General features: G+C 43.4%; 1 protein-coding gene across 1 annotated transcript; it reads right to left on the bottom strand.

Moving 5' to 3' along the window:
* Window positions 1–17,850: 17,850 nt before the first annotated feature.
* LOC120046838 (collagen alpha-1(I) chain-like) lies at window positions 17,851–55,312 on the bottom strand. The gene is made up of 49 exons (XM_038992385.1): window positions 55,108–55,312; window positions 53,275–53,478; window positions 52,517–52,548; window positions 51,589–51,624; window positions 50,315–50,410; window positions 48,175–48,246; window positions 47,507–47,551; window positions 47,022–47,075; window positions 46,659–46,712; window positions 44,872–44,925; window positions 40,171–40,224; window positions 39,853–39,906; window positions 39,722–39,766; window positions 38,621–38,674; window positions 38,286–38,330; window positions 38,112–38,165; window positions 37,021–37,119; window positions 36,712–36,756; window positions 36,096–36,194; window positions 35,557–35,610; window positions 35,135–35,242; window positions 34,718–34,771; window positions 33,477–33,575; window positions 32,956–33,009; window positions 32,629–32,727; window positions 32,356–32,409; window positions 32,101–32,154; window positions 31,889–31,942; window positions 31,713–31,766; window positions 31,392–31,436; window positions 30,720–30,818; window positions 30,105–30,320; window positions 29,116–29,169; window positions 28,324–28,377; window positions 28,089–28,196; window positions 27,665–27,718; window positions 27,397–27,450; window positions 27,072–27,233; window positions 25,415–25,522; window positions 24,587–24,748; window positions 24,048–24,155; window positions 23,423–23,476; window positions 23,206–23,313; window positions 22,588–22,641; window positions 21,966–22,073; window positions 21,547–21,838; window positions 20,929–21,119; window positions 20,482–20,724; window positions 17,851–19,095 (listed from the first exon to the last, which is right to left on the bottom strand). Exons 1-49 carry the CDS (start codon window positions 55,187–55,189, stop codon window positions 18,949–18,951), a joined length of 4,383 nt encoding a protein of 1,460 aa, XP_038848313.1. The 5' UTR covers window positions 55,190–55,312; the 3' UTR covers window positions 17,851–18,948.
* Window positions 55,313–72,089: the final 16,777 nt, after the last annotated feature.

The following is a 72,089-nucleotide window of genomic DNA, read 5'->3' as shown; positions in this document are numbered from 1 at the left end:
ATTCATGCCGTTTAGTTGAATAGGAAATACATCATGAGTACCTGAGTTTGGGTCCTAAAATATGACTACACCTCCGCTTGTTTACAACTGTTTTTACAAGAAAGGTGAGATTTGAACCTTTCTTGGAGTATGCTTTGGTTGTGTTTCAGATTATTGTGTTCCCAATAGATAATGAAATGGTAAATAATGTATTGTGACATTTTGAAGTGAATTTTATTGTAAATAAGAATATATGTTTCTAAACACTAATACATTCATGTGGATGCTACCATGATTATGGATAGTCCTGAATGAATCGTGAATAATGATGAGTGAGAAAGTTACTCACAAATATCATACCCCTGCAAAAATGCTAACCTCCACTGTTATTGTAATGTTTAGATGTAATCACAGCTCCAAACAAGATGGCAGACTGGACAGGCTGATTTATTTTAACAGTCAAATTTAGTCAATGACAACAAGCTGATTTTTATTTACATTGATCACTTATCCTATATATAGCAAATTATCATTTGTGTTTTACAATAGATATTTTAGAGAACTTACCAGTGATTAAATAGTTTTATAGTAAGAGGAGGAATATTGTGCTGCCAGTATATATGCTGATGTCCGATAACAGTATGTGAAATGACTGTAAATATAATTTCAGCAGCTATGTCAAGTGTATTGTTGTATGCCATGAGGCTGAGTAGTGGTGTGGACACGGTGTTCAAGTGCAAATCAGTTCACTGCCCGAGTTCCATGTTATTTGCAACCTCATGTAAATGTAACCTATCAAATAGTGATATCCTTTGGTGCTTGTGTTCCTATCTACTTGTACACAGTGTGTGTGGCCAGTGTGCTGGTGGTCAAGGCAGATATCAAGGATTATGCCCCTGTGGGAGCTATTTGTGTTCCAGCTGTAGAGAGAGATTGTCCAGAATGAATTTGAACCCTTCCTAAAACACTATGGTAAGGCGGAGATTGAGTCACCTCTTTAAAAACAGCAGAACCTGAAGTTTGTGATTAGACCTTTAATGATTGACCAATAGCAACAACGTAATGCATTCCCAAAGAACAGATAAATGTTTATTGTAATTTCTTCACAATTTTTCATTTAAAGCATCATTACATGTACAGGTGTGTCACAACTGACATTCATGCAGCAGTCTGCAGTGATCATCATTTACATAACATTTACATTTGAATCATTTAGCAGACACTTGTATCTAGAACGACTTACAGCAAATTGGTAGGTGTCTAAACTCTCACTCTCCCATTCTGAAAAGCAGGGTGGGTCTACAATGATCCCATGCTATTTATGTGCAACATGCAGTCCTTCCCAGCTGGCTTCGTTTTACCCAGAGGCACTCCATGATAACTGTTTCCTCTACAGCACCCCGCTGGCCCAGGGAGAGAGTATGATAGAAGTACAAGTACAGACTCATTAACTAGGGGCCCCATATAGCACCCTATTCCCTACATAGTGCACTACTTTTGACCGTAGCCAGGCTGAGGAATAGGGTGCCATTTGGCACACAAACACTGTGTCCTGAGGATCAAGTTTAAAACTTAACTCAGTTGAAATATGATTCTGCACTGAAACATTTGAAACATATTTGAAGCATGAATTGCATAAAGAATATTTCTGGGCACCGTCTGGAGCCTGTAACAGTATAAGGATAAAACATCTCTCCATTTCAGATCACAGTGACTAACAAACAGAATACTTTTCCAGCAGCTACTCTTTCTGGGGTCCAGCAAAATGAAGGCAGTTATACAATTTTAAAAATGTTACAATATATTCATAACAGATTTCACAACACACTAAGTGTGCGCCCTCAGGCACCTACTCCAGTACCACATAGCTACATCACAAAATCCATGTGTACGTGTGTGTATAGTACGTATGATATCGTGTGTGTACGCGCCTATGTTTGTGTTGCTTCACAGTCCCCGCTGTTCCATAAGGTGTAGTTGTATCTGTTTTTTAAAATCTGATTCTACTGCTTGCGTTAGTTACTTGATGTGGAATAGAGTTCCATGTAGTCATGGCTCTATGTAGTACTGTGCGCCTCCTATATTCTGTTCTGGACTTGGGGTGTGTGAAGAGACTTCTGGTGGTATGTCTTGTGGGGTATGCATGGGTGTCTGAGCTGTGTGCTAGTCGTTTAAACAGACATGTTTTCAACATGTCAATACCTCTCACAAATACAAGTAGTGATGAAGTCAATCTCTCCTCCACTTTGAGCCAGGAGAGATTGACATGCATATTGTTAATGTTTGCTCTCGGTGTACATCCAAGGGCCAGCCGTGCTGCCCTGTTCTGAGCCAGTTACAATTTCCCTAAGTCCCTCTTTGTGGCACCTGACCATACAACTGAACATTAGTCCAGGTGCGACAAAACTAGAGCCTTTAGGACCTGCCTTGTTGATGGCGCTGTTAAGGCAGAGCAGCGCTTTATTATGGACAGACTTCTCCCCATTTAGCTACTGTTGTATCAATATGTTTTGACCATGACAGTTTTACAATCCAGGGTTACTCTAAGCAGTTTAGTCACCTCAACCTTCTCAATTTCCACATTATTTATTACAATATGTAGTTGAGGTTTATGGTTTTGTGAATGATTTGTCCCAAATACAATGCTTTTAGTTTGAAATATTTAGGACTAACTTATTCCTTGCCACCCATTCTGAAACTAACTTCAGCTCTTTGTTGAGTGTTGCAGCAATTTCAATCGCTGTAGTTGCTGATGTGTATAGTGGAGTCATCCGCATACATTGACACTCTGGCTTAACTCAAAGCTAGTGGCATGTTGTTAGTAAAGATTGAAAAAAGTAAGGGGCCTAATCAGTTGCCTAGGGGAATGCCTGATTCTACCTGGATTATGTTGGAGAGGCTTCCATTAAATAACAACCTCTGTGTTCTGTTAGACAGGTAACTCTTTATCCACAACATAGCAGCCATAACGCAATTTTCCAGCAGCAGACTATGACCGATAATGTCAAAAGCCGCACTGAAGTCTAACAAAACAGACCCAACATCTTTTTATCATCAATTTCTCTCAGCCAATCATTTGTGTAAGTGCTGTGCTTCTTGAATGTCTTTCCCTATAAGCGTGCTGACACATTTTTTTCCAAAACTACTAAGGGTTGGTAACAGGCTGATTTGTCAGCTATTTGAACCAATTAAGGGAGCTTTACCATTCTTAGGTAGCGGTATGAATTTATGTATTCTGTAATGGGAGAGTATTGAGTCTAAACCATGTAAACACAGTGGCTGCATCGAAACTGGCACTATCTTTGACCAAGGCTCAAAATGGCACCCTATTCCCTATATAGTGCACTGCTTTTGATCAGAGCCCTATGGGCTCTAGTCAAAAGTAGGGCATTATAGTAGTGCCATTTCAGATACACAGTGACAGTAGTGAATATTTGTTTATTTATTCCTCCCTATTTATTCCTCACTGGCCTTGATTTCAGAAAAAAGAATGCCCTACCAGGCTGAGACTCAATACAGTAGATCAACCTGGTGACCCAGCAGGGAGTAGTAGTCTACTGTTACTAGTAGAGACTCAATACAGTAGATCAACCTGGTGGCCCAGCAGGGAGTAGTCTACTGTTACTACTACTAGTAGAGACTCAATACAGTAGATCAACCTGGTGACCCAGCAGGGAGTAGTCTACTGTTACTACTACTAGTAGAGACTCAATACAGTAGATCAACCTGGTGACCCAGCAGGGAGTAGTCTACTGTTACTACTACTAGTAGAGACTCAATACAGTAGATCAACCTGGTGACCCAGCAGGGAGTAGTCTACTGTTACTACTACTAGTAGAGACTCAATACAGTAGATCAACCTGGTGGCCCAGCAGGGAGTAGTCTACTGTTAGTACTACTAGTAGAGACTCAATACAGTAGATCAACCTGGTGACCCAGCAGGGAGTAGTCTACTGTTACTACTACTAGTAGAGACTCAATACAGTAGATCAACCTGGTGACCCAGCAGGGAGTAGTCTACTGTTACTATTAGTAGTAGAGACTCAATACAGTAGATCAACCTGGTGACCCAGCAGGGAGTAGTCTACTGTTACTACTACTAGTAGAGACTCAATACAGTAGATCAACCTGGTGACCCAGCAGGGAGTAGTCTACTGTTAGTACTACTAGTAGAGACTCAATACAGTAGATCAACCTGGTGATCCAGCAGGGAGTAGTCTACTGTTACTACTACTAGTAGAGACTCAATACAGTAGATCAACCTGGTGGCCCAGCAGGGAGTAGTCTACTGTTACTACTACTAGTAGAGACTCAATACAGTAGATCAACCTGGTGACCCAGCAGGGAGTAGTCTACTGTTACTACTACTAGTAGAGACTCAATACAGTAGATCAACCTGGTGACCCAGCAGGGAGTAGTCTACTGTTACTACTACTAGTAGAGACTCAATACAGTAGATCAACCTGGTGACCCAGCAGGGAGTAGTCTACTGTTACTACTACTAGTAGAGACTCAATACAGTAGATCAACCTGGTGACCCAGCAGGGAGTAGTCTACTGTTACTACTACTAATAGAGACTCAATACAGTAGATCAACCTGGTGATCCAGCAGGGAGTAGTCTACTGTTACTACTACTAGTAGAGACTCAATACAGTAGATCAACCTGGTGACCCAGCAGGGAGTAGTCTACTGTTACTACTACTAGTAGAGACTCAATACAGTAGATCAACCTGGTGACCCAGCAGGGAGTAGTCTACTGTTACTACTAGAGACTCAATACAGTAGATCAACCTGGTGACCCAGCAGGGAGTAGTCTACTGTTACTACTACTAGTAGAGACTCAATACAGTAGATCAACCTGGTGGCCCAGCAGGGAGTAGTCTACTGTTACTACTACTAGTAGAGACTCAATACAGTAGATCAACCTGGTGACCCAGCAGGGAGTAGTCTACTGTTACTAGTAGAGACTCAATACAGTAGATCAACCTGGTGGCCCAGCAGGGAGTAGTCTACTGTTACTACTACTAGTAGAGACTCAATACAGTAGATCAACCTGGTGACCCAGCAGGGAGTAGTCTACTGTTACTACTACTAGTAGAGACTCAATACAGTAGATCAACCTGGTGACCCAGCAGGGAGTAGTCTACTGTTACTACTACTAGTAGAGACTCAATACAGTAGATCAACCTGGTGGCCCAGCAGGGAGTAGTCTACTGTTAGTACTACTAGTAGAGACTCAATACAGTAGATCAACCTGGTGATCCAGCAGGGAGTAGTCTACTGTTACTACTACTAATAGAGACTCAATACAGTAGATCAACCTGGTGACCCAGCAGGGAGTAGTCTACTGTTACTATTACTAGTAGAGACTCAATACAGTAGATCAACCTGGTGACCCAGCAGGGAGTAGTCTACTGTTACTACTAGAGACTCAATACAGTAGATCAACCTGGTGACCCAGCAGGGAGTAGTCTACTGTTACTACTACTAGTAGAGACTCAATACAGTAGATCAACCTGGTGGCCCAGCAGGGAGTAGTCTACTGTTACTACTACTAGTAGAGACTCAATACAGTAGATCAACCTGGTGACCCAGCAGGGAGTAGTCTACTGTTACTAGTACTAGTAGAGACTCAATACAGTAGATCAACCTGGTGGCCCAGCAGGGAGTAGTCTACTGTTACTAGTACTAGTAGAGACTCAATACAGTAGATCAACCTGGTGGCCCAGCAGGGAGTAGTCTACTGTTACTACTACTAGTAGAGACTCAATACAGTAGATCAACCTGGTGACCCAGCAGGGAGTAGTCTACTGTTACTACTACTAGTAGAGACTCAATACAGTAGATCAACCTGGTGACCCAGCAGGGAGTAGTCTACTGTTACTACTACTAGTAGACTCAATACAGTAGATCAACCTGGTGGCCCAGCAGGGAGTAGTCTACTGTTAGTACTACTAGTAGAGACTCAATACAGTAGATCAACCTGGTGATCCAGCAGGGAGTAGTCTACTGTTACTACTACTAGTAGAGACTCAATACAGTAGATCAACCTGGTGACCCAGCAGGGAGTAGTCTACTGTTACTACTACTAGTAGAGACTCAATACAGTAGATCAACCTGGTGACCCAGCAGGGAGTAGTCTACTGTTACTACTACTAGTAGAGACTCAATACAGTAGATCAACCTGGTGACCCAGCAGGGAGTAGTCTACTGTTACTACTACTAGTAGAGACTCAATACAGTAGATCAACCTGGTGACCCAGCAGGGAGTAGTCCACTGTTACTACTACTAGTAGAGACTCAATACAGTAGATCAACCTGGTGATCCAGCAGGGAGTAGTCTACTGTTACTACTAGAGACTCAATACAGTAGATCAACCTGGTGACCCAGCAGGGAGTAGTCTACTGTTACTACTACTAATAGAGACTCAATACAGTAGATCAACCTGGTGACCCAGCAGGGAGTAGTCTACTGTTACTATTACTAGTAGAGACTCAATACAGTAGATCAACCTGGTGACCCAGCAGGGAGTAGTCTACTGTTACTACTAGAGACTCAATACAGTAGATCAACCTGGTGGCCCAGCAGGGAGTAGTCTACTGTTACTAGTACTAGTAGAGACTCAATACAGTAGATCAACCTGGTGACCCAGCAGGGAGTAGTCTACTGTTACTACTACTAGTAGAGACTCAATACAGTAGATCAACCTGGTGGCCCAGCAGGGAGTAGTCTACTGTTACTAGTACTAGTAGAGACTCAATACAGTAGATCAACCTGGTGACCCAGCAGGGAGTAGTCTACTGTTACTACTACTAGTAGAGACTCAATACAGTAGATCAACCTGGTGACCCAGCAGGGAGTAGTCTACTGTTACTACTACTAGTAGACTCAATACAGTAGATCAACCTGGTGACCCAGCAGGGAGTAGTCTACTGTTACTACTAGAGACTCAATACAGTAGATCAACCTGGTGGCCCAGCAGGGAGTAGTCTACTGTTACTACTACTAGTAGAGACTCAATACAGTAGATCAACCTGGTGACCCAGCAGGGAGTAGTCTACTGTTACTACTACTAGTAGAGACTCAATACAGTAGATCAACCTGGTGACCCAGCAGGGAGTAGTCTACTGTTACTACTACTAGTAGAGACTCAATACAGTAGATCAACTTGGTGACCCAGCAGGGAGTAGTCTACTGTTACTACTACTAGTAGAGACTCAATACAGTAGATCAACCTGGTGACCCAGCAGGGAGTAGTCTACTGTTACTACTACTAGTAGAGACTCAATACAGTAGATCAACCTGGTGACCCAGCAGGGAGTAGTCTACTGTTACTACTACTAGTAGAGACTCAATACAGTAGATCAACCTGGTGACCCAGCAGGGAGTAGTCTACTGTTAGTACTACTAGTAGAGACTCAATACAGTAGATCAACCTGGTGATCCAGCAGGGAGTAGTCTACTGTTACTACTACTAGTAGAGACTCAATACAGTAGATCAACCTGGTGACCCAGCAGGGAGTAGTCTACTGTTAGTACTACTAGTAGAGACTCAATACAGTAGATCAACCTGGTGACCCAGCAGGGAGTAGTCTACTGTTACTACTACTAGTAGAGACTCAATACAGTAGATCAACCTGGTGACCCAGCAGGGAGTAGTCTACTGTTACTACTACTAGTAGAGACTCAATACAGTAGATCAACCTGGTGACCCAGCAGGGAGTAGTCTACTGTTACTACTACTAGTAGAGACTCAATACAGTAGATCAACCTGGTGACCCAGCAGGGAGTAGTCTACTGTTACTACTACTAGTAGAGACTCAATACAGTAGATCAACCTGGTGACCCAGCAGGGAGTAGTCTACTGTTACTACTACTAGTAGAGACTCAATACAGTAGATCAACCTGGTGACCCAGCAGGGAGTAGTCTACTGTTACTACTAGTAGAGACTCAATACAGTAGATCAACCTGGTGACCCAGCAGGGAGTAGTCTACTGTTACTACTACTAGTAGAGACTCAATACAGTAGATCAACCTGGTGGCCCAGCAGGGAGTAGTCTACTGTTACTACTACTAGTAGAGACTCAATACAGTAGATCAACCTGGTGACCCAGCAGGGAGTAGTCTACTGTTACTACTACTAGTAGAGACTCAATACAGTAGATCAACCTGGTGATCCAGCAGGGAGTAGTCTACTGTTACTACTACTAGTAGAGACTCAATACAGTAGATCAACCTGGTGGCCCAGCAGGGAGTAGTCTACTGTTACTACTACTAGTAGAGACTCAATACAGTAGATCAACCTGGTGACCCAGCAGGGAGTAGTCTACTGTTACTACTACTAATAGAGACTCAATACAGTAGATCAACCTGGTGATCCAGCAGGGAGTAGTCTACTGTTACTACTACTAGTAGAGACTCAATACAGTAGATCAACCTGGTGACCCAGCAGGGAGTAGTCTACTGTTACTACTACTAGTAGAGACTCAATACAGTAGATCAACCTGGTGATCCAGCAGGGAGTAGTCCACTGTTACTACTACTAGTAGAGACTCAATACAGTAGATCAACCTGGTGACCCAGCAGGGAGTAGTCTACTGTTAGTACTACTAGTAGAGACTCAATACAGTAGATCAACCTGGTGACCCAGCAGGGAGTAGTTACTGTTACTACTACTAGTAGAGACTCAATACAGTAGATAGACCTGGTGACCCAGCAGGGAGTAGTCTACTGTTACTACTACTAGTAGAGACTCAATACAGTAGATCAACCTGGTGATCCAGCAGGGAGTAGTCTACTGTTACTACTACTAGTAGAGACTCAATACAGTAGATCAACCTGGTGATCCAGCAGGGAGTAGTCCACTGTTACTACTACTAGTAGAGACTCAATACAGTAGATCAACCTGGTGACCCAGCAGGGAGTAGTCTACTGTTACTACTACTAGTAGAGACTCAATACAGTAGATCAACCTGGTGATCCAGCAGGGAGTAGTCTACTGTTACTACTACTAGTAGAGACTCAATACAGTAGATCAACCTGGTGACCCAGCAGGGAGTAGTCTACTGTTACTACTAGAGACTCAATACAGTAGATCAACCTGGTGACCCAGCAGGGAGTAGTCTACTGTTACTACTACTAGTAGAGACTCAATACAGTAGATCAACCTGGTGACCCAGCAGGGAGTATTCTACTGTTACTACTAGAGACTCAATACAGTAGATCAACTTGGTGACCCAGCAGGGAGTAGTCTACTGTTACTACTAGTAGTAGAGACTCAATACAGTAGATCAACCTGGTGACCCAGCAGGGAGTAGTCTACTGTTACTACTAGAGACTCAATACAGTAGATCAACCTGGTGACCCAGCAGGGAGTAGTCTACTGTTACTACTACTAGTAGAGACTCAATACAGTAGATCAACCTGGTGACCCAGCAGGGAGTAGTCTACTGTTACTACTACTAGTAGAGACTCAATACAGTAGATCAACCTGGTGACCCAGCAGGGAGTAGTCTACTGTTACTACTACTAGTAGAGACTCAATACAGTAGATCAACCTGGTGACCCAGCAGGGAGTAGTCTACTGTTACTACTACTAGTAGAGACTCAATACAGTAGATCAACCTGGTGACCCAGCAGGGAGTAGTCTACTGTTACTACTACTAGTAGAGACTCAATACAGTAGATCAACCTGGTGACCCAGCAGGGAGTAGTCTACTGTTACTACTACTAGTAGAGACTCAATACAGTAGATCAACCTGGTGACCCAGCAGGGAGTAGTCTACTGTTACTACTACTAGTAGACTCAATACAGTAGATCAACCTGGTGGCCCAGCAGGGAGTAGTCTACTGTTACTACTACTAGTAGACTCAATACAGTAGATCAACCTGGTGGCCCAGCAGGGAGTAGTCTACTGTTACTACTAGAGACTCAATACAGTAGATCAACCTGGTGGCCCAGCAGGGAGTAGTCTACTGTTACTACTACTAGTAGAGACTCAATACAGTAGATCAACCTGGTGGCCCAGCAGGGAGTAGTCTACTGTTACTACTACTAGTAGAGACTCAATACAGTAGATCAACCTGGTGACCCAGCAGGGAGTAGTCCACTGTTACTACTAGAGACTCAATACAGTAGATCAACCTGGTGGCCCAGCAGGGAGTAGTCTACTGTTACTACTACTAGTAGAGACTCAATACAGTAGATCAACCTGGTGACCCAGCAGGGAGTAGTCTACTGTTACTACTACTAGTAGAGACTCAATACAGTAGATCAACCTGGTGACCCAGCAGGGAGTAGTCTACTGTTACTACTACTAGTAGAGACTCAATACAGTAGATCAACCTGGTGACCCAGCAGGGAGTAGTCCACTGTTACTACTACTAGTAGAGACTCAATACAGTAGATCAACCTGGTGACCCAGCAGGGAGTAGTCTACTGTTACTACTACTAGTAGAGACTCAATACAGTAGATCAACCTGGTGACCCAGCAGGGAGTAGTCTACTGTTACTACTACTAGTAGAGACTCAATACAGTAGATCAACCTGGTGACCCAGCAGGGAGTAGTCTACTGTTACTACTACTAGTAGAGACTCAATACAGTAGATCAACCTGGTGACCCAGCAGGGAGTAGTCTACTGTTACTACTACTAGTAGAGACTCAATACAGTAGATCAACCTGGTGACCCAGCAGGGAGTAGTCTACTGTTACTACTACTAGTAGAGACTCAATACAGTAGATCAACCTGGTGACCCAGCAGGGAGTAGTCTACTGTTACTACTACTAGTAGAGACTCAATACAGTAGATCAACCTGGTGACCCAGCAGGGAGTAGTAGTCTACTGTTACTACTACTAGTAGAGACTCAATACAGTAGATCAACCTGGTGATCCAGCAGGGAGTAGTAGTCTACTGTTACTACTACTAGTAGAGACTCAATACAGTAGATCAACCTGGTGGCCCAGCAGGGAGTAGTCTACTGTTACTACTACTAGTAGAGACTCAATACAGTAGATCAACCTGGTGACCCAGCAGGGAGTAGTCTACTGTTACTAGTAGAGACTCAATACAGTAGATCAACCTGGTGATCCAGCAGGGAGTAGTCTACTGTTACTACTACTAGTAGAGACTCAATACAGTAGATCAACCTGGTGACCCAGCAGGGAGTAGTCTACTGTTACTACTACTAGTAGAGACTCAATACAGTAGATCAACCTGGTGACCCAGCAGGGAGTAGTCTACTATTACTACTACTAGTAGAGACTCAATACAGTAGATCAACCTGGTGACCCAGCAGGGAGTAGTCTACTGTTACTACTACTAGTAGAGACTCAATACAGTAGATCAACCTGGTGACCCAGCAGGGAGTAGTCTACTGTTACTATTACTAGTAGAGACTCAATACAGTAGATCAACCTGGTGGCCCAGCAGGGAGTAGTCTACTGTTACTACTACTAGTAGAGACTCAATACAGTAGATCAACCTGGTGACCCAGCAGGGAGTAGTCTACTGTTACTACTACTAGTAGAGACTCAATACAGTAGATCAACCTGGTGACCCAGCAGGGAGTAGTCTACTGTTACTACTACTAGTAGAGACTCAATACAGTAGATCAACCTGGTGATCCAGCAGGGAGTAGTCTACTGTTACTACTACTAGTAGTACTATACAGTAGCTCAACCTGGCCCTAGCCTGGTGGTCTGGTTTGATTGGGCTTTAGCCAACTCGTTTGTCAAAAAATGTTGCTACAGCACATATGGGACCCGGCTAGCGCAACTCCACACAGAACACATACTGCTTATGAGAGAGAGGGAGAGATCTGGCAAAAAAACATTCTGGCTAAAAATACTTGAATCAGATATAGAACCCATTGCCCTTCATGTTTGTGAGTGAGGTCTGGGGTCCGCTCACCAACCAAGAATTTATAAAATGGGACAAACACCAAATTGAGACTCTGTACAACGTAAAACACCAAATAATGCGTGCAGAGCAGAATTAGGCCATTACCCGCTAATTATCAAAATCCAGAAAAGAGTCGTTAAATTCTACAACCAAATACAGAGAAGCGATTCCCAAACCTTCCATAACAAACCATCACTTACAGAGAGCTGAACCTGGAGAAGAGTCCCCTAAGCAAGCTGGTCCTGGGGCTCTGTTCACAAACAGACCCTACAGAGTCCCAGGGCAGCAACACAATTAGACCCAACCAAATCATGAGAAAACAAAAATATATTTACTTGGAATGAATAAAAAAAAAAAAAAGAGCAATTCAGAATGCTATTCGGCCCTAACCAATGAGTACACAGTGGCAGAATACCTGACCACTGTGACTGACCCAAATTTAAGGAAAGCTTCGACTATGTACAGACTCAGGTGAGCATAGCCTTGCTATTGAGAAAGGCCGCCGTAGGCAGACCTGGCTCTCAAGAGAAGACAAGCTATGTGCACACTGCCACCAAAATGAGGTGGAAACTGAGCTGCACTTCCTAACCTCCAGCCAAATGTATGACCATAGAGACACATATTTCCCTCAGATTACACAGATCCACAAAGAATTAGAAAACAATCCCAATTTTGAAAAACTCCCATATCTACTGGGTGAAATACCACAGCGTGCCACCACAGCAGCAACATGTGTGACCTGTTGCCACAAGAAAAGGGGCAAACAGTGAAGAACAAACTACATTGTAAATACAATCCATATGTTTATTTATTTTCCCTATTTGCACATCGTTACAACACTGTATATAGACATAATGACATGTGTTTCCCATGCCAATAAAGCCATTAAATTGGAGAGAGAGAGCGAGAGAGAGAGAAAGACAAAGAGAGAAAGAGAGAAAAAGAGAAAGGATAGAGGACGACAGGAAGAGCACAATATTCCACTTAGATTATAGATTATGATATTTGGTCTATACCACCACCTAGTGGATTAACTTCAAAGTGTACCAGTAAATTCCAAGTCAGGTATACAGTGCATTCAGACCCCTTGACTTTTCACATTTTACCACGTTACTTATTATTTATTCTAAAATGTATTAAATATATTTTTTCCATCAATCTATACACAATACCCCATCATAACAAAGCAAAAACTTGCACATTTATTTTTAAATAAATACAACTGAAAATCGCATATACATAATTATTCAGACACTTTACTCAGTACTTTGTTGAAACACCTTTGGCAGTGATTACAGGCTCGAGTCTTGTTGGGTATGGCGCTACAAGCTTGGCTCACCTGTATTTCAGGAGTTTCTCCCATTCTCTGCAGATCCTCTCAAGCTCTGTCACGTTGGATGGGGAGGGTCACTACACAGCTATTTTCAGGTCTCTCCAGAGATGTTCGATTGGGTTCAAGTCCGGGCTCTGGCTGGGCCACTCAAGGACATTCAAAGACTTGTCCAGAAGCCACTCCTGCGTTGTCTTGGCTGTGTGCTTAAGGTTGTTGTCCTGTTGGAAGGTGAACCTTTCCCCCTGTCTATGGTCCTGAGCACTCTTGAGCAGGTTCTCATCTAGGATCTCTCTGTACTTTGCGCCGTTCATATTTCCCTCAATCCTGACTAGTCTCCCAGTTCCTGCCGCTGAAAAACACCAAAGCATGATGCTGCCACCACCATGCTTCACCGTTGGGATGGTGCCAGGTTTCCTCCAGACGTGACGCTTGCCATTCAGTGACGCTTGCCAAAGAGTTCAATCTTGGTTTCATCAGACCAGAGAATATTGTTTCTCATGATGTGCGAGTCTTTAGATGCCTTTTGGAAAACTCCAAACGTGCGGTCATGTGCCTTTTACTGAGGAGTGGCTTCCGTCAGGCCACTCTATCATAACGGCCTGATTGGTGGAGTGCTGTAGAGATGGTTGTCCTTCTGGAAGGTTCTCCCATCTCCACAGAGGAACTCTGGAGCTCTGTCAGAGTGACCATCGGGTTCTTTGTCATCTCCCTGACAAAAACCCTTCTTAGTTTGGCTGGGCGGCCAGCTCTAGGATGAGTCTCGGTGGTTCCAAATTTCTTCCATTTAAGAATGATGGAGGCCACTGTGGTCTTGGGGACCTTCAATGCTGCAGAAATATATTGGTACCCTTCCCCAACTTTGTGCCATGACACAATCCTGTCTTGGAGCTCTACGGACAATTCCTTCAACCTCATGGCTTGGTTTTTGTTCTGACATACATTGTCAACTGTGGGACCTTATATAGACAGGTGTGTGTCTTTCCAAATTATTTCCAATCAATTGAATTTACCACAGGTGGACTGTAATCAAGTTGTAGAAACATCTCAAGGATGATCAATGGAAACAGTATGTACCTGAGCTCAATTTCGAGTCTCATAGCAAATAGTTTGAATACTTATGTATTCACCTTTCTGTTTTTCATTTTATTATACATTTGCAAACATTTCTAAAAAACAGTTTTCGCTTTGCAATTATAGGGTATTTGTCACGACTCCCACCGAAGGTGGCTCCCCTTCCTGTTCGGGTGGCGCTCGGCGGTCGTCGTCACCGGCCTATTAGCTGCCACTGATCCTTTGTTTTCCCCCTTGTCTGTTTATTAGTTGCACCTGTTTAGTTAGGTTAATTGGTTGGGCTTTATTTACCAACCGGCCCGCCTGCTGGTTGTGCGGGATTATTTTCAGTATACGTTTGTACTCGACTGTAAATCACGGTTGTTCGTGTATGGTGTTTTTTGCTGAAATGTTTAGTTTGGGGCATTTGTTTGAGTTGGCGTCATTTTCACCGATGTGGTGTAATAAAGTATCGCTACCCTGAACTCGCTGCTTGCTGCGCCTGACTTCTTCCTCCACTACACCCCGGACGTTACAGTATTGTGGGTAGATTGATGAAGAAAACATTTAAATTAATCAATATTAGAATAAGTTAGGCTTCACTATTCTCCCTCACATGGTCACACACAGTATCTGCGCATGTGAATGCGTTCGCTTCAGCGTGGTAGCCAGGGCACCAAAACAGCTGAGAGTTTGATCCTTGAGCTCAACATTCTTATGGGGGAATTAATCCCCATTTTATGCACTTTTCTCTCTATGTGTATTCTGACGCAAGGAAACGATGAATAAGGTCATGCGAACCTCCTGGTTCCAAGAGGGAAAATCATCTACTTACTTTTTCCTATATAAATAACACCATTCTCCATGCACTGTAATTTACTACTTGTTTAGAGCTATTGATAAGAGCTAGGTAAATGAGTAATCCGTTTGGATAAGGGAATTGTAAATATAAATGACAATTGTTTTTTTAATCTATTTTACCTTATAATCGCTGGAGACAAATGTGAAACCAGTCATATGGCAACCAAACTGAGGCATATCAACATATCAACTTTCCCATAGTAAAGTTGATGAAATGCTGTGCCATTGTGTATCATTTAAATTATACAGCCCTTTAACTTGCAGTGTTGGGCACTCTCGAACGTCTTAATTATAAGCTACCCCCATTTTCTCCGTTTCCTGTTTCTATCATGTTAAATATTAGCCACTATCATTATCGACTGTCAGTAGACTTAATGACCACACATACTCAACTACCAATTCACGGTTAGTTCCCTTCAGATGGTGTAACCTACATTATCATTCCATTTAATTACATTGTATTGTTTACCTTCATTTGCATCCTCTGTAAACGTCGTCACGGCCATGTGGTTGTTGCTGAGGATCATTAGTAACACTTGATAATAAACAATTACATGTAGGCTAACTGAATGTTATAAAGCAGAGTGGAGACCAAGCCTTAACCGCTTGATCCCGACCCGACGAATGGCGTACTACTTGGCTGTGTCATCACACAGTCCCATGGATAGTGCAGGCAATAGACCCGGGTATAGCACACTATTGTACACTATTCTCCCTTTATAATTCTTGTACACGTATCTTCCAACAATAACATGGGTTAAAGAACTGAATGTGGCAATTTCCAGAATGAATCAAACCACCGTTGTTTTTCTTTTGGTGTGTAAAGGCTCTCAAGACCTGTTTTTTTAACTGATTCATAAATACTTTCCTAAACCTAATCATTGCTATTAAATTCAACCATAATGGTCAATTCTTAATTTGTTTTAGCAGGGAAAGCATTTTTTTGTACCTTATCATTGGTAGGCATATAGCCTACATGTAGTGGTAGAATGTTTCTTATATATATATATATATTCCATGTTTTTTCTAAATAAAACCCCTAACCGACTCCATTATTGTTTTAATGGTAATCTCGATCACCAAATAGCCTGTGTAATAATTATGTAATTACCATGTAATAACATTTGTCCAAAGATGTCTTATTAATCAGAGGAGCGCTGCCAATGACGTGCCTAGTACTTAACATACTACTATCAAAGAGAAGCAATTTAGGAACACAATTTTTAAAAAGCACAACAAATAGACTACTAATTACAGGGTAGCCACACAGAGGCATCATCGACTCTTATCCACTTCATCCACGTCGTCTTTAGGAAGACACATCCTCTTTAAAAAAGTAAATAACAGAATAAAAACTCCGCGTGTCATCTGCGCTTCATTTTCAAAAGAAAAATACGGAAGATCTATAAAAGGACATTGTAAATTTTGTAGAATCACATCCACATAATCCACACGTTTCAGCATGTCTTCTTTTTGTGACTGGATTTGTGGATGTGTAGCGCCAAGCCTGGTTTGGAGGCTATCCATCTGGAATGGAACTGTCCGGAAGTCTACGGCCGGAAACAAAAACACGTAGACCTGCAGTTGGTAGACCACAGACCCGTGTGAGGTAGATAGACAGTAGCCCTCACAGTAGCCTAGTCTAATTCAGAACTGTTCCACCGAAAACCTCCAGGGTTCAGTACAAGACTACATGACTAATTCTAGGATCCCAACAAAACAGTGACAAGGCTCAGAAGCTCCAATCAAAATGTGTGACTGCATGTGTGGCCGATGTGAAATGGCTAGCTAGTTAGTGGTGGTGCGCGCTAAAAGTGTTTCAATCGGTGACTTCACTCGCTCTGAGACCTAGAAGTAGTTGTTCCCCTTGCTCTGCAAGGGCCGCAGCTTTTGTGGAGCGATGGACAACGATGCTTTGTGGGTGACTGTTGTTGATGTGTGCAGATGGTCCCTGGTTCGCGCCCGGGGCGAGTTAAAATTGTTACACATGCAGATGGTCATGTATATTATGGTCAACTCATATTTATTCTTGCATAATTACTGTGTCATTGGAAATTAGGAGCACTGGACATTTAGAAAATGAATCGTTTTTTTCAACCAAACCAACTAGAATGTTTGTACTATGTTTTGCGCTGTTGTGTTGCTACCATGCTCTGTTTGTATGTGTTGCTGCCATGCTGTGTTGTCTTAGGTCTCTCTGTATGTAGTGTTGTGGTGTCTCTCTTGTCACGATGTGTGTTTTGTCCTATTTTTTTTTTTTTTATCCCAGCCCTCATCCCCGCAGGAGGCCTTTTGCCTTCTGGTAGGACGTCATTGTAAATAAGAATGTGTTCTTAACTGACTTGCCTAGTTAAATAAAGGTTAAATAAACGTCACTTGTTATCCCAAATGCTCCTTACCAATGTGATCTATGTCCTACAAGTCCCACTCATCAGGGTTTGAGTCAGTTGTAATAACTAGGGCTAAGTTGGTTAATGCCTTAATATTATGTTTCCCAAGAACGGGACCAACATTGGCCTCTTTGAAGTTATGTGTTTGACTATAAGCCTACAATATTAGATTTGAATGAAAGTTAAACTTTTACGTTATGTGGGAGATAATTTTATCAGTTGCCCAAAAGAAAATATAAAATATAAAAATGTTATAATCAGCCACGGTCGCTGAATTGTCTGTCGGTTTGATGTGAGCTGAATGGAGAAAACCAAGGGGACATGTCAAACATTGAGTAGACCACTTCACATGCTTTATTCAGCATCCAAATAATTAAAAACATCTTGATTTATTATACATGTACAACATCAGTACAGATTCTCTTTTTTCAAAACCATGAAAGTGTGTCTGCTTCTCAGATTTTGTAAAACTCTTTTCCTTTTTTAGAAACCTAAAAAGTTTTTCTTCAACAAACAAAACACAAACATCAGGAGGGTTTGAGTGGTGCTTTAGTGATGCAGTGATAGGGACAATCACAAGGGTAGCATAGAGGGTGGACAAAAACATCAGCTGGGGAAATGAAATACAACTAAAAACAAAACCACTTCCCTAAATCCACACCAGACACCATTGGCATGCATTATATCCACAGTAAAACATATTTCAGAACTGTTAATTAACCAACACTTGACAAAGAAAACAATTGTACTAGCAATGTGTTGATTTGTTAGCACCAAAGATCCGATGGTTGTTAGCTAATTATGACAGGAAAGGATTGCTCTAACAAACATATTATAGCATTATAGCACCTTTGACATTTGTTTTCTATCCAATAATATTCCTGTAGTGTAAAATCGGCCCTAGGGCTTGTGAAACATTTTGGGTAACATGGAGTTCTTCTCTGAGGTAGCCATTAATGTATTCAAAATTAATGTGAATGTTCAGGTGTTTTTCTGTCATGAATTTAGAACAAGAAGACACTTCACTGTCATTTTTAAGATTTATTTAATACCAGAAAATGGTACATAGCATTTGTTGATTTCATTGTCCTTCCGCAGTGGTAAAAAACGGCAAAAAAGTCACCTGTATCTCATTGTGTTTCTCCATGGGGATTTTACACTTTATTTTACACTTATTTTCTTGTTGCCAGTGGAAACAAAATATTATTTTTTAAGTGTCCTTAATTGTTGTAAGTTTCGGTTGAAGTAGCAGTCCCCCAAATGTCTTTTCTTCAGAATCAAAAACATGCAAACGACGTCTTCAGCAGAGTAGTTTTAAGCTCGTGGACCAGTGGCAGCCGAAATAGTTTGTAGGTAATGCATAGAAAATAGAATTAGAGATGACTGCTAGAAAAAACAAACAATTTCATGTCCATATTTCTTTTTGATTTTATACGAAGCAGACAGGGCCAACTTCCACGCCAAACTCCTGATCAGGTGCACCAACGTCCATAGGAGCGATGTCAATGATGGGCAGGCGAGATGTTTTTGATGTCTTGTAGTCGATGACTGTCTTGCCCCATGTGCCAGTATGTGACTATGGAGAGAGATAGAGAGAGAGAGCGAGAGAGAGAGTGAGAGCGAGAAAGAGAGAGAGAGAGAGAGAGCATAGGTCAGAATCAGAAACCAGTCCTAGTAAAGATGATTGATAACACACTAACCTCTATATAACCTCTGTTTTATTTAGTTACTTCATCTTTAGTTTCATAACATGGATTTCACACAATTTTAAATTCAAAATGAGGACAGTAGAAGAAGAGAATAGAGGAGAGTAGAAGAAGAGAATAGATGAGAGTAGAATAAGAGAATAGATGAGAGTAGAATAAGAGAATAGATGAGAGTAGAATAAGAGAATAGATGAGAGTAGAATAAGAGAATAGAGGAGAGTAGAAGAAGAGAATAGATGAGAGTAGAAGAAGAGAATAGAGGAGAGTAGAAGAGAATAGATGAGAGTGGAAGAAGAGAATAGAGTAGATGAAGAGAATAGAGGAGAGTAGAAGAAGAGAATAGATGAGAGTAGAATAAGAGAATAGAGGAGAGTAGAAGAAGAGAATAGATGAGAGTAGAAGAAGAGAATAGAGGAGAGTAGAAGAGAATAGATGAGAGTGGAAGAAGAGAATAGAGTAGATGAAGAGAATAGAGGAGAGTAGAAGAAGAGAATAGATGAGAGTGGAAGAAGAGAATAGAGTAGATGAAGAGAATAGAGGAGAGTAAAAGAAGAGAATAGAGGAGAGTAGAAGAAGAGAATAGATGAGAGTGGAAGAAGAGAATAGAGTAGATGAAGAGAATAGATGAGAGTGGAAGAAGAGAATAGAGTAGATGAAGAGAATAGATGAGAGTGGAAGAAGAGAATAGATGAGAGTAGAATAAGAGAATATAGGAGAGTAGAAGAGAATAGAGGAGAGTAGAAGAGAATAGAGGAGAGTAGATGAAGAGAATAGAGGAGAGTAGAATAAGAGAATAGAGGAGAGTAGATGAAGAGAATAGAGGAGAGGAGAATAAGAGAATAGAGGAGAGTAGAAGAGAATAGAGGAGAGTAGAAGAAGAGAATAGATGAGAGTGGAAGAAGAGAATAGAGGAGAGTAGAAGAAGAGAATAGATGAGAGCAGAATAAGAGAATAGAGGAGAGTAGAAGAAGAGAATAGATGAGAGCAGAAGAAGAGAATAGAGGAGAGTAGAAGAAGAGAATAGAGGAGATTAGAAGAAGAGAATAGATGAGAGTAGAAGAAGAGAATAGATGAGAGCAGAAGAAGAGAATAGAGGAGAGTAGAAGAAGAGATTAGAGGAAAGTAGAAGAGAGGTAGAAGACAGTAAAAGACGAGAGTAGAAGAGAGAATAGAATAACAGACATCAGAAGGGAGTTGAAAGATAAGCGAAAAGAGTAGAGGACAGTAAAAGTGGACAGTAGTAGTAGGTGTCTCACCGTGCAGCCGTCCTCGCTGACGGTGTATGTGAAGCGGCTGTTGCCCTCAGCTCTGATCTCGATCTCGTTGGATCCCTGGAGCAGTAGGGCCTTCTTCAGGTTGCCCGTGCCCTTGTCCATGTAGGCCACGCTGTTCTTGCAGTGGTACGTGACATTCTGGGACGCCTCGTTGGACATCAGGCGCATGAAGGTCAGCTGGATGTTGACGTCCTCTGGGTTGGAGCCCTCGCTACCGTACTGGAACTGGAGAGGAGAGGGAGAGGAGGAGGAGGGGGGGGGGGGGTTAGTATCATGAAGGCAGATTTGTAGTGAAGGCAGGTCACTAAAACTTGAGTCCAAGTCAAGACCCATGTCCCCAGTAATCCAAGTTTGAGTGTAAGTCTGAGTCGTTTCTACCCGAGCTCTGACTGTAGTCCTTGTCACATGGTTACGCTGAATGGTCCTTACCTGGAAGCCGTTGTCCATAGACTCTGAGAACCAGATGTGCTTCTTCTCCCTGATGTTCTTGCTGGTATACCAGTTCTTCATGGGGACGGTGTCCTGGGATGGGTAGACACAGGTCTCTCCAGTCTCCATGTTGCAGAAGACCTGGACAGCATCCAGAGGAGAGCCCTGGTTGGGGTCCACCCAGTACTGGCCTGTGGGTTTAAGAGAGAACAGAATATAAGCCATCAAGGTGCTTCAGGTGACCATAGAGGTCCAATAAAGTAGAAGTTATTATATTGATAGAGTTATTAATGTAGGTTGCTAGCTCTTTGATGTTTCCTTTTTAAATATTGAATACATTAAATCATTAAATCATTCATTCAACCAACCAATCAACCAACCAACCAACCAACCAACCAACCAACCAACCAACCAACCAACCAACCAACCAACCAACCAACCAACCAACCAACCAACCAACCAACCAACCAACCAACCAACCAACCAACCAACCAACCAACCAACCAACCAACCAACCAACCAACCAACCAAACAACCAAACAATCACTGATCACAGCATGCCTATTTATATAACCAGTGTTTGTCTGGGGCGTGCGCTGGACTGAGCCTGGAACTTACCGCTCTTCCATTCAGGGTGGCACATCCTGATGTCACGGCACATGCGGGCGGGGTTCTTCTGGGTTCCCTCAGGGCTGCGGATGTTCTCCACCTTCTGGCTGAGGCTCTTCAGGGTGGTGTCCACCTCCATGTCACGGTCGTTCATCATGTCAGGCTCGTCAGCACGGTAGTGGTATCCTCCTCCTCCTCGCATGGGGTCAGGTCCCTTCTCCTGGTTGTAGATCGGTGCGACATGGAAGCCGCCACCAGCGGGACCTGGGGGTCCGGGCAGACCAGGAGAACCAGGAGCACCCTGGGTAGGGAAGAAGAAGACAGAAAGGGGTCAAATCTGGCATCAAAGGCTTGTGCTATGTGTGTGAGGATCTGTGTGTCTGCTTGTGCGTATGCACGGTAAATGTGGAGGTCAGTGTGAGACTTACAGCAGGTCCCATCTCTCCGTTGCGACCACGGGGTCCGGGGGGTCCGATGGGTCCAGGCAGACCGTTCATGCCATCTTTACCAGTAGAGCCAGAAGAACCATGGGGTCCCTGTAGGACACAGAACAACAACTCCATTAGAAGTCATATACCTTGAATAGGAAAAGTCACAGCGCTCACTCACCATTATTTAACTATTAACAACTTGACCTCTCAGCCTTCATCAGAGGTCCTATTCCTTCCATTCCAGCGACAACATAACTAATAAATGACTAGATAGGATATCCCTGCGTAATCTGATGTGTGGAATCTTCTTGTTAAGGTTAAGAACACAACATCACATACAGGATCATTCTATGAACAATGTTATCCAACTGAAGAGTGTTGTGGAGTGCAGGGCCAATGTTATCCAACTGAAGAGTGTTGTGGAGTGCAGGGCCAATGTTATCCAACTGAAGAGTGTTGTGGAGTGCAGGGCCAATGTTATCCAACTGAAAAGTGTTGTGGAGTGCAGGGCCAATGTTATCCAACTGAAAAGTGTTGTGGAGTGCAGGGCCAATGTGTAACTTATATTACATTATCAACCATGTTCTATTGATGAACTGGGAGTCAGAGTCATACTCACTCGGGGTCCAGAAGGTCCGTTAAGTCCAGCAGGCCCAGACTCTCCAGGGGATCCCTGGAACCAGATACATCACATTAATCACACCTTATATCACATTAATCACACATTATATCACATTAATCACACATTATATCACATTAATCACACATTATATCTCATTAATCACACATTATATCTCATTAATCACACATTATATCTCATTAATCACACATTATATCACATTAATCACACATTATATCTCATTAATCACACATTATATCTCATTAATCACACATTATATCACATTAATCACACATTATATCTCATTAATCACACATTAAATCTCATTAATCACACATTATATCACATTAATCACACATTAAATCTCATTAATCACACATTATATCTCATTAATCACACATTATATCACATTAATCACACATTATATCACATTATTCACACATTATATATGTTAAAGCAAAGAGAACAACAGATCTTCAACCCAGACACAATGTGCATGCTTCCTTAATGCCACAAATCAATAAAAACAACTTTTAAAAGGGCAGTAAATTATCGTAAAGAGAAGCAGCTAACTGTAACAGCATGAGTTGTATAATATTGGAAGGCTGGTATACTCACAGCGGGTCCAGGAAGTCCGGGCATGCCGCTCAAACCTCTGTGTCCCTTGTGGCCTCTCTCTCCACCCTCTCCAGCCTCTCCCTTGTCTCCACGAGCACCAGCAGGGCCCTACAGACACAGGTCAAAGGTCAAACATGTACTCAGCAAAGACAGTGGACATCCTTACAATACATTAGGTTGAGGAGTATGGATGACAAAATGCTGACAGAAAACTTACAAGACCCCCACGACCACCAGCAGGACCGTTAGGGCCAGCGGGACCAGCAGGACCCTGAGAGAGAGAGAGAGAGAGAGAGAGAGAGAGAGAGAGAGAGAGAGAGAGAGAGAGAGAGAGAGAGAGAGAGAGAGAGAGAGAGAGAGAGAGAGAGAGAGAGAGAGAGAGAGAGAGAGAGAGAGAGAGAGAGAGAGAGAGAGAGAGAGAGAGAGAGAGAGAGAGAGAGAGAGAGAGAGAGAGAGAGAGAGAGAGAGAGAGAGAGAGAGAGAGAGAGAGAGAGAGAGAGAGAGAGAGAGAGAGAGAGAGAGAGAGAGAGAGAGAGAGAGAGAGAGAGAGAGAGAGAGAGAGAGAGAGAGAGAGAGAGAGAGAGAGAGAGAGCGAATCAAGGATAATTATGTTTGTATTCTACATTGATGGAACTCAGTGTATGTCAGGGTAACGTTGATGTATCTCAGGGTATGTCAGGGTAACGTTGATGTATCTCAGGGTATGTCAGGGTAACATTGATGAATCTCAGGGTATGTCAGGGTAACATTGTAAGCTAGTCCAACAAATGTCCAAAACGTTCGGCCTGAAAGTGACAGAGATACTATAGTCGACCCCTAAATTGATGAGAAGAGGTACTTACAGACTCTCCGCGGCTACCAGTTTTGCCAGAAGCACCAGAGGGACCGGGGGCACCGGGAGGTCCGGGAGCACCAGGGGAACCGGCATTACCATTCTCACCACGGTCACCCTGCAATGAACACACACACACAGGAACAAAGAGTCATGAGGGTAACAGCACCAGTAATGGGGACAAGTGTTGGAGTTTCCTTCCTTACATTGTAAAGTGCTGGAAAAGAGCACCTGAAAGAGCTCTACATACACCAACAGTAAGGGTTCTATTCAATAAGTCAAGCTGAAGTGTTACAGATTGCGCAATAGAAATGTATAGTAATTCCCATTTGAGCTGATATGTGCAGCGTTTACCGTGAATGCTAAAGCGGGAACATTGCCTTTAAATTTCCATCACGCTGTAGCATTGAACATCATCGATACGGAATGAATAGAGCCTTGAGTGTGTAATTTCAAGACAAGTAGGCTGTTTCTATTATCCAGCAGCAATGTTGTTTATAACAACAGTGTCATGGAAGAGTAAGACATGGTTTGATAGTAGAGGCTTACCTTGGGACCAGGGGGTCCATCGCGACCGGCAACACCATCGTGACCAGTGGAACCCTCACGACCAGCCTCACCGGGTGCACCAGACAGGCCAGGGGGTCCCATGGGGCCAGGGGATCCACGCTCACCGACGGGGCCGCCAGGTCCCTGCTTACCAGGCTCCCCCTGAGAGAGGACAATGGACAGCTCAAGGGTTAAGACTCTTAAGATTTGGAAGTAGAGACAAAGAAAGCCATGAGAAAACTTAAGCATGAAGCATCTGATGGACTTTTTGTGTGAAAAATAATGAAGCTGATTTGAGTTGTGAGGTAACACTTTTGATAGAAGTTAAGAGTTAAATACATTTTTAGTCATTTGGCAGATGCTCTTATCCAGAGCGTCTTACAGGAGCAATTAGGTTGAAGTGCCTTGCTTTTGGTCTCCTGAGTGGCGCAGCGGTCTAAGGCACAATGCGAGAGGCGTCACTACAGACCCTGGTTCGTTCCCAGGCTGAATCACAACTGGCCGTGATCGGGAGTCCCATTGGGAGGCACACAATTGGCCCAGCATCGTCCGGGTTAGGGGAGGGTTTGGCCGGGGGGGGGTAGGCCGTCATTGTAAATAAGAATTTGTTCTTAACTGACTTGCCTAGTTAAATAAAAATTTAATAAAAAAAGGACATATCAACATAATTTTCACCTAGTCAGCTCAGGGATTCAAACAAGCGACCTTTCGGTTACTGGCCCAACATTCTTAACCGCTAGGCTACCTGCCGCTCCTACATAGCTACTTGATGCCCTTAAATAGTAATATGTCGAGTGGGGTGGGGGTGCTGTTGATGGGAACACTCACAGCTTGTCCTGGAACTCCTGGGCTACCGCTGGTTCCCCTTCCTCCTGGGCCCCCCACAATACCACGCTGTCCACCAATACCTCCGGGTCCGGGGGTTCCTGGGGCTCCCTGCAGAAAAAGAACAGATCGAGGCAAAGATGACATATTCTTCAATGCAGCAGGGACAACCAGAACAATCATATATAAAGGGATTCATCAACATGGTTTAAACTTTACTATATGCATGAAGTTTATGTAGCATTACATATTTGGATGTATTAATTTATATATTTGTATTATTATTAAACATTCCATCTAGTTCTTTAAATTATTTGTCTTTTTTTCATATTGTTGTTTTGTTTCGTAATGCTGGGAAACATATAAACATATAATAATATAATTATAATATAACATCCCTTCATCCCTTCATCCTTCAGCACTTCATCCCTTCAGCCCTTCATCCCTTCAGCCCTTCATCACTTCAGCCCTTCATCCTTCAGCACTTCATCCCTTCAGCCCTTCATCCCTTCATCCCTTCATCCCTTCAGCCCTTCATCCCTTCATCCCTTCAGCCCTTCATCCCTTCAGCCCTTCATCCCTTCAGCCCTTCATCCCTTCAGCCCTTCATCCCTTCACCCCTTCAGCCCTTCATCCCTTCAGCCCTTCAGCCCTTCATCACTTCAGCTCTTCATCCCTTCACCCCTTCAGCCCTTCATCCCTTCAGCCCTTCAGCCCTTCAGCCCTTCATCACTTCAGCTCTTCATCCCTTCACCCCTTCAGCCCTTCATCCCTTCAGCCCTTCAGCCCTTCAGCCCTTCATCACTTCAGCTCTTCAGCCCTTCAGCCCTTCATCCCTTCAGCCCTTCAGCCCTTCATCCCTTCAGCCCTTCAGCCCTTCAGCCCTTCAGCCCTTCATCCCTTCAGCCCTTCAGCCCTTCATCCCTTCAGCCCTTCAGCCCTTCATCCCTTCAGCCCTTCATCCCTTCAGCTTTTCAGCCCTTCAGCCCTTCATCCCTTCAGCCCTTCATCCCTTCATCACTTCAGCTCTTCAGCCCTTCAGCCCTTCATCCCTTCAGCCCTTCAGCCCTTCATCCCTTCAGCCCTTCAGCCCTTCATCCCTTCAGCCCTTCAGCCCTTCATCCCTTCAGCCCTTCAGCCCTTCATCCCTTCATCCCTTCAGCCCTTCAGCCCTTCATCCCTTCAGCCCTTCAGCCCTTCATCCCTTCAGCCCTTCATCACTTCAGCCCTTCATCCTTCAGCACTTCATCCCTTCAGCCCTTCATCCCTTCAGCCCTTCAGCCCTTCAGCTCTTCAGCCCTTCAGCTCATCCCTTCAGCTCTTCATCCCTTCATCACTTCAGCTCTTCAGCCCTTCAGCCCTTCATCCCTTCAGCCCTTCAGCCCTTCATCCCTTCATCCCTTCAGCCCTTCAGCCCTTCAGCTCTTCAGCCCTTCAGCCCTTCAGCTCTTCATCCCTTCAGCCCTTCAGCCCTTCAGCTCATCCCTTCAGCTCTTCATCCCTTCATCCTTGATGTGTTGCTCTGTTTACTACTTTGTTTATTGCTGTTGTTGTTGTTTATTTATTTATTGTTGTTGTTTATTTGTTTATTATTGTTGTTGTTTATTTGTTTATTGTTGTTGTTGTTTATTTGTTTATATGTTTATTGCTCTGTACTTACCATTGGGCCATCATTACCCTTGGCTCCAGATTGTCCTGAGGGTCCTGGGGGTCCGGCGGCTCCAGCCTCACCGGGGCGACCAGCGTGACCAGTTTCACCACGTCCACCCCTCTGTCCCTCTTTACCAGAGGGGCCGGGGGGGCCTGGGGGTCCGGGGGCTCCCTGAAAACATTTAGGAGATGAGGGTAGTTTGTTTAGAGCAAATCTTTTAAGTATTTCAATATGTGAGTTAAAGATTTTTAACTTGAAAAGCCAAACTTGATATGTTTCAGTGTGGATGAATGATAGATTGGTGATAGATGAAGTGTTACAAAGGTGACCTTACACTTCCACCAGGAGGGCCAACTCTTCCACCAGGACCAGGCATACCAGAAGCACCCTACAGACATGATCACACACACACACACACACACACACACACACACACACACACACACACACACACACACACACACACACACACACACACACACACACAGAGGAATACAGAACAGCTTTCTTAAAAAAACATACTTTACATTTTTATTCAGTTAAAATAAATTAAAACTAGTGTTGTTATGAATGATGTGAGGATTTGAGTTTAGAGTTCTTACAGGGGGCCCAGGGGCACCACGAGTTCCTTTAGTACCAGCATTACCAGCAGGACCCTGAGGACACAAACATCAGGGAGTTAGGCCATAAAAAATCTATAAAGGACACATGACAATAAATACATGTCCTGAACACTGATGGTCACATCACCGAGTCAGTCCTCAACACCTTCTAATGGTGAGAGACAATTTCAACCGGTCACTGGATTACAGTACATTAAGGATATACAAGGGTGGCCTGTTAGCCAAAAGTAACTTGTGCTATATATCTGCAAACTATTCCTGAATTGGTTGATTCAGGAACAAACAGCAAACAGCTAAATGTATATTTCTTGCTTTCTTGGAGATTTGAGATTTGAGCTTGTAGTTCAATCAAATCTGTCGGTTCAGGAGTTAAAGCTGATAGGACAGCCTCAGACAGCCATACCTGAGGTCCAGGAGCACCAACCGGTCCACCGGGCCCAGGAGCACCAGCATCACCTTTGGGGCCGTTGTTACCAGTCTCTCCCTTGTTGCCAGGCTGACCATCAGCACCCTGATCAAGGAGGGAGAAGAAGAAAGGACGGGTCAGGGCTGGGTTATAGGATTCCACCTGGAAACAGAACTGTGACCAGCTTCAGAGTGTTCTGGACTGGACCAGACTGGGTGATGATGTTACTCACAGGGGGTCCAGCAAATCCAGCAGGTCCAGGGGCACCATGCTCACCACGCTCACCCTGGAGGATTATGGGTAGAAAACACATAGGGTCAGAGGTTGGGAATGAAAAAATGATACAGAAACAAGCAGAATGTGCTTTGTGCAGTGTGATGAAGAGAAATGGCGTGCCATCAATGTGCTTTGTGCAGTGTGATGAAGAGAAATGGCGTGCCATCAATGTGCTTTGTGCAGTGTGATGAAGAGAAATGGCGTGCCATCAATGTGCTTTGTGCAGTGTGATGAAGAGAAATGGCGTGCCATCAATGTGCTTTGTTCAGTGTGATGAAGAGAAATGGCGTGCCATCAATGTGCTTTGTGCAGTGTGATGAAGAGAAATGGCGTGCCATCAATGTGCTTTGTGCAGTGTGATGAAGAGAAATGGCGTGCCATCAATGTGCTTTGTGAAGTGTGATGAAGAGAAATGGCGTGCCATCAATGTGCTTTGTGCAGTGTGATGAAGAGAAATGGCGTGCCATCAATGTGCTTTGTGCAGTGTGATGAAGAGAAATGGCGTGCCATCAATGTGCTTTGTGCAGTGTGATGAAGAGAAATGGCGTGCCATCAATGTGCTTTGTGCAGTGTGATGAAGAGAAATGGCGTGCCATCAATGTGCTTTGTTCAGTGTGATGAAGAGAAATGGCGTGCCATCAATGTGCTTTGATCAGTGTGATGAAGAGAAGTGGCGTGCCATCAATGTGTGCATTACACCGCTGTCATAAGCAGGTGAACATGTAGTATGTCATTGGAAGTTACTCACAGGGGAACCGCGACCTCCAGCGGGACCAGGGGGGCCGCCAAGACCACCCTCACCCTAACACAGAGAGAAAAAGAGGAGGGAGAGGAGGGAGAGGAGGGGAGAGGAGAGAGAGGAGGGGAGAGGAGAGAGAGGAGAGAGAGGAGGGGAGAGGAGAGAGAGGAGAGAGAGGAGGGGAGAGGAGAGAGAGGAGGGGAGAGGAGAGAGAAGAGAGAGGAGAGAGAGGAGGGGAGAGGAGAGAGAGGAGAGAGAGGAGGTAGAGGAGGGAGAGGAGAGAGAGGAGAGAGAGGAGAAAGAGGAGGTAGAGGAGGGAGAGGAGGGGAGAGGAGAGAGAGGAGAGAGAGGAGGGGAGAGGAGAGAGGAGAGAGAGGAGGTAGAGGAGAGAGAGGAGAGAGAGGAGGGGAGAGGAGAGAGAGGAGAAAGAGGAGGTAGAGGAGGTAGAGGAGGGAGAGGAGAGAGAGGAGAGAGAGGAGGGGAGAGGAGGGGAGAACTATCTCATATTTCAATGAAGATTTACCAAAACAATCCTACACATCAAGGCTGTAGCTACACAGTAGTTGTTTCTACACATCAAGGCTGTAGCTACACAGTAGTTGTTTCTACACATCAAGGCTGTAGCTACACAGTAGTTGTTTCTACACATCAAGGCTGTAGCTACACAGTAGTTGTTTCTACACATCAAGGCTGTAGCTACACAGTAGTTGTTTCTACACATCAAGGCTGTAGCTACACAGTAGTTGTTTCTACACATCAAGGCTGTAGCTACACAGTAGTTGTTTCTACACATCAAGGCTGTAGCTACACAGTAGTTGTTTCTACACATCAAGGCTGTAGCTACACAGTAGTTGTTTCTACACATCAAGGCTGTAGCTACACAGTAGTTGTTTCTACACATCAAGGCTGTAGCTACACAGTAGTTGTTTCTACACATGATATTGTACCGTTTACTGGGCAATCAAACTGTTTCAATCCAAACAGCTTTTTGCACTTACCTTCTCTCCATGAGCACCAGTGGGTCCGGGGGGTCCGATGGGTCCAGTCATACCACGCATGCCGTCTTTTCCTGGGCCACCGTCGGCTCCCTTGGGGCCACCATCACCTCGTTCTCCCTTGGCACCGGAGTTGCCACCTGAACCACGCTCTCCGGGCATTCCTTGCAGACCTGGGGCTCCCATACCGCCAGGGGCACCAGCAACTCCAGTCTCACCCTGGACAGAGATGGTAGACAGAGAAACATTAAACCAATAGAGATGGTAGACAGACACACATGAAACCTCCTATCGCATTGTACCAAAATAATATATTTACAAAAAGGAACAGAGATGGTAGACAGAGAAACATTAAACCAATAGAGATGGTAGACAGAGAAACATTAAACCAATAGAGATGGTAGACAGAGAGACACACATTAAACCTCCTTTTGCTCTGTGCCAAAATAATATATGTACAAAAATATTTGTTGCGGTGCAAAAATAAATAAGAAAAGGACAAATGATATGGTTGTATAGGGCCTAATGTAATTCTCAGTCCTAGGATCAACATAAGGACCAACTGAATTATTTAATCAATGATGTCATCTGTATCTGTGTTCTCCAGTGTTCTCTTACCCTAGCACCATCATTACCAGGAGAACCATTAGGTCCACGGGGTCCAGAGGGGCCGACAGAGCCGATGCCACCACGCTCACCTGGGAAACCTCTGTCACCCTTAGGACATAGAAAAAAAGGGAGGAAAGGAGTAGGAGAGGAGAAGAGCGGAGGAGGGGAGGATGATAAGAGGGGAGGAGATGAGGAGAAGAGGGGATGAGATGAGGGGAGGAGAGGAGGAGGAGAAGAGGGGATGAGATGAGGTGAGGAAAGGAGGAGGAGAAGAGGGGATGAGATGAGGGGAGGAGAGGAGAGGAGGAGGAGAAGAGGGGAGGAGACAAGGAGGAGAAGGGGGAAGGAGAGGAGGAGAGGAGGAGAAGGGGGAAGGAGATGAGGGGAGGAGAGGAGGAGGAGAAGAGGGGAGGAGATGAGGGAAGGAGAGGAGGAGGAGAAGAGGGGAGGAGACAAGGAGGAGAAGGGGGAAGGAGGAGAGGAGGAGGAGAAGAGGGGGGAGAGGAGAAGGAGAGGAGTGGAGGAGATGAGGAGAAGAGGGGAGGAGACGAGGAGCAGAAGAGGGGAGGAGAGGAGGAGAAGATCTGTGAACATCATGTCTGTAATGCAACAGCTACTGAAGCAGGCAGCTTAGAGACAGATCCGGGGGTTCAGATCCATCTGCTGTGATGCTGTACTTACTCTGGATCCACTGGGGCCGGGACCTCCAACCTCACCAGGCACCCCCTGTGGAGCAACAGAGGAGAGGGGAGCAATCAACCAACCAATCAACCAATCAATCAAATATATTTATAGCCCTTTTTACAGCAACAGTTGCCTCATAATTAAATGTATTGCTAGATAATGTCTGATTACACTTCAACAACTGCATTTGGGTAAAAACTTGCTTTCCAGCTACTTAAAGGGGTCTAATTGTTCATCAATTCAATTCAACATGTCATGGAGGGCATAGCATTACATCTAGAACCTATAGGATCTCTGTGATGGGAGGGCACTACTTACCTGATCACCAGCCTTGCCAGGCTCACCAGTAGCTCCCTGAGTTCCAGGCAGACCCTATAGGGATGATCGGAGAGGTGTGGTTGAGATTTCAGGTCAACATGTAACATCATTGGCTGCAATGTGAATATCTAGACAAGTAATGATAGCAGAGGTAAGAATGGTGGCTGGTACCCTACCTGGAATCCGTTAGGACCAGCGGGGCCACCCTCTCCTTTCTCTCCTTGACCTCCCTGGAACAAAATGGTGTTTGGGTGGCTCATGAATAAATTCATACAGTATGTGTCTCAATGTTTCATTAAAAGGGACTGTACAGAATGCGTCAATGTACTGAAGATGTATGTGGCTAAATGTGCCATTCATTCTAAGAATGAGATGTGTCAAAACTTACAGCAGGGCCTTGGGGTCCGGGAGCACCAGAGTCACCATCTTTGCCAGGGGCACCCTAGAAACAAGAAGATGCCATCTATTACAAATCCAAGAACATGGACAATGATCTATTGACACAGACTTGAGATAAGTTGATTTAACATGGACAAGTCAAAACATGTTGACACAGCATACTGTATGTTACTGTATGTTACTGTATGTTACAGTTTGAATGATTGCTCCTATCTGTTTCAGGTTTTAGTATGGCTTCACTTACAACACCCCCAACAGCTCCGGCTTCTCCTCTCTCACCGGGCTTTCCACTGTCACCCTTTAGGGAAGAGACAGACGATGATTACTCTTACTGTACATTCATATTCTACTCAGTAAGAAACACACTGAATACACCACCCCTACCATTCATTTACATGTGTTCAGTATATGAACTAGACCGACTGTGGAGTGGTGAAAATAACACATTTGTAACCACCATTTAGGAATGAAATGAATGCTTTTGTTAATTTTTTTGTTTGTTTGTTTGTTTACTCACAGCAGGTCCTTTGGGTCCGGGGAATCCCATAACTCCAGGCTGACCTCTGGATCCAGAGGAGCCTGGGGGTCCGGAACGACCATCGTTTCCAGTGATACCCTACAGGAGAGGAGGATCACACAGGCTATCAAAGGGTATGGTGCTCTCCTGACTGAACCAACACAATTATTGTTTGACTTTCTACTTTAGACCAAGGAAGGTGGAGGTCAAAACATGTAAAATCCTCTCGATAATGTTCTCTTGCCAATATAGTTTATTATATACATAGTAATAATATAGTAATTAGGTATGCATTGAGTTTGTGGTGAATAGGTCAGTAGTACTTACAGCAGGGCCAACTTTCCCATCGGGGCCAGGGCTGCCAGGGCTACCAGTCATACCCTACAAGCAAGCAGGGAGAGAAGAGCACACATTAGATCAAACCAAACCAAAGTTTATTGTCACATACACATTTTAGCAAATGTTATAGCGGGTGTTATAGCGGGTGTTATAGCAGATGTTATAGCTGTTGTTAAAGTGGGTGTAATATCGGGTGTTATAGCAGGTGTTACAGCAGATGTTATAGCAGATGTTATAGTGAGTGTTATAGCGGGTGTTATAGCGGGTGTTATAGAGGGTGTTATAGTGGGTGTTATAGCGGGTGTTATAGCGGGTGTTATAGTGGGTGTTATAGCGGGTGTTATAGCCGATGTTATAGCCGATGTTATAGTGGGTGTTATAGCGGGTGTTATAGTGGGTGTTATAGTGGGTGTTATAGAGAGAGAGAGAGAGAGAGAGAGAGAGAGAGAGAGAGAGAGAGAGAGAGAGAGAGAGAGAGAGAGAGAGAGATGTGAACAGGTGACACTCACCTTGGATCCAGGCATGCCAGGCTCCCCGGGGCGACCAGCCTCACCAGTGGCACCTTGGGCTCCCATTGGTCCATTGGCTCCACGCTCACCAGGGCCACCCTATCACATGGGGAGGTTAATTGGTGATGTCTGTGTCAAGTTTTGATAGGCAAGCATTATGGTCAGCTTCAGGGCTTAGAGATGAAATAGTGCTCTGTGAGGGTAACCAAGCCACCAAGACACATTCAGTGAGCATATTTAAAGCTACAATCTGCAGTTGTTACATCCATTTTTGGATTTCTAAATGAATGATATATACCCATTGTGTCACGTTCCTGACCTTATTTTCCTTTGTTTAGCTTTGTTTAGTTGGTCAGGACGTGAGCTGGGTGGGCATTCTATGTTATGTGTTTCTATGTTTAGGTTCATTGGTAATTAGCCTTATATAGTTCTCAATCAGGGACAGGTGTTTGACGTTTCCTCTGATTGAGAACCATATAAAGGTAGGCTGTTCACACCGTTTGTTTGTGGGTGATTGTCTTCCGTGTCAGTGTATGTACCACACGGGACTGTTTCGTTTGTCTAGTCTGTTCCTGTTGGTGCGTTCTTCGTGTTCTGTAAGTTCTCATGTTCAGGTCGGTCTACGTCGTTTATTGTTTTGTAATTTCTCAAGTGTGCTTCGTGTTCGTCTTGTTTAAATAAATTCATTATGTATTCCACACAAGCTGCGTTTTGGTCCGATCCATGCTCCTCAGACGAGGAGGAGAACAACCGTTACACATTGATTCTTGAAGAATATAACTTGAATATAACTTGCCTCATGCGCTTAGTTCAACGGAACGCAAAAATATTCCAATGTTTGTAAACAATGTAAAGGTAAACAAACACTGTATAGCCTCAAAACATTGTTAAAACTATGATTTAATATCATGGAGAGTCAGCCCATGCATCCATGTCTATGAATTGGAAAGTGGTTATATTTCTCCAGGCCCATTCCTCAGCTTTTTACCAACACAGAGGCGGTCTGTCGGCATTGTTGTTGTTGTTTCAATTAAGGATTCTAGCTTCAAGGATAAGGATGTTTTTGCTCATCGGCTGAATTTAATTTGGTTCAATACAATGTTCTGCTTTGAAGCTTCCAATGCCTCTTGGCAATTTCATGTATGGCCTAACATGGTCTAAACACCAGGGGTCATGTTTCTTTACTGTTCAACTATTACTGTCATTATTATTATTATTATTATATTGGACAATTGACTCACCTTGCCACCGGCAGCTCCATCAGAGCCGGGGAAACCACGCATACCAGGCATACCCTGTTGGAAGAAACAGGACCGACACACTGTATTACACAGTGGACCATGGCACAGGCACACCATATCACAAAGTCAAGGCTTGACTGACAATCAGTGTCCCCTGGGAATGAAAGGTATTCTATGCACATGGTCTAGTATAGACCGGTGACTGAGGCTCTGATGGTTGGTTGTTGCTTTTTCATATTCGAAAATCTATATGGTCATTTACTGGACTCATATGGAGATAACAAAACACAACTTTAAAACGAATCTGTCTGTGTAGGGACATAGTTCTTATGAGTAGGGGCACATCAGAGAAGGGGTATCTGACATGGAAGAAGGGGGCTGAGGGGTCGCGGGGGGGGGGGGGGGGGGGTAACGTACACGCTCCCCAGGGGGTCCAACACCACCAGCTCCACCAGGCTCACCACGGGCACCTCTCTTTCCCTCCTCCCCAGATGGGCCGGGGGGGCCGCCAGGACCAGAAGAACCCTGGTTTGAAAAAGAGGAGGAAGGGATAGAGTCAGACCTGTAGTAAACTCACCTGTCTAACAATACCTCCAGAAGAAACAGGTGTCTATCCCTGGGTTAGAGACCTGTGGTCCGGTTTCCCAGACACAGATTAAGCATAATCCTGGACAAAAGACCTATGTCATTGGAGATTCTCCAGTGAACATGCTTTTTGGTCCACAACTGGGCTTGCTTAATCTATGTCCCGGAAATCAGCACTAAATGTTTTGAGACATGGTCAGCTGCTTGTTAAATAAATATTTCCATAAGTTATAAATAAGGGCGGTCCAACTTACAGGCTCTCCCTTTACACCGGGCTCTCCCTTGGAGCCTTGGGCTCCTTGCTCACCCTGTAGGGAAAACAAACAAATCACATCAGCACTGGAGGTTGGTGGCACCTTAATTGTGGAGGACGGGCTCATGGTAATGGCTGGAGCGGAATAGGTGGAATGGTATCAAATACATCAAACATGGTTTCCATGTGTTTGATGCCATTCCTTTTGCTCCATTCCAGCCATTATTATGAGCCGTCCTCCCCTCAGCCTCCTCCACTGCACATCAGCTAACACTCACCACTAATTCCTGGTCCATATACACATCACAAAATGGAGTGTAGTGCTACACACGTTTAATTGTTTTTATACATCCATAGATATGCATTAAATGACTGTGTTCTATTGAATTCTGTGTAGTATCAAATTACAAAGCAATACTCACCACCACTGCTTGATGAAAACAGCCCAAGCACATCACAAAATGGACTAGTGCTGCAAACTTATACATGAAATGCTATTTGATCAATTTACTAGATAGTGATCGTAACAGTGGTACTCACATGGTTACCCTTGGGGCCGGGGCCACCACCAGCTCCAGGAGGTCCAGCGGGGCCACGGGATCCTGGGAAACCAGGAGCACCAGAGATACCAACAGCACCCTATGGGATGGACAAGAGAACACACACGTTAATGCACCAACACCCGTATGCATGCACATACTACAGTCTTAATGGCTTTCCACATACTACAGTCTTAATGGCTTTCCACATACTACAGTCTTAATGGCTTTCCACATACTACAGTCTTAATGGCTTTCCACATACTACAGTCTTAATGGCTTTCCACATACTACAGTCTTAATGGATTTCCACATACTACAGTCTTAATGGCTTTCCACATACTACAGTCTTAATGGCTTTCCACATACTACAGTCTTAATGGCTTTCCACATACTACAGTCTTAATGGCTTTCTACATACTACAGTCTTAATGGCTTTCCACATACTACAGTCTTAATGGCTTTCCACATACTACAGTCTTAATGGCTTTGCATAGAAGCATCTACTAAATGGCATTTATTATCATTAGTATATTACGTATAGTATTACCAGTGTTCATTTGAACATAATCAATCATGGATCTTCAGATAGATGTATCCACAAGACTCATACTTACAGTGGCACCCTTGCCTCCTGACTGGCCATCACTTCCGGGGGCACCCTGTTTGGTTACAGGAAAAGAGCGGGAAAGAGAGGGGGGGACATTATATTACAGTAAACTTCAGGGGTCAGAGGTTAAACGGTGCACTATGAGGGTAAACATAAGCATATACACATATATAAGGATAAAGACCTATATAAGGATAATGACCTATATAAAGATAATGATATAGAAGCATATATAAGATAAGGACTTACAAGGACAAGCAACCAGGACAAATAATAATATAAGCATTTAAGGGCAACCATGCACAACAGTACTCACAGAGGGTCCAGCAGCACCAGCGGGTCCAGGGTTACCGGGCTCTCCACGAGATCCTTGGGGTCCGTCTGAGCCACGGCCTCCCTGAGGACCGGTCTCTCCCTAAAGGGGGCAGCAGAGAGGACATTAGGAGGGTGCTGGATGATCACATTCTTTGAAACTAATGTTATCATCTCTCTGTGTGTGTGTGAGGGGGGAGGTTTTGTGTGTGTGTGTGTGTGTGTGTGTGTGTGTGTGTGTGTGTGTGTGTGTGTGTGTGTGTGTGTGTGTGTGTGTGTGTGTGTGTGTGTGTGTGTGTGTGTGTGTGTGTGTGTGTGAGTGTAGGAATATAATTAATCATTGTTCGTTTTTATGTGCTATGTTTATATTATTCCTATTGAGTACAATTTCAGTTTTTCACTCCTCCACTGTTTCCTCTCTAATAGAGGTCTGTACATTACAGTAGTCTCCCACTGTTTCCTCTCTAATAGAGATCTGTACATTACAGTAGTCTCTCACTGTTTCCTCTCTAATAGAGGTCTGTACATTACAGTAGTCTCCCACTGTTTCCTCTCTAATAGAGATATGTACATTACAGTAGTCTCTCACTGTTTCCTCTCTAATAGAGGTCTGTACATTACAGTAGTCTCCCACTGTTTCCTCTCTAATAGAGGTCTGTACATTACAGTAGTCTCCCACTGTTTCCTCTCTAATAGAGATCTGTACATTACAGTAGTCTCTCACTGTTTCCTCTCTAATAGAGGTCTGTACATTACAGTAGTCTACAGTAAAGGGACAGGACGGAGGTGTTCCACGAGGTCATCATATGCCATCTGGTGGCCACTACCTGTATCAGATCAGGTTCTCAATCTGTGTCACAATTCTCTACCCTTCTGCCCTAAGTCTGCACTTGTTCACTTCCCTTCATGGATTTGAGAGGAAAGGACTGGCGTAAGAAATATAGGTGAAACTGGCTCTATCCAATGCTATCCAATTGAGAGAAAATTTGGAAGCAACATGTGGATTAGGTTGAGGTGTAGGGTTTTGGGGTGGGAGTTTGGGGTTTAGGGGTAGGTGTTCAGGGGTAGGGGTTTGGGGTGGGGGCTATAACATACCTTAGCTCCAGCGCCTCCGGGGAATCCAGGGGAACCAGATGGGCCAGTGGGTCCCTGAAGAGATTAAATAAACATTATTTAGCTAACATAGTCAGGACTAACACATGGCACTGAGTGGTGTACTCTGACTTGCTACGACAGGTAGGATTAGTCACCAGTAATAAAGATACTTACAGGGGATCCAGCAGGACCAGAGTTACCATCATTACCACGGCCACCCTAGAGGAAGAGGGTATTACACTGTTATGACAATTCTTTAATTAGTATTCCAAAAGCCAGACATGGGCATGAACATCTTTAGGGATACTGCAGCAATACTTTATACTATATGACAACAAGTCACTGACTTTTCTGTGTCATTCTAGATAATGTTTGTGATATTGCTGCTATTCAGTAAAAATACATGTTTTGTCATACCCGTGGTATATGGTCTGATATACCACGGCTGTCAGCCAATCAGCATTCAGGGCTCGAACCACCCAGTTTATAATTACATTCAATTAACTTACAGAAGGGCCAGCGGGTCCGGGGCGGCCTCTCTCACCAGGAAGACCACGAGCACCCTAGGAAGAGGAAGAGTGGAAGGAAGCAGATGGAGGAAGCAGAGGGAGGAAGAGAGGGAGGAAGCAAAGGGAGGAAGCAGAGAGAGGAAGAGAGGGAGGAAAGCAGAGGGACGAAGAGAGGGAGGAAGAGAAGAAGGAAGCAGAGGGAGGAAGGGAGGGAGGAAGAGAGGGAGGAAGCAGATGGAGAAAGAGAGAGAGAGGAAGAGAGGGAGGAAATAGAGGGAGGAAGCAGAGGGAGGAAGAGAGGGATGAAGCAAAGGGAGGGAGGAAGCAGAGGGAGGAAGCAGAGGGAGGAAGAGAGGAAGGAAGCAGAGGGAGGAAAAGAAGGAGGAAGAGAGGGAGGACGCAGAGGGAGGAAGAGAGGCAGGAAGATAGGGAGGAAGCAGAAGGATGAAGAGAGGGAGGAAGAGAGGAAGGAAGCAGGGGAAGGAAGAGGGGGAGGAAGCAGATAGAGAAAGAGAGAGAGAGGAAGAGAGGGAGGAAGAGAGGGAGGAAGCAGAGGGAGGTAGCAGAGGAAGGAAGAGAGGGATGAAGCGAAGGGAGGAAGAGAGGGGGGAAGCAGAGAGAGGAAGAGAGGGATGAAGCAGAGGGAGGAAGAGAGGGAGGAAGCAGAGGGAGGAAGAGAAGGAGGAAGAGAGGGAGGAAGCAGAGGGAGGAAGTTAGGCAGGAAGATAGGGAGGAAGCAAAGGGAGGAAGAGAAGGAGGAAGAAAGGAAGGAAGCAGAGGGAGGAAGAGAGGGATGGAAGCAGAGGGAGGAAGAGAGGCAGGAAGATAGGGAGGAAGCAAAGGGAGGACGAGAGGGAGGAAGAGTGGGAGTTCAGTAAAGCTAGAGAATACAGTAATGACTAAACATTGTCAGAGGCTTGCTACTTTTACCTGACCGTAATGTTTTGTTCAAGAAAACATTATTTAGTAATTACTACTACTGGAAGGCAGGTTGATGTCTTTAAAGTTCCTAAGAGTTAATGGCCTCCAATATGTTTATTGAGACGAGAGCATTACTCAAATCAAATCAAATTGTATTTGTCATATGCACAGGATACTCACCATAGCACCGGGGTTACCGCTGGATCCAGGGGAACCACCCTCTCCCTGTGGTCAGAGGGAACAGATGAGTTCTCCAGAACAGATAACGATAGACGTACATTGTGATAGATATCATTAGATTGACCTCTAACCTTAGGGCCAGCTGGGCCACCGTCTCCCTTGGCACCATCCATTCCATTGAAACCCTGGGAAGGAAATCAAAGAGCATTTTTTAGGTTAGGAGCCATTCTGTATGATTAAGAGTTTAATGTAGGAATGTAGTAGTGTCATGGCTGTCATATCATCAAGGGAGTAGGGTGAAGTTTTCCCTAGTCGCTGTTCTTGCATCAGTTATACATTTCCACTACTACTGGTTAGGGATAGGATTTCGGGAGCCAGCTGATCCTAGATCTGTACCTAGGGGAAACTTCACCCTGGAGCATCCTCATGTCACTCCTCCGATTACTCACTCTGTGTCCCTTGATGCCGGGGAGGCCAGGAGTTCCAGGGGTTCCACGAGCACCCTGTAGGGCAGGATAAGGAATGTTGTGGACTGGTCTTCATAACAGACATAAACCATACAGTTTCATTCTTCATGTAATGCATGTCTTTTAGTGCTGAAACTAACTTAATTTGGATTAGTAGTTATTTACTTTAATGTCCATATACTAGAATGGTTCTAATTCAACTTTAAATCCCACCCTGTAGATACTCTACTTTACATCTCACCATGTAGATACTCTACATTAAATCCCACCCTGTAGATACTCTACTTTAAATCCCACCCTGTAGGTCCTCTACTTTAAATCCCACCCTGTAGATACTCTACATTAAATCCCACCCTGTAGATACTCTACTTTAAATCCCACCATGTAGATACTCTACATTAAATCCCACCCTGTAGATACTCTACTTTAAATCCCACCCTGTAGGTCCTCTACTTTAAATCCCACCCTGTAGATACTCTACATTAAATCCCACCCTGTAGATACTCTACTTTAAATACCACCATGTAGATACTCTACATTAAATCCCACCCTGTAGATACTCTACATTAAATCCCACCCTGTAGATACTCTACTTTAAATCCCACCATGTAGATACTCTACATTAAATCCCACCCTGTAGATACTCTACTTTAAATCCCACCATGTAGATACTCTACATTAAATCCCACCCTGTAGATACTCTACTTTAAATCCCACCCTGTAGGTCCTCTACTTTAAATCCCACCCTGTAGATACTCTACATTAAATCCCACCCTGTAGATACTCTACTTTAAATCCCACCATGTAGATACTCTACATTTGTCACGTTCCTGACCTATTTCTGTTAGTTTGTTGTATGTGTTAGTTGGTCAGGACGTGAGTTTGGGTGGGCATTCTATGTTTTCTGTTTCTATGTTGGTTTAAGGGTTGCCTGGTATGGCTCTTAATTAGAGGCAGGTGTTTTGCGTTGTCCTCTAATTGAGAGTCATATTTAGGTAGGTTGTTTCACAGTGTTCGTTGTGGGTGGTTGTCTCCTGTGTCAGTGTTTGTCGCACCATACGGGACTGTTCGGTTTGTTTTTGTACATCGTCATTTTGTGTAGTCTATTTTCCCTGTTCGTGCGTTCTTCGTGTTTAATGTAAGTTCGTCGTCCAGGTCTGTCTACTCCGTTTGTTGTTTTGTTAGTTATAGTGAAGTTCGTGTTTTTTCGTCTTGTCTTTAAATAAATTATGTGTTCACAACCCGCTGCGCCTTGGTTCCCTCACTACTCCTCCTTTTCGGTTGAAGAGGAGGAGGACAACCGTTACAACATTAAATCCCACCCTGTAGATACTCTACATTAAATCCCACCCTGTAGATACTCTACTTTAAATCCCACCCTGTAGATACTCTACATTAAATCCCACCCTGTAGATACTCTACTTTAAATCCCAACCTGTATATATTCTGCTTTAAATCCCACCCTGTAGATACTCTACTTTAAATCCCACCCTGTAGATACTCTACTTTAAATCCCACCATGTAGATACTCTACATTAAATCCCACCCTGTAGATACTCTACTTTAAATCCCACCATGTAGATACTCTACATTAAATCCCACCATGTAGATACTCTACATTAAATCCCACCCTGTAGGTCCTCTACTTTAAATCCCACCCTGTAGATACTCTACATTAAATCCCACCCTGTAGATACTCTACTTTAAATCCCACCCTGTAGATACTCTACATTAAATCCCACCCTGTAGATACTCTACATTAAATCCCACCCTGTAGATACTCTACTTTAAATCCCACCCTGTAGATACTCTACTTTAAATCCCACCATGTAGATACTCTACTTTAAATCCCACCCTGTAGATACTCTACTTTAAATCCCACCCTGTAGATACTCTACATTAAATCCCACCCTGTAGATACTCTACATTAAATACCACCATGTAGATACTCTACATTAAATCCCACCCTGTAGGTCCTCTACTTTAAATCCCACCCTGTAGATACTCTACTTTAAATCCCACCCTGTAGATACTCTACTTTAAATCCCACCATGTAGATACTCTACATTAAATCCCACCCTGTAGATACTCTACTTTAAATCCCACCATGTAGATACTCTACATTAAATCCCACCCTGTAGATACTCTACTTTAAATCCCACCCTGTAGGTCCTCTACTTGAAATCCCACCCTGTAGATACTCTACTTTAAATCCCACCCTGTAGATACTCTACTTTAAATCCCACCATGTAGATACTCTACATTAAATCCCACCCTGTAGATACTCTACTTTAAATCCCACCCTGTAGATACTCTACTTTAAATCCCACCATGTAGATACTCTACTTTAAATCCCACCATGTAGATACTCTACATTAAATCCCACCCTGTAGGTCCTCTACTTTAAATCCCACCCTGTAGATACTCTACTTTAAATCCCACCATGTAGATACTCTACTTTAAATCCCACCCTGTAGACACTCTACTTTAAATCCCACCAGGTAGATACTCTACTTGAAATTCCACCCTGTAGATACTCTACTTTAAATCCCACCCTGTAGACACTCTACTTTAAATCCCACCCTGTAGATACTCTACTTTAAATCCCACCAGGTAGATACTCTACTTGAAATTCCACCCTGTAGACACTCTACTTTAAATCCCAACCTGTAGATATTCTGCTTTAAATCCCACCCTGTAGATACTCTACTTTAAATCCCACCATGTAGATACTACTTTAAATCCCACCATGTAGATACTCTACTTTAAATCCCACCATGTAGATACTCTACTTTAAATCCCACCCTGTAGACACTACTTTAAATCCCACCCTGTAGACACTACTTTAAATCCCACCCTGTAGACACTACTTTAAATCCCACCCTGTAGACACTACTTTAAATCCCACCCTGTAGACACTACTTTAAATCCCACCCTGTAGATACTCCTTTAAATCCCACCCTGTAGACACTACTTTAAATCCCACCATGTAGATACTCTACTTTAAATCCCACCCTGTAGATACTCTACTTTAAATCCCACCCTGTAGATACTCCTTTAAATCCCACCCTGTAGATACTCCTTTAAATCCCACCCTGTAGACACTACTTTAAATCCCACCATGTAGATACTCTACTTTAAATCCCACCCTGTAGATACTCTACTTTAAATCCCACCATGTAGATACTCTACTTTAAATCCCACCATGTAGATACTACTTTAAATCCCACCATGTAGATACTACTTTAAATCCCACCATGTAGATACTCTACTTTAAATCCCACCCTGTATATACTCTACTTTAAATCCCACCCTGTAGATACTCTACTTTACATCCCACCCTGTAGATATTCTGCTTTAAATCCCACCCTGTAGATACTCTACTTTAAATCCCACCCTGTAGATACTCTACTTTAAATCCCACCCTGTAGATACTACTTTAAATCCCACCATGTAGATACTCTACTTTAAATCCCAACCTGTAGATATTCTGCTTTAAATCCCAACCTGTAGATACTCTACTTTAAATCCCACCATGTAGATACTACTTTAAATCCCACCCTGTAGACACTACTTTAAATCCCACCCTGTAGACACTACTTTAAATCCCACCCTGTAGATACTCTACTTTAAATCCCACCCTGTAGATACTCTACTTTAAATCCCACCATGTAGATACTCTACTTTAAATCCCACCCTGTAGATACTCTACTTTAAATCCCACCCTGTAGATACTCTACTTTAAATCCCACCCTGTAGATACTCTACTTTAAATCCCACCCTGTAGACACTCTACTTTAAATCCCACCCTGTAGACACTCTACTTTAAATCCCACCCTGTAGACACTATACTTTAAATCCCACCCTGTAGACACTCTACTTTAAATCCCACCCTGTAGATACTACTTTAAATCCCACCCTGTAGACACTATACTTTAAATCCCACCATGTAGATACTACTTTAAATCCCACCATGTAGATACTACTTTAAATCCCACCATGTAGATACTACTTTAAATCCCACCCTGTAGACACTACTTTAAATCCCACCCTGTAGATACTCTACTTTAAATCCCACCCTGTAGATACTCTACTTTAAATCCCACCCTGTAGATACTACTTTAAATCCCACCATGTAGATACTACTTTAAATCCCACCCTGTAGACACTACTTTAAATCCCACCCTGTAGATACTCTACTTTAAATCCCACCCTGTAGACACTACTTTAAATCCCACCCTGTAGATACTCTACTTTAAATCCCACCCTGTAGATACTCTACTTTAAATCCCACCATGTAGATACTCTACTTTAAATCCCACCATGTAGATACTACTTTAAATCCCACCATGTAGATACTACTTTAAATCCCACCCTGTAGACACTACTTTAAATCCCACCCTGTAGATACTCTACTTTACATCCCACCCTGTAGATACTCTACTTTACATCCCACCCTGTAGATACTCTACTTTACATCCCACCCTGTAGATTCTCTACTGATATTTGGTCTGCATCTAAATAGCACCCCATTTACTATATAGTGCACTACTTTTGACCAGAGCCCTGTTGGCACTACATATGGAAAAGGGAGCCATTTGGAATGCATACTTGGTATCAGAGCCAGGTCTGTTTGGATAGGAGCATCTGACCCTTGATCTATGGGGTTAAAGGCCCACTCACCTGAGGGCCGGCGGAGCCACGCTCACCGGGGCGACCAGACCTGCCAGGCTCACCCTGCAGAGGAGAGAGGAGAGCGAGGTTGATGGAGAGACAGAGAGGTCCTCTCACTGTGAATAATGCTGTGGCAAACAGTGACAATAATGTAGACATACAAAAATGCATAAAAAAGTGATGTAAAGATTGCAAATATTATGATTAAATTACATATATATATACAGTACCAGTCAAAAGTTTGGACACAACTACTCATTCAAGAGATTTTCTTAATTTTTTATATTTTCTAGATGGTTGAATAATAGTGAATATATCACAACTATGAAATAACATATTTGGAATCATGTAGTAAGCAAAAAGTGTTAAACAAATCAAAATATATTTCATATTTTAGATTCTTCAAAGTAGCCACCCTCTGCCTTGATGACAGCTTTTCACACTTTTGGCAATCTCTCAACCAGCTTCATGAGGTAGTCACCTGGAATGCATTTCAATTAACAGGTGTGCCTTGTTAAAAGTGAATTTGTGGAATTTCTTTCCTTCTTAATGCGTTGGAGCCAATCAGTTATGTTGTGACAAGGTAGGGGTGGTATACAGAAGACAACCCTATTTGGTAAAAGACCAAGTGCATATTATGGCAAGAACAGCTCAAATAAGCAAAGAGAAATGGCAGTCCATCATTACTTTAAGTCATGAAGGTCTGTCAATGCAGAACATTTCAAGAACTTTTAAAGTTTCTTCAAGTGCAATCGCAAAAACCATGAAGTGCTGTGATGAAACTGGCTCTCATGAGGACCGCCACAGGAAAGAAAGACCCAGAGTTACCTCTGCTGCAGATGAAACGTTCATTAGAGTTAGCAGCCTCAGAAATTACAGCCCAAATAAATGCTTCACAGAGTTCAAGTAACAGACACATCTCAACATCAACTGTTCAAAGGAGACTACGTGAATCAGACCTTCATGGTCGAATTTCTGCAAAGAAACCACTACTAAAGGACACCAATAATAAGAAGAGACTTGCTTGGGCCAAGAAACATGAGCAATGGACATTAGACCGGTGGAAATCTGGAAATTCTGCAGCGATACACCATCCTATCTGGTTTGCGCTTAGTGGGATTATCATTTGTTTTTCAACAGGACAATGACCCAACACACCTCTAGACTGTGCAGGGACTATTTGACCAATAAGGAGAGTGATGGAGTGCTGCATCAGATGACCTGGCCTCCACATTCACCCGACTTCAACCCAATTTGATTTCTTTAACACTTTTTTGCTTACTCCATGACTCCATATGTGTTATTTCATAGTTTTGATGTCTTCACTATAATTTCTACAATGTAGAAAATAGTAAAAATAAAGAAAACCATTGAAAGAGTAGGTGTGTCCAAACTTTTGACTGGTACTGTATATATTATGAATACAGTATGTATGTATTTATGTAATCATACATGTCAATATGCAGTGGAGGGAAATATTATGGTGTAAGTTGCAAAGGAGGAAAACTAGAGGAAGTCTACGTTAAGTTCAGTTAACTGTCTTTACTAATGATCATTGTTTCTGAGCTACAGATCTGACTAATGGAATGAGATAGAAGGAAAGTGGAGATCATATCTGACAAACTGAATGAGATAGAAGGAAAGTGGAGATCATATCTGACAAACTGAATGAGATAGAAGGAAAGTGGAGATCATATCTGACAAACTGAATGAGATAGAAGGAAAGTGGAGATCATATCTGACAAACTGAATGAGATAGAAGGTAAGTTAACACAAGGTAAGAAAACACAACTTACATTATCTCCGTTCTTGCCTGGGGGGCCCATTGTACCACGTTGACCCATGGGACCCTACAAGGAACAAACACGTATGAAGGGAGGTGTGTGTGTGTGTGTTGCTTTGTGTCAAAGGTTACTGGGGTATAGTATACATTTATTATGACTGTTATAGATCACAACTGACAGCGCTCACTGAAATATAATATACACACAAGTGTGAATAGTCAGTGTGTGTGTGTGTGTGTGTGTGTGTGTGTGTGGTGTGTGTGTGTGTGTGGGAGGTGGCTACTACAACATGGTCATGGACAGGAAGTGATGCATTCAGAATGTGTGTCAGTTGATATTGATGGGCACAGGAAGTTGTAATGTTTGTATACTCACAGCACCGCCAGGCTCACCAGGCTCGCCAGGGGGGCCATGATGACCGGGGGGACCCTGGACATGAACACAGATCAGACCATATGACACAGGGTATATAAGCTATAAGACTTATTATTATAACAAATTATGGGACATTTTCCGGAAAGAAATGAATCCTAATGCTGTATGTACTAAAAGGCTTTTTCAAAGGAGATTCTCCATTGAGCATGCTTTTTAGTCCCACACTAGACTTAATCTCCGTCCGGGAAACCGGCCCTATAAGACGTACTGTTTTAAGACATAAATATACTACATTGTATACTGTAGAAATGTATGCGGAGTCTCTAAAACAAACTATAGACACATTATGGTCAGAGGGAACATGAGAATGTAGCTGCTATAATAAACACAGACGCAAATAAATGTTTATTTGTTAAAAAAAAAACGAGATGAATGAGGTTGGTGTTGTTGACAACACATCAAATGACTAATGAGAGGATACTTACAGTGTTTCCTGGTGGGCCAGAGAGACCACGGGGACCCATTGGGCCCTGTTGGAAACACAACAACCAATGAATCAATGAATCCATTTGCAGCAGTACTTTACATCCTTTGATTGAGATAAAGTGATTCTGTGAGATATTGTTATCTAAAGGATAAAATAGTTGATGATTGTGAGCGATCACTACCAGAGGACTACTGCAAACCTGAAAGCATCGTACTGTTTAAGCACTAGCTTAGTATAAACTCTACTGTGTCGACAGGATCCATGATCTTCTTCAAAAACACCAATACTAATCTGGTCTGCCTGGGGTCTGGCTATGGGATTGCGTAACTCTGACATTTGTTTAGCAGATGCTTGGTAATAGACAATGGTTGGCCAGTTTTGCATTGCAGCAGTCCACATGATCTGTGTTTCATATTGTTAACATCACTGTTTTGATACTGTCTCTTATCAGGGTTCCTGAAGGGGTCTGTCTCAGCGAGAACCATTTTGGAAAAAAGTGTTTTAATTACTACTTTTATGTGCTATCCTCTGGGAATACAATGCCCATGTATATCTTGCTGTATATGTTTTTACGCAAATAAATTCAATTCAATTACATTTATCCTGGAAATGTGGCTTCACTCTCCACACTAAACAGCACAGAGGAAGAAAAAAAGCAGTTTGTACCATTGGTCCCTGTTGGGCCTGGCCGCCGCTGGATTTCTCATCATAACCGTGGTGCATCTGAGGAGAGAAGTTCTGGAGGAAAGGAAAGAAATGATCAATTTGTTTCTAAAAATAGTTAGCTTTGGATGTTTCTAAATACATACAACATAGAGATGACAAAACAACAAAATATGTTTATAACTAGTTACAACTGTTAATAACACCGTCTGTAACTCATGTTAATAACTGGTTACAACTGTTAATAACACTGTCCGTAACTCATGTTTATAATGGGTTATAACTGTTAATAACACTGTCTGTACTGTAAGTCATGTTTATAATTGGTTTTAATTGTTAATAACAATGTCCATAACCACATTTATAATTGATTATAATTGTTAATAACACTGTCTGTAAGTCATGTTTATAATTGGTTATAATTGTTAATAACACTGTCCCTAAGTCACGTTTATAATTGGTTATAATTGTTATTAACACTGTCTGTAAGTCGTGTTTATAACTGCTATAACTGTTAATAACACTGTCTGTACTGTAAGTCATGTTTATAATAGATTAGAACTGTTAATAACACTGTCTGTAACTCAGGGTTCTGGTCAAAAGTAGTGCACTATATAGGGAACAGGGTGCCATTTGGGATGTAGCTTTAGTCATATAGGGTAAAATAACAGCTTGCTACATCAAACAATTCATTAGAAAATGGGGCAAGTATCTACTAGTATCACTATTAACGAGGAGGAACCTTTTCTATCTACTATCATAACAGATTTGTGTGCCTCTGTTTTCTCTTTCTAGTCCAGGGCTCTCCAACCCTGTTCGTGGAGAGCTACCATACAGTAGGTTTTCACTCCAACCCTGTTCCTGGATAGCTACCATCCTGTAGGTTTTCAATCTAACCCTGATTCTGGAGAGCGACCCTCCTGTAGGTTCTCACTCCAACCCTGTTCTTGGAGAGCTACCATCCTGTAGGTTTTCACTCCAACCCTGTTCCTAGAGAGTTACCATCCTGTAGGTTTTCACTCCAACCCTGTTCCTAGAGAGCTACCATCCTGTAGGTTTTCACTCCAACCCTGTTCCTAGAGAGCTACCATCCTGTAGGTTTTCACTCCAACCCTGTTCCTAGAGAGCTACCATCCTGTAGGTTTTCACTCCAACCCTGTTCCTAGAGAGTTACCATCCTGTAGGTTTTCACTCCAACCCTGTTCCTAGAGAGCTACCATCCTGTAGGTTTTCACTCCAACCCTGTTCCTAGAAAGCTACCATCCTGTAGGGTTTCACTCCAACTCTAATCTAGCACACCTGATTCTAATAATTAGCTGGTTGATAAGATGAATCAGGTTGGTTTCAACAGGGGTTGGAGCGAAAACCTACAGGAGGGTAGCTCTCCAGGAACAGGGTTGGAGTGAAAACCTACAGGAGGGTAGCTCACCAAAAACAAGCTTGGAGAGCCATCCTCTACTCTAACTCTTCTCCTCCATAACCCTGCCTTAGATCAGAGAACCAGGGAGCTGTCCACTCACCACTGGTGCTGAAGGGAGCAGGGCGCTACTATAAACTCACTACTGGTGCTGAAGGGAGCAGGGAGCTACTGTAAACTCACCACGGGTGCTGAAGGGAGCAGGGCGCTACTATAAACTCACCACTGGTGCTGAAGGGAGCAGGGAGCTACTGTAAACTCACCACTGGTGCTGAAGGGAGCAGGGAGCTACTGTAAACTCACCACGGGTGCTGAAGGGAGCAGGGAGCTACTGTAAACTCACCACTGGTGCTGAAGGGAGCAGGGAGCTACTGTAAACTCACCACTGGTGCTGAAGGGAGCAAGGAGCTACTGTAAACTCACCACTGGCGCTGAAGGGAGCAGGGAGCTACTGTAAACTCACCACTGGCGCTGAAGGGAGCAGGGAGCTACTGTAAACTCACCACTGGTGCTGAAGGGAGCAGGGAGCTACTGTAAACTCACCACTGGCGCTGAAGGGAGCAGGGAGCTATTGTAAACTCACTGCTCTCTAACTCAGATATCTGTTGATATTTCCTCTCAGGTAAAAACCATGGATGTAAATAACTCTGGTACAAGACTGGTAGTAACTGGACAATATCCACAGGAAATAGTCAGTGGATATTGTCTTGTCATGAGGTTACTTACTCCACCGCCAAGGCCAGGAGGTCCAGGGGGGCCTGGGGGGCCGGGAAGGCCAGGCTGGCCGTCCATGCCGTCGTTACCGGGAACACCCTCAGGACCCTGAAGAGATGGACAGACAGATACACAGACAGCTAGTCAGTAACAGAGACAGATATATTGACAGACAGCTACTCAGTAACAGCTCAGCCTTCAACAACCCATGGCTGAGTTACTTAGATAAATACAGTTCTGTGTGCGTGCACTGCATTAGACAAATTCAGGCCTATCTTCTAATGCACTTCGTAAGATAAATTATATTTTAATTGGTATAGACCTAAAAGTGGTGGTTGAAGTGGTGAAGTAGCTGTGAATAGAAATTCTGGCATTGTTGATTTTTTTCTTTAAAGTGTTTGAAATCATTCACACCAGTTGGTATGCAAGTGCTGATGGAGCCACTCAAAGAGTAGAGGCTGCAGTATGGGCTGCAAACCTACATTGAACAATGATCCATACATTTGACCTGTGTTGCAAAGGTCAACGTTCAAACAAAGGTCAATATGTTTAATATTTGAAAAATCTGTATCTGTCAATAGAAACTAATGTCAACCTTTACTTTTAAAGACTGGTGTAAGTTAAACAGTTACAATAACATTGTACTGTAAAAACTCGACTGCAAATTAGCTTTGCTGTGTTTAATAGGTGTGTTCAATAGGTGTGTTCCATAGGTATGTTCTATAGGTGTGTTCAATAGGTGTGTTCATTAGGTGTGTTCAATAGGTGTATTCCATAGGTATGTTCTATAGGTGTGTTCAATAGGTGTGTTCATTAGGTGTGTTCAATAGGTGTATTCCATAGGTATGTTCTATAGGTGTGTTCAATAGGTGTGTTCAATAGGTGTATTCCATAGGTATGTTCTATAGGTGTGTTCAATAGGTGTGTAAACTCAGAACCTAATTTCACTGTGTAGTTAATCCATTTGATTCTGTACTGAACAGAAACAGCAGATAAGCCACAGACTGTCTCCTGCTCCTCCCCTTCCAAAATGTCCACCTGTGTTTACAATCCTTTACAGTTCAAATCCCAACCTCCACTTCAAGCACCACTTCTACAAAGCCATGATTCGTCAGAAGAATCAATGACACTAATCCACCGTACCAGAATATGTTTTTCCTTAGGCCTCTCATGGAACATCTAAACCATAGGACATGTAGCAAGCTATACAATTTAATTACAGAAAATAAACAACTTCAAGTTGAACTTAAGTCAAACTTATGTCCTAAGTTGAACTTGAAACTTACATCATCACCCTTGGGGCCAACTCCTCCCTCTGGTCCCTATGAGAAAACAACAAGAGGAAGAGAATCAGCTGTACTACAGTGCTCCTTTCACTGCACTCCAATGAGAGAGGTGTAGTCCTACTGAGGCACCAATGAGAGAGGTGTAGTCCTACTGAGGCACCAATGAGAGAGGTGTAGTCCTACTGAGGCACCAATGAGAGAGGTGTAGTCCTACTGAGGCACCAATGAGAGAGGTGTAGTCCTACTGAGGCACCAATGAGAGATGTGTAGTCCTACTGAGGCACCAATGAGAGAGGTGTAGTCCTACTGAGGCACCAATGAAAGAGGTTTAGGCATACTGAGGCACCAATGAAAGAGGTTTAGGCATACTGAGGCATTTCAATGAAAGAGGTGTAGTTCTACTGAAGCACCAATGAGAGAAGTGTAGGCCTACTGCGGCACCAATGAGAGAGGTGTAGTCCTACTGAGGTAGCAGTATACTTAGCACAAATAAAGGCATTGAACGTTTGTTTGGTGGAAGGTCAAATGGTAAGCCTAGAGCACATTCGAAAGGTATCACAGTTTGAATGAACTGAAATGAATAGAATACACCACACATTTCAACAAATATTACCCATAATGAACATAATGGGCTCATTTATGATGCCTGTAAGCAGGCCAGAACTGTCATTATTCAATAATATGATAACAGTCATGCACCAATGGAGGCTGCAGAGGGAAGGATGGTTCATTATAATGGCTGGAATGGAACTAATGGAATGGTATCAAACCATGTGTTCTATATATTTGATACCATTCCACTGATTACCACCAGCCATTACCACTAAGCCCGTCCTCCCCAATTAAGGTGCAACCAACCTCCTGTGTCATGCACTAATACATTTTCACCGACATAAATCAATCTTGGGAGTAAAATGTGCATAAATACCTCTGTCTCAGGCACTACTGGCCCCTGGGGACCTATGAAATCAATTGAGAGGAAAATATAATATTATTATTACCCCTTATAAACTCATATCAAACATGAACTGTGTAGTAGTACTATCCTGTAAAACAATGTTTCTCAATGTACAATAATACTGTGTTGATAATGAATACATGATGGCTGGACCCCATACAGCAATGCGAAGGCATCACAGGCTTAATGCTGACAAGGCCTATACATGAGGAGATGTGAGTGTAAAATGAATCTGCACATCCACATCTCCAGCATTGAACAGGGTTAATCCATTCATTAAGGTGGAGGGAAAAGAAAAGCAATAGTAATATCCAACTGCATGATTTGCTTCTCATCAATAAGGTATCCACAGTCCATTCTAAGTAATGGCCAGCCCAGTCTGGGCAGTGGAGCCTAAGGGCTGCTCGGTTCCTTTCGGGTTTGTCCCCCTCTGTCTGTAACTGTAAACACTGCAGCCAACTGGTGCCACTAGGCGGCGCCAGAACACTACCACAAAGCACAGGTGGGCGGCAGGTAGCCTAGTTGTTAGAGCGTTGGGCCAGTAACCGAAAGGTTGCTAGATCGAATCCCCTAGCTGACAAGGTAAAAATCTGTCATTCTGCCCCTGAACAAGGCAGTTAACCCACTGTTCCTAGGCCGTCATTGTAAATAAGAATTTGTTCTTACCTGACTTGACTAGTTAAATAAAGGTTAAATAAATAAATATAAAGTCATCAAAGGTAGGCTACCCTCTGTCTCGGAGTCATCGGGGCAGATAGGACAGCATTCGCCGTCGGGGATGATAGGGTCGGCGCAGTCGGTTGTGTCCTCACAAATCACTTCGTCGCACATAACGGTTCCGCTGTCGCAGACGCAGATCTGGCAGGGTTCAGGTTTCCACACATCCTTATCGTTGTACTGTTGGCCATCCAACGAGCAGCTGCCGAATCCACCTGGGAAGATGGAGTTTAGGAGACGCAAGGTAAGTCACATGGCAAATAAATAAACCAGAAGTGACAAATCAGAAGTGACATAATTTAAGCAGAAGGCCTCCTACTTCTAACGTGTAGGCTAAACCCAAACCTCTTTGAATAAAAATGTGACAATGCAGAAAAAACTAGAAAAGAGCAAACCAGTCATGACTATGAAACTGAAGTCCTGCCATAGGTACTGTAGACCTAATGTAGGATCCTAGGAGGCCACTCTCAATGAATCGACATAGGTCTAAGATTGGCAAGGCCTAGACTTACCAAGATCCCAAAAGCTCAAGGCCCAACTTGAGAATCCTTTAGATATTTATTAGATGTAGGCCTATTTAGAGAATTTTTAAGAAAAAGTAGCCTACAGAGACCCTGCTACTCCCTACTACAGGCATAAATGAACTGAATGTTCTATTGTGTTGCACTGGTTGTTGCCTTTGCAGTAGACCAGCATTGGCCAAAGGCCATGGGGGTGTCTAATGGGAGTTGTAAGGTGGTCGGTGAAAATGGGGGAGCCGCCCCCTCGAAAACATAAAACGTTTCCAAATGCAATGAAATGCTTTGTGGCATGCATCATTACCAAGGCCTATGTTTGAACTTTGAACTACAAGCAATGTTTTAGCTAGTATCAGACAGGCCTAGGCCTATAGCCAACATCAGACAGGCCTGTAGGCTCTCTAATTGGGGTTCCGGTGGGTCCCTATACTTGTAATTGTTAATATCTACCACATAGTGGCGCTCCCAGCCTGCACAATGACAATATCTACAGAGCCACATGCCCCTCCCTATATCCAATCTGATCAATTGATGTCTAGACAATTCCATTGAAGACGTCATAGTTAAACTATTTTCACTTAATTTGACTCCCTGGATTAAAGTTATTCTTAAACAAGCAATAGAAACTTCTTATTGCAAATTCCATTTTGGTTTGTTAAATAGGTTACAAACTTCCATTTATACTAGTAGGCCAATGGGGAATAAGGCGTGGCTTTCCTATTGTCTAATCTTTCAGGAGCTTTTTCCAGTCCAGGCATAATTCGTTGTTGCGTTGTTCATAATATAATTCCTAGATTTTGGTGATAGGCCTCAGATGCAAAAAACTTTTGTTCTGAGCTTTTTTTCAGAAAAATATGTCCTCACTGCTTATTTTTATTTAATTTACATCAGCAATATATTTTTTTTTCAAGTGGTTTGTAAATGTTTAGTTTATTCCAATTCCATCTGAACATCTTGTCATCATTGCGCATCCAAGCTTTTGCAGCAGCTAGAATTTCCCTTGCCCGAGGACATGGAATAGCGCGTGAACAGCGATGGCAGGGGCGCGCTAAACATGTGTCTGCACGCCAAGGGAACGCTCAGCCATGGAAGCAGAACAATATAAAATCCTTGATCAATGCATCGAGCTTCGGAGCTCCAAAAGCAATGGTATAGCCCCTTTGATGATGTTTGCTGACAATTTAACGCCATGTTTCCCACAGGGTAGGTAAGCATCATTTGTAACATCCCAAACACAAAAGAAAGGTGCGCAGCATCCTTTTACGCGCTATCCAATTCTTCCTGCGAGCGTCCCTGTCCCATAATCTCATATAAAGTGATACTTACTATCGTCCTCTCCTTGACCTCTCGCCAATAGTACTGTTGCGCTCAGCAACAGCGCTAACCGAATATCCACAAAGCTGAACATGTCTAAATATTAGACATGTAGACTCTTTGAGGCAAGGGGAATCCTGGTTTTACTCCTCAGACTCCAACCATAAAACGTAGTGTCCGGTTCTTTGTTACTCCAATCCAGACCCTGACAGAACCTCCCTACTGCCTAAACAAATGAGTAAACTGGGCTTTTATATGCCAAACTTTTGGGGAGGTCCTGGGAGCAGAAGATAACTTGTACATGTTCAAGTGAAAGGAGTCCCTCCTTCACAGTTCGGGGGGAAGGGTGTCATTTAAAACATGTAAAACAAGTTCACATTTAGGTATAAACGTGGACATTCAAACACCGGGGCTGTCATCTTCCGACTCCATGGATATTTTTTGCTTATTCAAACGAACTATTTTCAATTCTACTTAAATCTTGATAGTAGCCTATTCAACTTGAGGCAACTTGTCAGGAACGTTTTTAAATCAACATTTTGGAACATGCAATCAAGTATTTCATTATTTCAATTGCGTTGTAAGCTAAGTATTTTATTTTATGTGGAATAGTAACAGCTGAGTTTAGGTTGTGCAATTTCAGATGATGTTGTTGCATGTGGATTTTTTCCAGCAGACACCTTTGTGTCATGGAATATCAGAATGCAAGGATCTGAATAATTATCTGATCGTGACAGATCATGAAAACTGCTTCAGAAATTAAGCTTTGATTGACGTTTACGCACAGTTTTACACACATATGTTAACTGTTTACACATAGAGATGCTACTTAAGGCTGGCCAAGGAAGCCTACAGTTGATACATGTCTTATGGGGTCTCATGTCGTTTTATTGATTGATAGCAATGATAGCCATAATGTTTACATTATTGGGTCCTACAGATGGATGCTATCACAGTAGTTCGGAAATGAATCACTCTTGACAATAATTGGAAACGTGGCATGGAGATGCCCACTTATGAATGAAGATCACATAACATTGTGCTAAGATAGTCTTGATGTAATGAGCTTCGAACAGATATGTGCCATGAGTTTCTAGTTGTTGAGATGATTTTAAAATGCATTTATTACTTGTATAGGCTACACTCTCATTCAAGTTTTTTACTTGACATCAACATCCAAACAAAACTTCAATTAAAATGGTATACCTACAATGTGCATCCAACATTCTGTTTTATTTATTTTCTTCATTCTGATTTTGTTTCACTCATCACAGTGTTTGGTTGACACACATTTCATAAAGACAATTGAAGGGTGCATACAATCCAGCACAATAATCACTTCTGGGATTGAATGCATTGTAATTACATGACATGCATAATGCAGCTTCTCAAAATCTGGGTTGCCACTCCCATGTGTACGATGATGCTTGAGAAGAAGAAGAGAGGAAATTGTGGCAGTATTACAAAAGACTCTCATTGCACTCTCGGTGAGAGGACACGTTGCAGCTTCTATTAACGTAGCCATATCTGACATCCTTCCTTCTCTAATTAGCTTTTTCTTCTACTGTATGCCACGGAGGCACTCAGCCTAGAAACATGTATTTGACTTTCTAATTACAATGAGTGAAATAATCAGAAGGAACAATTGCACGTTTTGCAGCATTACTATTTCAACTTTTAATATGTTAATTACAGTATCTTCAGCATCACTAAGAGAGGAAGTCACATTTATATTTCGAATGACCAACTGTTTAAAAACAGAAGAGGACTCAATGACTTAGGACACTGAAATATTTTTCCTTAAAAATGAATATACACACTCTCATACTGGACATCACAAATAAGAATCAACACTTCTAAACATCTTCTGAAATGTGTTGAGCTGTGCTATTGCTTAAATTATGTCACCTATCTTTCATTAACTAGGCTTATTTGATGTACAGTATCTGCTATATATATACATATATAGTGGGTGTTATATATACAGTACTAGTCAAAAGTTTGGACATACCTACTCATTGAAGGGTTTTTCTATATTGTACTATTTTCTACATTGGAGAATATTAGTGAAGACGTCAACACTATGAAATTACACACATGGAATCATGTAGTAACCAAAAAAGTTTAAACAAATCAAAATATATTTTATATTTGAGATTCTTCAAAGTAGCCACCCTCTGCCTTGATGACAGCTTTGCACACTCTTGGCCTTCTCTCAACCAGCTTCATGAGGTAGTCACCTGGAATGCATTTCAATTAAGTGTGTGCCTTTTTAAAAGTTAATTTGTGGAATTTGTTTCCTCCTAATGCATTTGAGCAAATCAGTTGTGTTGTGACAAGATAGAGGTGATATACAGAAGATAGCCCTATTTGGTAAAAGAGCAAGTCCATATTATGGCAAGAACAGCTCAGCTCAACTAAGTAAAGAGAAAAGACAGTTCATCATTATTTTAAGACATGAAGGTCAGTCAATCTGGAAAATGTCAAGAACTTTTAAACTTTCTTCAAGGGCAGTCGCAAAAATCATCATGCGAAATGATGAAACTGGCTCTCATGAGGACTGCCACAAAAAAAAGGAAGACCCAGAGTTACCTCTTCTGCAGAGGATAAGTTCATGGATCCAACCGCCGTGTCTTTGTGAGATGCAGAGTAGGTGAAAGGATGATCAACGCATGTGTGGTTCCCACCGTGAAGCATTGAGAAGGAGGTGTGATGGTGTGGGGGTGCTTTGCTGGTGACAATGTGGATGATTTACTTTGAATTCAAAGCACACTTAACCAGCATGGCTACCACAGCATTCTGCAGTGATACGTCATCCCATCTGGTTTGCAATTAGTGGGACAATCATTTGTTTTTCAACAGGACAATGACCCAAAACACACCTCCAGGCTGTGTAAGTGCTATGTGAATGAGAAGAAAAGTGATGGTGCTGCATCAGATGACCTGGCCTCCACAATCATCTGACCTCAACCGAATTGAGATAGTGTGGGATGAGTTGGACTGCAGAGTGAAGGAAAAGCATCCAACAAGTGCTCAGCATATGTGGGAACTCCTTCAAGACAGTAGGAAAAGCATTCCTCATGAAGCTGGTTGAGAGAATGCCAAGAGTGTGCAACGCTGTCATTAAGGCAAAGGGTGGCTACTTTGAAGAAGCAATTTCATAGTGTTGATGTCTTCACTATTATTCTACCATCTAGAAAATATAAAATATTAAGAAAATCCCTTGAATGAGTAGGTGTGTCCAAACTTTATATATACAGTTGAAGTCGGAAGTTTACATATGCCTTAGCCAAATACATTTAAACTCAGTTTTTCACAATTCCTGACATTTAATCCTAGTAAAAATTGCCTGTCGTAGGTCAGTTAGGATCACCACTTTATTTTAAGAATGTGAATTGTCAGAATACTAGTAGAGAGGATTATTTATTTCAGCTTTTATTTCTTTAATCACATTCCCAGTGGGTCAGAAGATTACATGCACTCACATAGTATTTGGTAGCATTAAATTGTTTAACTTGGGTCAAACGTTTTGGGTAGCCTTCCACAAGCTTCCCACAATAAGTTGGGTGAATTTTGGCCCATTCCTCAAGACAGAGCTCGTGTAAGTGAGTCAGGTTTGTAGGCCTCCATGCTCGCACACACTTTTTCAGTTCTGCCCAAAAATCTTCGATGGGATTGAGGTCAGGGCTTTGTGATGGCCACTCCAATACCTTGACATTGTTGTCCTGAAGCCATTTTGCCACAACTTTGGAAGTATGCTTGGGGTCATTGTCCATTTGGAAGACCCATTTGCGACCAAGCTTTAACTTCCTAACTGATGTCTTGAGATGTTGCTTCAATATATCCACATAATTTCCCTTCGTCATGATGCCATCTATTTTGTGAAGTGCACCAGTCCCTCCTGCAGCAAAGCACCCCTACATCATGATGCTGCCACCCCAATGCTTCACGGTTGGGATGGTGTTCTTCGGCTTGCAAGCCTCCTCCTTATTCCTCCAAACATAACGATGGTCATTATGGCCAAATAGTTATATTTTTGATTCATCAGACCAGAGGACATTTCTCCAAAAAGTACGATCTTTGTACCCATGTGCAGTTGCAAACCGTAGTCTGGCTTTTTTATAGCGGTTTTGGAGCAGTGGCTTCTTCCTTGCGGAGCGGCCTTTCAGGTTATGTCGATATAGGACTTGTTTTACTGTGGCTATAGATACTTTTGTACCTGTTTCCTCCAGTATCTTCACAAGGTCCTTTGCTGTTGTTCTGGGATTGATTTGCACTTTTCGCACCAAAGGGCCTTCATCTCTAGGAGACAGAACGAGTCTCCTTCCTGAGCGGTATGAAGGCTGTGTGGTCCCATGGTGTTCGTACTTGCGTACTATTGTGTGTACAGATGAAGGTGGTACCTTCAGGCATTTGGAAATTGCTCCCAAAGATGAACCAGACTCGTGGAGGTCTTGGCTGATTTCTTTTGATTTTCCCATGATGTCAAGTAAAGAGGCACTGAGTTTGAAGGTAGGCCTAGAAATACATCCACAGGTACACCTCCAATTGACTCAAATGATGTCTATCAGAAGCTTCTAAAGCCATGACATCATTTTCTGGAATTTTCCAAGCTGTTTAAAGGCAAAGTCAATTTAGTGTATGTAAACTTCTGACCCACTGGAATTGTGATACAGTGAATTATAAGTGAAATAATCTGTCTGTAAACAATTGTTGGAAAAATTACTTGTGTCATGCACAAAGTAGATGTCCTAACTGACATGCCAAAACTATAGTTTGTTAACAAGAAATTTGTGGAGTGGTTGAATGACTCCAACCTAAGTGTATGTAAACTTCCGACTTCTACTGTATATATATATATATATATATATATATATATATATATATATATATATATATATATATACGTTACAGCCTGATTCTAAAATGGATTAAATTAAAAAAACTTCTCAGCATCCTACACACAATTCCTTATAACGATAAAGCGAAAACAGGTTTTTAGAAATGTTTGCAAATGTATTAAAAATAACAAACAGAAATACCTTATTTACAAATGTAAGTATTCAGACTCTTTGCTATGAGCCTCATCATCCTTGAGATGTTTCTATAACTTGATTGGAGTCCACCTATGGTAAATTCAATTGATTGGATATGATTTGGAAAGGCACACACCTGTCAATATAAGGTCCCACAGTTAACAGTGCATTTTCTGGAGAAACTACACAAATACAGGTGAGCCAAGCTTGTAGCGTCATACCCAAGAAGACTCGAGGCTGTAAACGCTTCCAAACATGTTTTAACAAAGTACTCCGTAAAGGGTCTGAATACTTACATAAATGTGATATTTCAGTTTTAAATTTTTTATAAATCAGCAAAAATGTATAAAATCCTGTTTTTGCTTTGTCATTATGGGGTATTGTGTGTGGATTGATGAGGGAAAAAAACATTTAATCAATTTTATAATTAATCTGTAACCTAACAAAATGTGGAAAAAGTCAAGGAGTCTGAATAATTTCGGAAGGCACTGTATATATGCTGAGTGTTATATATATATAATGGTTGTTAAATCTATATGATGAGTGTTTTATATATATATCTATACAATGGTAGTTATATATATATATGCTGGGTGTTGTTTATATATATATATATATATATAATGGTTGTTATATATATCTATATGCTGGGTGTTTTATATATATACAGTGGGGCAAAAAAGTATTTAGTCAGCCACCAATTGTGCAAGTTCTCCCACTTAAAAAGATGAGAGAGGCCTGTAATTTTCATCATAGCTACACTTCAACTATGACAGACAAAATGAGAAAAAAAATCCAGAAAATGACATTGTAGGATTTTTAATGAATTTATTTGCAAATTATGGTGGAAAATAAGTATTCACTCTGCGGTCCAACTCATCCCAAAACATCTCAATTTGGTTGAGGTCGGGTGATTGTGGAGGCCAGGTCATCTGATGCAGCGTTCCATCACTCTCCTTCTTTTTAAAATAGCATTACACGGCCTGGAGTTGTGTTGGGTCATCGTCCTGTTGAAAAACAAATGTTAGTCCCACTAATTGCAAACCAGTTGGGTTGGCGTATCGCTGTAGAATTATGTGGTAGCCATGCTGGTTAAGTGTGCCTTGAATTCTAAATAAATCACAGACAGTGTCACCAGCAAAGCACCCCCACATCATCACAACTCCTCCTCCATGCTTCATGGTGGGAACCACACATGTGGAGATCATCCGTTCACCTATTCTGCGTCTCACAAAGACACAGTGGTTAGAACCAAAAATCTCAAATTTGGACTCATCAGACCAAAGGACAGATTTCCACCGTTCTAATGTCTATTGCTCAGTCAGAACCGTCCAAAGTAGTGATGCTAGTCGGGAGGGCGGGTGCGGGCAGCGAATGGTTGAAAAGCATGCATTTAGTTTTACTAGCGTTTAAGAGCAGTTGGAGGCCACGGAAGTAGTGTTGTATGGCATTGAAGCTCGTTTGGAGGTTTGTTAACACAGTGTCCAAAGAAGGGCAAGAAGTATACAGAATGGTGTCGTCTGCGTAGAGGTGAATCAGGGAATCACCCACAGCAAGAGCGACATCGCTGATATATACAGAGAAAAGAGTCAGCCCGAGAATTGAACCCTGTGGTACCCCCATAGAGGCTGCCAGAGGTCCGGACAACAGGCCCTCCGATTTGACACACTGAACTCTATCTGAGAAGTAGTTGGTGAACCAGGGGAGGCAGTCATTTGAAAAACCAAGGCTGTTTAGTCTGCCGATAAGAATACGATGATTGACAGAGTCGAAAGCCTTGGCCAGGTCAATGAAGACGGCTGCACAGTACTGTCTTTTATCGATGGCGGTTATGATATCGTTTAGTACCTTGAGCGTGGCTGAGGTGCACCCGTGACCAGCTCGGAAACCAGATTGCACAGGGAGAAGGTACAGTGGGATTCGAAATGGTCGGTGATCTGTTTATTAACTAACTTAACTTGGAAGACACTTTAAACTTTAGGTCACCGGTAACTTGGTATGCTAAACGTGACATTTTTGGGCCTTCCTCTGACACCGCCTAGTATATAGGTCGTCGATGGCAGGAAGTCTGACCCCAGTGATGTACTGGGAGGTACGCTCTATCCTCTGTTGCACCTTACAGTCAGATGCCGAGCAGTTGCCATACCAGGCGGTGATGCAACTGGTCAGGATGCTCTCGATGGTGCAGCTGTAGAACTTTTTGAGGATCTGGGGACCCATGTCAATTCTATTCAGTCTCCTGTGGGCGAAAAGGTGTTCTCGTGCACTCTTCATGACTATCTTGGTGTGTTTGGACCATGATAGTTCATTGGTGATGTGTTCATTGCTCACATTGAGGGAGAGGTTGTTGTCCTGGCACTACACTGCCAGGTCTCTGACCTCCTCCCTATAGGCTGTCTCATCATTGTCGGTGATCAGACCTACCACTGTTGTGTCGTCAGCAAACTTAATGATCATGTTGGAGTCGTGCTTGGGTACATTGAGTACAGGAGGGGACTAAGCACACACCCCTAAGTGTCCTGAGTGTTGAGGATCAGCGTGGCAGATATGTTTATACCTACCCTTACCACCTGGGGGCGCCCTATCAAGAAGTCCAGGATCCAGTTGCAGAGGGAGGTGTTTAGTCCCAGGATCTTTAGCTTAGTGATGAGCTTTGTAGGCACTATGGTGTTGTACGCTGAGCTGTAGTTATTGAACAGCATTCTCACATAGGTGTTCCTTTTGTCCAGGTGGGACAGGGCAGTGTGAAGTGCGATTGAGATTGCGTCACCTGTGGATCTGTAGGGGCGGCATGCGAATTGGAGTGGGAATAGGTTTTCCGGGATGATGGTGTTGATGTGAGCCATGACCAGCCTTTCAAAGCACTTCATGGCTACCGACGTGAGTGCTACAGGGCGGTAATCATTTAGGCAGGTTACCTTCGCTTTTTTGGGCACAGGGACTATAGTGGTCTGCTTGAAACATGTAGGTATTACAGACTCGGACAAGGAGAGGTTGAAAATGTCAGGGATGACACTTGCCAGTTGGTCCGCACATGCTTTGAGTACACGTGCTGGTAATCCGTCTGGCCCGAGGCTTTGTGAATGTTGACATGTCTAAAGGTCTTGTTCACATCGGCTACGGAGAGCGTGATCACACAGTCGTGCGGAGCAGCTGGTGCTCTCATGCATGCTTCAGTGTTGCTTGTCTCGAAGCGAGCATTAAAGGCATTTTTTGCTCATCTGGTAGGCTCGCATCACTGGGCAGCTCACGGCTAGGTTTCGCTTTGTAGTTAGTAATAGTTTGCAATCCCTGCCACATCTGACGAGCATCAGAGCCGGTGTAGTAGGATTCAATCTCAGTCCTATATTGAAGCTTTGCATGTTTGATGGTTTGTCTGAGGGCATAGCCAGATTTTTTATAAGCATCCGGATTGGTGTCCCGCTCATTGAAAGCGGCAGCTCTAGCCTTTAGCTCGGCGAGGGAGAGCTTTGTATGCGTCTCTGTGTTTGGAGTAAAGGTGGTCTAGAGTTTTCTTTCCTCTGGTTGCACATATGACATGTTGGTAGAAATGATGTAAAATGAACATAAGTTTTCCTGCATTAAAGTCCTCAGCCACTAGGAGCGCCCTTCTGGATGAGCATTTTCTTGTTTGCTTATGGCCATATGCAGCTCGTTGAGTGCAGTCTTAGTGCCAGCATTGGTTTGTGGTGGTAAACAGACGGCTGCGAATAATGTAGATGAGAACTCTCTTGTTGGATAGCGTGGTCTGCAGCTTATCGTACGGTACTCTACCTCAGGCGAGCAATACCTCAATACCTACTGTCACATGCACTCTTTAAATACCTCAGTGTCTGGGAAGGGCTTGGTGTGTTTGGGTTTTTGGGCTCAAATTGAGTGAGGGTATCCCATACCCTTTGTTAAAGAAAAGGGCAAAAAGGATACCTGTTGTTAGCTTTATATTTAAATTTGAATACATGTATACATGAAAGTATCCAGATAATATCAAGCGTTCTATAACAATGCTTAACTCCCTGATACTTTATGCTAGAAACAAGCTTAAAAATGCCAGCGAAAGACATGATGCATATGGAGATATATTGATTCCTCTCTTTGACATTCTGAAGCTGAACTGTAGCCTATAATATTCAAGGAGACAAACAAATTGACTTTGCTATTTTGTCCCTATTAATTGGGCTTTTCACTTTCTGAAAAGAGAAGATATTTGTTTAAACCCAGGCAGCTTTTAGGGAAGCACTTCTGTTTTAGGGTTATGCAATGGACGAGTAACCAGCAGTTGAAGCTTACATTTTTCTTTGCCAGTAGAGCGTCTGTCTGGGTGGAAAGGTAACTTTTGAAAGTACCATGCTTAGATTTATAAGGATGCCTAAGATTGAATTATTTGCAAACAGTGTTGCAAACAAGACACTGGTTTGACGTTGGAGAAATATGGTACGAATGCCTCTTTCTCTGTCCATTCTTCGCTGAATCTTCTATTTTCATTATCCTCCTTTCTTTGGAGACTTTTTCAGCCCAACATTTTCTTTTGATTACAAGATGTTTTTCCCCAATCAACGCACACAAGGTGATTTTATCAATGTACGCATATTAGGCTATGTTATTGACATTGAACTGATTATATAGCCTACTAACGAGATGTGTTAAAAGTTGTGTTTAATTTGCAGTGTAGGCCTATGAATTGGGCTGCTATTATGTTCTGTTCCTCCAACTTTCAGGTGAGAATAAATTGGCCCATTGCCAAACCTATTGCTGACCCCTGCTATACATAGTTTAGCGGGGATAGGAGGGGGGCGGCAGGTATTTGTCTCGCCTAGGGCGACAGAACGTCCAGGGCCGGCCCTGACTGGCCCATTGGGTTGTACAAAAAGTGAACTCTCCTACATGAGTGTGCTGGTATTATCGTTGTTGTCTTGTCAAAATCACCAACCTGTCACACAGTGACAGCCTATAGGTTCACCACTGTACTAATCTGTCACACAGTGACAGCCTATAGGTTCACCACTGTACTAATCTGTCACACAGTGACAGCCTATAGGTTCACCACTGTACTAACCTGTCACACACTGAAGACCTGTAGGTTCACCACAGTACTAACCTGTAACACACTGAAGGCCTATAGGTTCACCACTGTACTAACCTGTCACACAGTGACGGCCTATAGGTTCACCACTGTACTAACCTGTCACACACTGAAGACCTGTAGGTTCACCACAGTACTAACCTGTCACACACTGAAGACCTGTAGGTTCACCACTGTACTAACCTGTCACACACTGAAGACCTGTAGGTTCACCACTGTACTAACCTGTCACACACTGAAGACCTGTAGGTTCACCACAGTACTAACCTGTCACACACTGAAGACCTATAGGTTCACCACTGTACTAACCTGTCACACACTGAAGACCTGTAGGTTCACCACTGTACTAACCTGTCACACACTGAAGGCCTATAGGTTCACCACTGTACTAACCTGTCACACACTGAAGACCTGTAGGTTCACCACTGTACTAACCTGTCACACAGTGACGGCCTATAGGTTCACCACTGTACTAACCTGTCACACACTGAAGACCTATAGGTTCACCACTGTACTAACCTGTCACACACTGAAGGCCTGTAGGTTCACCACTGTACTAATCTGTCACACAGTGACGGCCTATAGGTTCACCACTGTACTAACCTGTCACACAGTGAAGACCTGTAGGTTCACCACTGTACTAACCTGTCACACACTGAAGACCTATAGGTTCACCACTGTACTAACCTGTCACACACTGAAGACCTGTAGGTTCACCACTGTACTAACCTGTCACACACTGAAGACCTGTAGGTTCACCACTGTACTAACCTGTCACACAGTGACGGCCTATAGGTTCACCACTGTACTAACCTGTCACACAGTGAAGACCTGTAGGTTCACCACTGTACTAACCTGTCACACACTGAAGACCTGTAGGTTCACCACTGTACTAACCTGTCACACAGTGACGGCCTATAGGTTCACCACTGTACTAACCTGTCACACACTGAAGGCCTATAGGTTCACCACTGTAACCTGTCACACACTGAAGGCCTATAGGTTCACCACTGTACTAACCTGTCACACACTGAAGACTTGTAGGTTCACCACTGTACTAACCTGTCACACACTGAAGACCTGTAGGTTCACCACTGTACTAATCTGTCACACAGTGAAGACCTGTAGGTTCATCACTGTACTAACCTGTCACACACTGAAGGCCTATAGGTTCACCACTGTACTAATCTGTCACACAGTGAAGACCTGTAGGTTCACCACTGTACTAACCTGTCACACACTGAAGACCTGTAGGTTCACCACTGTACTAACCTGTCACACACTGAAGACCTGTAGGTTCACCACTGTACTAACCTGTCACACAGTGATGGCCTATAGGTTCACCACTGTACTAATCTGTCACACAGTGACAGCCTATAGGTTCACCACTGTACTAACCTGTCACACACTGAAGACCTGTAGGTTCACCACAGTACTAACCTGTAACACACTGAAGGCCTATAGGTTCACCACTGTACTAACCTGTCACACAGTGACGGCCTATAGGTTCACCACTGTACTAACCTGTCACACACTGAGACCCTGTAGTCCCACAGTACTAACCTGTCACACACTGAAGACTGTAGGTTCACCACTGTACTAACCTGTCACACACTGAAGACCTTAGGTTCACCACTGTCACTAACCTGTCCACACACTGAAGACCTAGGTTTCACCACTGTACTACCTGTCACACACTGAAGCCTTAGGTTCACCACTGTACTAACCTTGTCACACACTGAAGGCCTATAGGTTCACCACTGTACATAACCTGTCACACAGTGAAGACCTATAGGTTCACCACTGTACTAACCTGTCACACCTGAAGGCCTATAGTTTCACCACTGTACTAACCTGTCACACCACTGAAGCCTGTAGGTTCACCACTACGTAATCTGTCACACACAGTGACGGCCTATAGGTTCACCACTGTACTAACCTGTCCACAGTGAAGACCTGTAGGTTCACCACTGTACTAACCTGTACACACTGAAGCCTATAGGTTCACCACTGTACTAACCTGTCACACACTGAAGACTTGTATTTCACCACTGTACTAACCTGTCACACACTGAAGACCTGTAGGTTCACCACTGTACTAACCTGTCACACAGTGACGAGCCTATAGGTTCACCACTGTACTAATCCTGTCACACAGTGATACCTATAGGTTCACCACTGTACTAACCTGTCACACAGTGAAGACCTGTAGGTTCACCACTGTACTTAACCTGTAACACAACCTGAAGGCCTATAGGTTCACCACTGTACTAACCTGTCCACACACTGAAGACCTGTAGGTTCACCACTGTACTAACCTGTCACAACACTGAAGACCTGTAGGTTCACCACTGTACTAACCTGTCACACACTGAGCCTGTAGGTTCACCACTGTACTAACTGTCACACAGTGAGGCCTGTAGGTTCACACACTGTAACTAACCTGTCACAAACACTGAAGACCTGTAGGTTCACCCACTGTACTAACCTGTCAACACACTGAAGACCGTAGGTTCCCCTGTACTAACTGTCACACGTGACGGCCTATAGGTTCACCACTGTACTAACCTTGTCACACAGTGAAGACCTATAGGTTCACCACTGTACTAACCTGTCACACAGTGAGGCCTATAGGTTCACCACTGTACTACACCTGTCCACATGAAGACCTATAGGTTCACCACTGTACTACCTGTCACACATGACGGCCTATAGGTTCACCACTGTATAACTGTCACACCTGAAGACCTATAGGTTCACCACTTACTAACCTGTCACACAGTGAAGACCTTAGGTTCACCACGTACTAACTGTCACACGTGAAGACCTATAGTTCACCACTGTTCTAACCTGTCACACAGTGACGGCATATAGGTTCACCACTGTACTAACCTGTCACACAGTGAAGACCTGTAGGTTTCACCACTGTACTAACCTGTCACACACTGAAGCCTATAGGTTCACCACTGTACTTAACCTGTCACACACTGAAGACCTGTAGGTTCCACCACTGTACTAACCTGTCACACACTGAAGACCTGTAGGTTCACCACTGTACTAACCTGTCACACACTGAAGACCTATAGGTTCACCACTGTACTAACCTGTCACCACTGAAGACCTGTAGGTTCACCACTGTACTAACCTGTCACACACTGAAGACCTATAGGTTCACCACTGTACTAACCTGTCACACAGCTGAAGCCTATAGGTTCACCACTGTACTACCTGTCACACATGAGCCTTAGGTTCACCACTGTACTAACCTGTCACACACTGAAGACCTGTAGGTTCACCACGTACTAACCTGTCACACATGAATACCTGTAGGTTCACCACTGTACTAACCTGTCACACAGTGAAGACCTGTAGGTCCCACACTGTACTAACCTGTCACACACTGAAGGCCTATAGGTTCACCACTGTACTAACCTGTCACACAGTGAAACCTGTAGGTTCACCACTGTACTAACCTGTCACACACTGAAGCACTATAGGTTCACCACTGTACTAACCTGTCACACACTGACGGCCTGTAGGTTTCACCACTGTACTAATCTTACACAGTGACGGCCTATAGGTTCACCACTGTACTAACCTGTCACACATGAAGACCTGTAGGTTCACCACAGTACTAACCTGTACACACTGAAGGCCTGTAGGTTCACCACTGTACTAACCTGTCACACACTGAGACTTGTAGGTTCACCACTGTACTAACCTGTCACACACTGAAGACCTGTAGGTTCACCACTGTACTAACCTGTCACACAGTGACGGCCTATAGGTTCACCACTGTACTAATCTGTCACACAGTGAAACCTATAGGTTCACACACTGTACTAACCTGTCCACACAGTGAAGACCCTGTAGGTTTCACCACGTACTAACCTGTACCACTGAACCGTAGCCTATAGGTTCACCACTGTACTAACCTGTCACACACTGAAGACCTGTAGGTTCACACACTGTACTAACCTGTCACACAGTGAGGCCTATAGGTTCACCACTGTACTAACTGTCACACAGTGACAGCCTATTAGGTTCCCACTGTACTAACCTGTCACACAGTGAAGACCTTAGGTTCACCACATGTACTAACCTGTACACACTGAAGGCCTATAGGTTTCACCACTGTAGCTAACTGTCCACACCTGAAGACCTGTAGGTTCACCACTGTACTAACCGTCACACACTGAGACCTGTAGGTTCACCACTGTACTAACCTGTCCACAGTGAAGACCTGTAGGTTCCACTGTACTAACCTGTCACACACTGAAGGCCTATAGGTTCACCACTGTACTAACCTGTCACACAGTGAAGACCTGTAGGTTCACCACTGTACTAACCTGTCACACACTGAAGACCTGTAGGTCACCACTGTACTAACCTGTCCACACTGAAGACCTGTTAGTTCACCACTGTACTAACCTGTCACACAGTGAGACCTATAGGTTCACCACTGTACTAACTGTCACACAGTGACAGCCTATAGTTTCACCACTGTACTAACCTGTCACACACTGAAGACCTGTAGGTTCACCACAGTACTAACCTGTACACAACTGAAGGCCTATAGGTTCACCACTGTACTAACCTGTCACACACTGAAGACCTGTAGGTTCACCACTGTACTAACCTGTCACACACTGAAGACCTATAGGTTCACCACTGTACTAACCTGTCACACACTGAAGACCTGTAGGTTCACCACTGTACTAACCTGTAACACACTGAAGACCTATAGGTTCACCACTGTACTAACCTGTCCCACAGTGAGGCATAGGTTAGGCACACTGTACTAACCTGTCACACAGTGACGGCCTATTTTCACCACTGTACTAACCTGTCACACACTAAGACCTGTAGGTTCACCACAGTACTAACCTGTCACACACTGAAGACCTGTAGGTTCACCACTGTACTAACCTGTCACACAGTGAAGACCTGTAGGTTCACCACTGTACTAACCTGTCACACACTGAAGGCCTATAGGTTCACCACTGTACTAACCTGTCACACAGTGAAGACCTGTAGGTTCACCACTGTACTAACCTGTCACACACTGAAGGCCTATAGGTTCACCACTGTACTAACCTGTCACACACTGAAGGCCTGTAGGTTCACCACTGTACTAATCTGTCACACAGTGACGGCCTATAGGTTCACCACTGTACTAACCTGTCACACAGTGAAGACCTGTAGGTTCACCACAGTACTAACCTGTAACACACTGAAGGCCTATAGGTTCACCACTGTACTAACCTGTCACACACTGAAGACTTGTAGGTTCACCACTGTACTAACCTGTCACACACTGAAGACCTGTAGGTTCACCACTGTACTAACCTGTCACACAGTGACGGCCTATAGGTTCACCACTGTACTAATCTGTCACACAGTGAATACCTATAGGTTCACCACTGTACTAACCTGTCACACAGTGAAGACCTGTAGGTTCACCACAGTACTAACCTGTAACACACTGAAGGCCTATAGGTTCACCACTGTACTAACCTGTCACACACTGAAGACCTGTAGGTTCACCACTGTACTACCTGTCCACACTGAAACCTAGTTTCACCCTGTACTAACCTGTCACACAGGTGACCTGTAGGTTCCCCACTGTACTAATCTGTCACAACAGTGACGGCCTTATGTTCACCACTGTACTAACCTGTCACACACTGAAGACCTGTAGGTTCACCACTGTACTAACCTGTCACACACTGAAGACCTGTAGGTTCACCACTGTACTAATCTGTCACACAGTGACGGCCTATAGTTCACACACTGTACTAACCTGTCACACAGTGAAGACCTATAGGTTCACCACTGTACTAGCCTGTCACACAGTGACGGCCTATAGGTTCACCACTGTACTAACCTGTCACACAGTGAAGACCTATAGGTTCACCACTGTACTAGCCTGTCACACAGTGACGGCCTATAGGTTCACCACTGTACTAATCTGTCACACCGTGACGGCCTATAGGTTCACCACTTACTAACCTGTCACACAGTGAAGACCTGTAGGTTCACCACTGTACTAATCTGTCACACGGTGAAGACCTATAGGTTCACCACTGTACTAACCTGTCACACAGTGACGGCATATAGGTTCACCACTGTACTAACCTGTCACACAGTGAAGACCTGTAGGTTCACCACTGTACTAACCTGTCACACACTGAAGGCCTATAGGTTCACCACTGTACTAACTGCTGTCACACATGAGCCTGTAGGTTTCACCCACAGGTACTAACCTGTCACACACTGAAGACCTTAGGTTCACCACTGTACTAACCTGTCACACACTGAAGACCTTAGGTTCACCACTGTACTAACCGTCACACAAAGACCTAGGTTCCACTTGTATCCATGTCACCACTGAGACCTATAGTTCACACAACACACGCACCACAAACCGTAAGCACTGTCACAGCACTACCTAGTATCACACACTTATACAACACACTACAACCGTCACACACTAAGCAAGTTCAACATCATCACACCACATAACACGCCATATACTCACACAATCACAACCGACCCTCATAGATCACCACACACTAAGAACACGGTCACACATCATCAACACTTACAAACCACACAACACACAGACACTATAATCACTCCACTGTACTAACCTGTCACACAGTGAGGCCTATAGGTTCACCACTGTACTAACCTGTCACACACTGACGGCCTATAGGTTACCACTGTACAAACCTGTCACACACTGAAGACCTGTAGGTTCACCACTAGTACTAACCTGTCACACACTGAGACCTTAGGTTCACCACTGTACTAACCTGTCACACAGTGAAGACCTGTGGTTCACCACTGTACTAACCTGTCACACACTGAAGGCC

The sequence above is a fragment of the Salvelinus namaycush genome, chromosome 4 (genome assembly GCF_016432855.1).
Source record: "Salvelinus namaycush isolate Seneca chromosome 4, SaNama_1.0, whole genome shotgun sequence".
NCBI lineage: Eukaryota > Metazoa > Chordata > Actinopteri > Salmoniformes > Salmonidae > Salvelinus > Salvelinus namaycush.
The sequence above is the reverse complement of the archived record's forward strand: the minus strand, read 5'-3'. Positions and strand labels throughout refer to the sequence as shown.

Excerpts from the sequence above, each read along its gene's own strand:
- LOC120046838 (XM_038992385.1), bottom strand. The coding sequence starts at position 55,189 with ATGTTCAGCTTTGTGGATATTCGGTTAGCGCTGTTGCTGAGCGCAACA. Across the intron at positions 46,713-47,021 it reads CTGGTGAGCCTGGCGGTGCT|GGTCCCATGGGTCAACGTGG; the intron begins GTGAGTATACAA and ends TGTTCCTTGTAG. Across the intron at positions 37,120-38,111 it reads CCGGAGGCGCTGGAGCTAAG|GGAGAGACCGGTCCTCAGGG; the intron begins GTATGTTATAGC and ends TGCCCCCTTTAG.